Source organism: Podarcis pityusensis (assembly GCF_964106645.2).
Source record: "Podarcis pityusensis genome assembly, chromosome: 8".
NCBI lineage: Eukaryota > Metazoa > Chordata > Lepidosauria > Squamata > Lacertidae > Podarcis > Podarcis pityusensis.
The window spans coordinates 61,188,309-61,260,397 of NC_138033.1; the positions used below are offsets into that span (position 1 = coordinate 61,188,309).

The 72,089-nt window shown below is 42.6% G+C and overlaps 1 long non-coding RNA gene across 3 annotated transcripts; it reads right to left on the bottom strand.

Moving 5' to 3' along the window:
- Positions 1–5,182: 5,182 nt before the first annotated feature.
- On the bottom strand, positions 5,183–39,122 carry LOC308482460. 3 transcript variants are annotated; one of them, XR_013989280.1, is made up of 8 exons: positions 38,723–39,122; positions 34,271–34,502; positions 27,976–28,080; positions 27,317–27,379; positions 26,076–26,158; positions 6,523–6,611; positions 6,372–6,442; positions 5,183–5,397 (listed from the first exon to the last, which is right to left on the bottom strand). It is a non-coding gene; the product is annotated as an uncharacterized lncRNA (long non-coding RNA). The 3 variants fall into 3 exon arrangements; XR_013989279.1 differs by lacking the exon at positions 27,317–27,379; XR_013989281.1 differs by lacking the exon at positions 6,372–6,442 and having other exon boundaries at positions 38,723–39,121.
- Positions 39,123–72,089: the final 32,967 nt, after the last annotated feature.

Sequence of the window (72,089 nt, forward strand, 5' to 3'; positions counted from 1 at the left end):
ATCTTAAAGATGTCCTTGATGGACTAAAGTGCGGCTGCAGAGGCTCACACTGGTCATTCAAAAGTGTTCAGAGACACCAGCAAGAACTTAGCCTGGCTCCAGATGGAATTTATTGGAGCTCGTTTTCTACTTGTCACTGAAGGGTTTCTGAAGCACTGGAAACTTCTAGAACTAGAGAAAGTTTGGAGAACATGGCTATGCCCTCAGAGAAATGTCTTTCCTTGAATGTCATGAGAGCTATGTTGCCTTCGGTATTTAGAGGCTGCTCAGCTCCGAATACCAGTCGCTAGAGACCATAAGGAGAAAAGTGAAATTGTGGGTGTGTCCTGCTTCAGAGCTTCCCATTGGGGCATCTGGGCTGCCACTGTGGGAACAGGTTGCTGAACTACATGGTCCTTCAGTCTGATCCAGCAAGACTTCTTCTTATGTCTCTGCATACATCTGGAGCAGCCTTAAACTAAGTCAGATCATGGCTCCTACCAGCCAACTATTGCCTGCTATTTATTTTTATTTCATAAATTTATACTTGATTGGAAAAAAAAAAGAAAGCCATTTCCGCCTTCGGAGGAGAGGGGGTTGCGGGCGACCCCCTCCCACACGCGGGGGCTGGCCTTATGCCCCCGCGAGACTCAGGGAATCCCCGGGCGTGCCTCCGACCTGACCCGCCAATCGGCAGGCCGGGGAGGCGTGGCCTGATCTATTTAAGGCCAGGTACGCCCGGGGACCGCCCTCTTTGCCCCTCGCCACCTGAGCGGATATTTTCCCATCCCACCCACCCTTTAGGCGTAGCTAGCTTTGACCTTGCTATGGACTCCGGTTGGTCGCCGTAAGGGGCCTGGTAGGAATTTTTCCAAGTTGGCGCACTGTCAGCCTTTTGGTTTTTTCGCCTACCTCGTAGCAATCGTCACAACTTCACAGTGTTTGGTGGTTAGGCATTGGCAGGGGTTTATTGTTATGCAAATGTCTGGGGGGGAAGGAAGCGCCATCACCTTCCCCCATGGAAAGGGTAGTCCGGTAGAGGACTCCGGGGGGCGTTGCCTTGTCCGAAACCTAGGGAGGTAAGGGCCCCCGGCACGCCCCCGAACGGTGACACCCGTGGGATCCTAGTTGGCGTACTTCAACAGGACTCCCACGGTTTGTGGTTAACCCTTCCCGGGTTGCTTACCGGGTAGTCGATAGGAGCCAATGCCTAAGGCCAATACCTTTCAACTCTGTAATCAATAAAGTTGTGGCCTTTTTATGCCCATTAACCTTATGTAATGTGTCCAGTGTCTTGTTTTCACATGGGGGAGGGGTCTTGCCACGCAACCCACAAAGCAGTTTACAGAAAGAAGAAAGCAAAACATTCAAAAGCAACTATTTAAAACATAGAAAAATTGAAATCAGTGATGAACTAAAAACATATTAAACCTTCCCTATATTTGGGTGGATTTGTCTAAACAAAAGTGTTTTTAGTAGGCACCACAAAAAAGTACAGTGGTACCTCGGGTTACATATGCTTCAGCTTACATACGCTTCAGGTTACATACGCTTCAGGTTTCAGACAGTTCTTAACCCGGAAATAGTACCTCGGGTTAAGAACTTTGCTTCAGGATGAGAACAGAAATCGCGCGGCAGCGGCGTGGCAGCAGTGGGAGGCCCCATTAGCTAAAGTGGTGCTTCAGGTTAAGAACAGTTTCAGGTTAGGAACGGACCTCCGGAACGAATTAAGTACTTAACCCGAGGTACCTCTGTACAATGAAAGCACCTTTCATAGAAGCCTGCTTTCCCAGTATTCACACTGGGCCAAATATTTGTATGGAAAAATCATTCTGCGGAGAAATGCTGCTTCTTGGAGTTAGAAGGAACCCTGAGGATCAGCTAGTCCAACCCCTGCAATGCAGGAATATGCACCTGTCCCTTATGGGGGATTGAACCCTCAACCTTGGTGTTATCAGCAAAACACTCTAACCAACTGAGCTACGCCGTATGCCTGAGGTCAATAGGCAGGCAGTTCCAAAGTGTGTGTGCTATCGCATTGAAAGATCAAATATCTAACAAATGCAGAATTGGCATTCTGTGGTACCAGTTTTGCAGATCAGAGCAACTGAGTAAGATATATGGGGTAGTAGTAATTATTATTATTATTATTATTATTATTATTATTATTATTATTATTTTATTTATTTATACCCTGCCCATCTGGCTGGGTTTCCCCAGCTACTCTGGGCGGCTTCCAACAAAGTATTAAAATACAATAGCCTATGAAACATTAAAAGCTTCCTTAAACAGGGCTGCCTTCAGATGTCTTCTAAAAGTCTGGTAGTTGTTTTTCTCCTTGACATATGGTGGGAGGGCGTTCCACAGGGCAGGTGCCACTACTGAGAAGGCCCTCTGCCTGGTTCCCAGTAACTTGACTTCTTGCAGCAAGGGAACCGGCAGAAGGCTCTCAGCGCTGGACCTCAGTGTCCGGGCAGAACGATGGGGGTGGAGACGCTCCTTCAGGTATACTGGACGGAGGCCGTTTAGGGCTTTAAAGGTCAGCACCAACACTTTGAACTGTGCTCAGAAACGTACTGGGAGCCAGTATACGTCTTTCAAGACCAGTGTTATGTGGTCTCAGTGGCTGCTCCCTGTCACCAGTCTAGCTGCCGCATTCTGGATTAGTTGTAGTTTCTGGGTCACCTTCAGGTAAGGTGATCTCACAGGTTAACTGGTCCCCAGTTGACTGTGACTGACAGCAGTTTTTTGGGGTGTGAAACAAAGGTCTGCTACTTGACTATTACACTGAAGAAACTGAGGACTGAACCTGAGACTATTTGGCGTTCAGAGCTTGTGCCCTACGATGGAGCTATTTGGGAACGGCTGAAGTTGGTTTCCCGGCTTGAGAAAAGACCAAACTACTTGTTAAACACAGTTGCACATGGCTCTATATAATATGTTCTATGGTCCAAATAAGCATTGTCAGAAAAGCATTGATTTAATTGCTGCTGTGATGACCCCACCACACACACACAGCCACCAAGAAAACCTTTTGCAGGTGTCTCACACATTGACACCTTTCCCCTTTCTAAGGCAGTTTAGTCAAAGCACTTGCTCCAGAAGTGTATTATTTCTTTAAAATATTTCTGTGCCGTTGTTGTTTTTTTACCCTTTTCCAAAACAGTATCTGAAATGGGTTTACAAAATTCAGCATGAAATCACAATAAAAAGCACATCAAACCATTTGGCGCAACTGCTTCTGCACTCTCCCGCCATGCCCTATGTCCCATTTGAAAAGAAAAGAAAATTCCATCATTTCATCCTAAAAGGTGGTTTGGAAACTTCAGAGATCCTGCCTGAAACAGATGGGATTCCATTGCTCAAAGGCTGGTCTTTAAAATCTATCATCATTATTAAAAACGTGGACACGGTTAAACCTTGAATGCTGTGTGCCCAGCTGGATTAATTAATACCCACCAGTCATTGACCTTTCACTGAGAGCGTGGACAATCATTCCCCTCAAGACAGATGATCCTTTCACTCGCCTTCCATAGATGATGCATGGAGGGACCCCCACATGCAAGACCACACACTTTCTCTCTCTCTCTCTCTCTCTCTCTCTCTCTCCCTCTCCCTCTCCCTCTCCCTCTCCCTCTTTCTATCTCTCAGAGATCAGACTCCCAGGGTGTGACATGTTTTCTTTCGGATCAACCCATAATTCACTGAATATTCATAAAACTGAAAATCAATAATATTTGTGGTGCAGCCAGCAATTCAAATAAAGGAACCCTTCTGTGGATATGCATTGAAAACTTTTGCTGCCTGGATTGAGACCAAATGGCCTTTGTGCCATTATGGGGGTGGGGTGGGGGCAATATTATGTAGACATATGAGGAAAGGTCTCTTTTGCCAGCACATCCACTCACCCACCCTGACAATTTTGTTTTGCCAGGCGCCCCAAAAAGAGAAAGAGTACCTGAGTACCCGCTGGCATTCAGCTACACAGGAAAACAAGTGGGAGCTGCAACAAAATGTTGCAGTGTTGAGTGCTGCTTTTTCGTGTGTCAGCCAGCCCTGCCTTCTTTCAGGGAGCCAGTGTGGTGTAGTGGTTAAGAGCGGTAGTCTCATAATCTGCGGAACCGGATTCGCGTCTCTGCTCCTCCACATGCAGCTGCTGGGTGACCTTGGGCTAGTCACACTTCTCTGAAGTCTCTCAGCCTCATTCACCTCACAGAGTGTTTGTTGTGGGGGAGGAAGGGAAAGGAGAATGTTAGCCGCTGGATATCAAATCCAAATTCCTCCTCCTCTTCTTCTTCTTCTTCTTCAGGGCAGCCCATGACACTGCATCTTGAACTAGAGCAGTTTTTACAGCTCTTACCATCAGGACGTTCATCTTAATGTTTAGTCAGAATCTCTTTTCTAGCAATTTGAATCTATTGGTTTGGGTTCTGCCATCTGGAGCTGCAGAAAACAAGCTTTATTCATCTTCCATGTGACAGCCCTTAAGATATTTTCCTCTCAGTCTTCTCTTCTCCAGGCTAAACGCCCCCAACTCCATCAATCATTCCTCATCAGGCTTGGTTTCCAGGCCCTTGATCATCTTGGCTGCCCTCTTCTGCACACATTCCAGCTTGTCAATATCCTTCTTAAATGGTGGTGCCCAGAACTGAACACAGGACTCCAGGTAGGGGGTGACAAAGGCAGAATAGAGCAGTTCCTACTACTTCCTTTGATCTGAACACAATCTTTCTTGGAAACCAGTGCAGAGTGAAATTAATCAGGGGTGATATGATCAGCAAAGTTTCTGAATGTTTTTGGGAGGCAGCATTCTCACATGGAGCATGTTGCCATCTGGATGCGACCAGGGCATGGGGGACAGTGGCCAGATCCAGGAAAGCACATAACTGGCAGAAGGAGGCAACCTTCTGAATTCTGGTGTTAAATGTGGTGTAACTAGAAACCTGCAGTTCCTAGACACTTTTCTCAGCCAACCATATACAACTAGCACAATCTGAAAATTATATGTATTTGAGGCCGTTCTCAATATGTAAGAGTACCCCTCATAGAAGGTACCAGCCTTCTGCAAACTTGACCCCTTGCAGATGCTTTGGACCCACCTCACAGTACACTAATTACACAAATTTCTACAATTTACCACAGATTATATAGTGGGGGACTTGTGTGAGGGAAAACTTAATGATTTATAGTCTCTGGCAGGAGCTGGTCAAACAAACAAGAAAAGCTTTATTAAACAAAAAGAAGTTTATGAAACAAAGTGGGTCAGGAAATGTGTTCTTTCAGGTAGAAGTTAACTTGTTTACTTTAACTAACTATAAGATGTCTCAGGCTTATGCACAATACTATAGGCACAACTCTTCGTAAACTTCAGTTACTAAAAATCAGTTGTTACACTTCAGGTGGTAGATGTTCAGGTTTCTAGAATAGAGGGTAAAATGCTCAACTCAGTTTCTGTTACTTAGATATTACAGTTGAATACTTTCAACACCATACAGTTTCTTTCACAGCTTAATATTTTGGTTCATAAGCAAGGGGCACTTCTCCTCAGTTACCCACTCTTTTAACCATCCCACACCTGAGGTCTTCTAAATGGTACAACAGACCCAGGGTGTCACCTCACCCCTTATCACTGGGCTGGGGGTCTTCTGTACCTAGAAGAACTCTCCCCTTCTGGCTATACTGAGACCCTGGTAGCCTGAATTCCCACAGGATCTATCTCTCGTGGCTCAGACTCAGCCCTCCCAGAACACTCCTGTCTGTATACTCTTCCCAGACCCTCAACACTGTCTCCCTATCCAACCTGTCCTCTCGCTATGGGTAGTTTCCTCAGTGTGGATGTTTAACTTAACTCAGAACCAGTTCTCCCTATCTCATTCCCTATCTCCCAACCTGAAACGTAGCCATGTCTCAAAACCAAACCCTGTCTCTCATCTTAAATCCAGCCCTATCTAACTCTCTCCCTCAGAAAATGCTCCTTTTATTCTCTCCCCCACACACAAAGTGCTGTTCCTCCCCCCTCTGTGGCTAGCTGACTTTGGAGCCAATCAGCAAGAGGCTCCAATACTCTGGCAGAGTTTCAGAGGAACTGCATCACCAGACTCTAGTCTGGCTATGCTGTCCATCACAGACACCATCCAACCACCTTAGGGACTCCACTCTAGATTTGTGGAGACACCCCTAGACTTACCAGCCTCCACAGCTGGAGGCAGCAATGCTTCTGAAGACCAGTTGGTGGAAAGCATGGGGGGGGAGTGCTCTTGTACTCAAATCCTGCTTGCTGGTTTCCCCATAGGCATCTGTTTGGCCACTGTGAGAACAGGATACTAGACTAGATGGGCCATTGACCTAACCCAGCAGTCTCTTCCTATTTCCTTATGTTCATATATTCTTACCTACGGATGCTGAGGATTGAACCTGGGACCTTCTGCATGCAAAGCAGGTGCTCTGTTACTCAGCCACAGCCCTGCCAAATTAAAAGCCCTTTTATTGGCATTGACATTCAACACATTTTAATCTCTTCTGATGCTGTCGTGCAAAGCTCACCTTCCACGGAGGATCTGAAATTCTTCTGATCCTGCCAGCTGTGCCTCAGCACTCTTCCAAGGTGCTGTTTCAGAACTCAGCATCAGTCCCTGGAATGAAAAGCAAGGTTACATACAAGTAATTGAAGACAAAAATGCAGATCAATTAAAGCTGAGAAAATTCAATGTCTATTAATTTTTAATGTGCGTTGAGTGGATCTGCTGTCATCCCTTGCCTATGGAATTTCAGTTGATGCTACTTGGTGTATTCCTTGATTCTCTGTTTATATAGCATGCAAACGAAGGGGAAGAAGAAAATAAGGTGGTCCTCAGACGCTTTCGAAGGAGCGACTAATTGTACGTTTCCCATCAAACACGCTGCACTCGTCTTCCATCACTGTCCCAAGTCCATCTTTTATTTATAACATGACGAGATTTTTAAGGCTTTTTAAAATTTTGATGACTTCGATGGATAATGACGACAGGATGGAGCTACAGTTAGAAAATGCCTCCGAAGTCCAAGGAGAGCAAAAAAGAAGATAAGGAAACATGTTTTGGTTTTGTCAGAGACCAGTATATCCATGTTGCCTAATAGAACATTGAATGTATCAGGAAGTCAATTTCACATATTCCCAGAAGCCATGAAATATAGACAAACATGACAGCTAAGGATGAGTTTTTATCATCAAGAGTAGCACATCTGTTTCTTCCCCTTCAGTGCAATCCTACTCAGAAGTCCCTTTGAGTTCAATGGCTTGCTCCCACGTCATAGGATTACAGCCCTTATTTGTATTCTGTGTGGATCTTTGATTGATAGTGGTGAAATCTACAAAAGAACCTAAGCAGAGTCCTGCTGGATCTGACCAAAGGCCCATCTAGTCCAGCATGCTGTTCTCACAGTGGTCAAGCAGATCCCTTTGGAAAGCCCAGAAGTTTCCCACAATGTCACTGTTTGGAATGGTTCTCTTTTCTAGGAAGCTTCTGTTCCAATGGTGTCTTGCTCGTCACCTTGGAAATCCATGTATAAAAATTGTGTCACTATCCTGCCCTAATGCACCTGATGACTTGCACTACCTTCAAAGGAAGAGTTGTGTGAAGGATTTCTTTAACCTCTTAATCGTTAAGATTTGCTCCAGAGGAAATTCTCTAAGGACTTCCATATTCATATGGATGTCAACCAGAAGGAGGGGCTTTTCAGTGGTGGACACTCTGGTTATGAAATTACCCCCCCCCCCGAAAAAAAAGAAAGATTCTGAAGGTGGGAACACAAATGACATTTTAAAATCTGGCTAAGGTATATTTATTTTCCAGGACTCATAGTTATTGAACTGTGCTTATGCTGTTTTATTTGATTTCATTTGATTCTTGGCTGTTTTACTAAGCCTGCCATCTCATCTGAATTCTCTGCTGTTTTACACTAGCTTGGATTGTATACAATTTTAATGCTTGAGTTGGCTTTTAAAATTTATAACCTACTTCGAAGAGTTTTTAGTATCGGAAGATAGCATAGATGCTTAGCAAAAAAACCATGAATGCACACAAGTTTTTTTTTAAAAAAAGGTTTTGCATTAAAGTGGGTTATGCTTTCTTCAGACACTAGATATCACTATTGGTCATGTCCCATTGAATTCAGGAAGCAAAGACTACATTTTGTTATGCCGTGTTCTGACTTTAGGTGTCACTATTAGCTTTTCTAAAAAAGGTAAATGACTGGTCTAGCGCCACACCAATACAGGAGTATTGGAGTGGCTTCTCGTGTTACATGAAGAGAGCAACCAAAATAAACAAGGAAATGGAACAACTCCCCTATTAGGAAAGGTTATAGCATTTGGGGTTTTTTAGTTTAGAAAAAAAGGCAGGTAGGAGGAGATATTATGGAAATACATAAAATTATGTGTGGTGCAGTGAACATGGATAGGGAAATGTTTTCCTCCTCATAATTCTAAAATTTCTTGAATTCTAGAATTCCAGTTCATTCAGAGAAGGTGGATGCTGGAAGGTTCACAACAGTCAATAAAATCCTTCTGAATTCACTCTCACAAGATGGCCTCTAACTTGGATGGTTTTAAAAGAGGATTAGACAAATTTATGCAGGAAGAGAAGGCTATCAGTGGCTACTACCTATGATGGCCATGTTCTGTCAAAGGCGGTATGCCACTGAATACCAGTTGCTGGAAATCACAAGTGGGGAGATTGCTCTTGTTCTCATTTCCTGCTTGTGGGCTTTCCATTGGAGCATCTGGGTGGCCACTGAAAGAACAGGATGCTAAACTAGATAAATCATTGGCCTGATGCAGCAGGCTGTTCTTATGTTCTTATGAATTCCACATGAATTTGGAGCCCAAGCATATCTCCAGAAGAGTGCTGTACAAATGGCCGTTTAACACATTCTAAGAACCATCGAAAATGCATTCACATGTTCATGTTTTGCTGCTTAATGTGATGGGTTAAGGGGCTGTTCACTACTGATGTCATATTTGAAAGTGGGCGGGGTGGGGGGAACCAGGAGACAACTTCACTCTGCACAGCTTTAAACTCTTTTCTCAAACCCCTCCTCTCCCTACCTCCACAACACATCTCTGTATTATCATTACCTTTTTGAAATCTGCAGAAGCTAGCTATATTTTGATTAACTACCTTTCCTGTTTTATCAGCTGCTTTTAGTTCCTTGGCTTCCTTCCAAACTCATTTGGGTGGCCACATGGACCAAGCAATCTTGGCATCAAGGAGCATTTGCCTTTACAAATCCAAATCCTACTATTTCTTTAATTGTCATCTTCCAATCCAAATGCATTTCCATGATGAAGTTATCTGATAGTTTTCTGATGTGAACGTCAACATTTCTCTCCAGGCCATTTTCCCATTGTATGGATGTGTATCAGCAAGACAATATTCACCGCATCATACTCTGAAAAACAAATTTGATCCAGTACAAACCACCAAAACCATGGTCTATACCAGCACCAGACATTTTTTAAAGCACTCTTGGACCTCTTGTTTTTGACAGGGATGGCCAACTGTCAATCACCTGATGTCACTGCGATTTCTTTTTTTGTGGGACACTTTGCAAGGGGTTCCCCAAGATCTGAAAAGCAGCTTCTACTCATAAGACCATTAGATGGGCCACTGGATCAGGCCTATGGCTTATCTAGTCCAGCATCCTGTTCTCACAGTGGCCAACCACTGCCTTAATAGGAAGTCAGTATTCAAGCACAAGAGCTCCTGTGGTTCCCAACAACTGGTATTCAGCAACATTGCGGCAACATTGCTGCCTCCATCTAGGGAGGGCAGTGTAGAATCATCATGGTAGTGGCCATCCACAGACCATGAATTTATCTTTTAAAGCCATTCCAAATTGGTGTCTATCACTCCTATAGGAGTGAGTTCCACAGTTTAACTATGTGCCACATGTCGAAACCTGAATCTTCCAACATTCAGTTTCATTGAATATCCACGAGTTCTACTGTTATGAAAGAAGAACAACTTTTCTCTGTCCAGTCTCTTGATGCCAGGCTTAATTTTATAAACTTCTATCATGTCACCTCTTACTTGTCTTTTCTACGAACTGAAAAGCTCCCCAAGCTTCTGCCACTACTCCACTCTTAACCCATTTCTTAGTTCATCCACCATTATTAGCTAGCAATACTGTTTCAGTACGAACTGGGTTGAAATTTTCCAGGAAAAGAAATAAGATGCACATAAAGAAAGCCCTCCTGGATCAGGCCAGTGGCCTGCCCCAGTCCAGCCTCTTGTTTTCACAGTGGCCAGCTAGATGCCTATGATGAAAAGCTGCGAGGAGGACCTTCCTGTGACTTGCAACAACAGGTATTGAGAAGCATTTCTGCCACTTACAATGGAGGCAGGCCATAGACATCATGGCATATAGCTATTGATAGCCTTCTCCTCCATGAATTTGTCCAATCCTCATTTAAAGGCATCTGTGAAACAATCACCTTGCCAGCAAAGGTCCGTATAGTTAACCTATGGTTTTCCCAGTAGTGATGTATGGAAGTGAGAGCTGGACCATAAAGAAGACTGATCGCTGAAGAATTGATGCTTTTGAATTATGGTGCTGGAGGAGACTCTTGAGAGTTCCATGGACTGCAAGAAGATCAAACGTATCCATTCTTAGGGAAATCAGCCCTGAGTGCTCACTGGAAGGACAGATCCTGAAGCTGAGACTCCAATACTTTGGCCACCTCATGAGAAGAGAAGACTCCCTGGAAAAGACCCTGATGTTGGAAAAGATGGAGGGCACAAGGAAAAGGGGACGACAGAGGACAAGATGGTTGGATAGTGTTCTCGAAGCTACCAGCATGAGTTTGACCAAACTGTGGGAGGCAGTGGAAGACAGTGGAAGACAGGAGTGCCTGGTGTGCTCTGGTCCATGGGGTCACGAAGAGTCGGACTAAACGACTAAACGACTAAACAACAACAATGTGAAACAATCCCCCCCCCAAAAAAAAACTTACACCACCTTGTAAGAATATTGCCCTCTCTCTGCCACCTCCAAATCAAGGAGGCAAATTCAAAGAGACCGTTTTAGTTTGGGGAAATGATCTCCAAAAGCAACCCTAAATATTAGTTAGCTAATCGGGCTATTTCATAGAGCGCTTAAAAGCCGAGGATGTTTGAAGCCCAACGTAATATAATTTCTGCCAGTGATGTTCAGTTATAGTGGTGTCAACATTCATCAAGCTCGCTCACTCTGGTAACTTCATTATAGCAGCCACTCTGCTCTTTAACCTGTTTTCCCCACTCCTTTGCAAGAGGAAAACCTCTCTGAGTGCCTTAAGCGTATTTGGAGATCTCTTGCATAATGAACATCCCCTTCTGCAGCTGAGGGCACAGGTGTCAGCTCCTTGTCAGCCTCCAGGGCCAAAAACGGGAGTCCCTGAAATGTTGAACGAGACACCCTGCCACTACATTTTCCTGGTAGATGCTAAACTGTGAAACAGATTGTTCAAACCTTACAACACCCCCACCGCACCCCTCTGCATTCCTAAGGCTCATTACGGCCTCTAATTGCATTGCCTACTTATTGTTTCCTCTGCTGCGCCATCGCCTTCGCAGCATCATTCCTAATTGATGCCGTCCGGGCCGAAGTATTTTTAATAAATAAATAAATGCCCAAGTGCAATTTAGGCCAATAGGCTCCCACGATGGGGGAGCTTTACCCCCCTCCTTCTTTTTGCCACCACCAGGACAGAAACACATTACGAAGTTAAATGAACTTGTTCCAAATTTCTGCATCCTCCTTCAGTTTCTCCCATCAATCTTTTTAAAGTGGCTTTTTGGCAGTCAAAGTGGCCATCTCTGTTCTGCAACAAAAGGACTTCCAGCTGAAGCGGTGACCTGACTCTCAGAAACGATGGCGTCTTTGTTAACGGCTGCAGCCACTCTTCCATTTGTTTCGTAGACAACTGTACAGCCCTACTTGATGAATGAGGAACTCCTCCCCACTCTGAATTCTCTTATGACCAAGAAGCTTAAGGCTTATCCCATTGGTCTCATGTTCCTGAGAAGAAGTACATGGAAGTGCCTGGAAGACAATCTTCCCATCCCACCAAATGGCAGTCAATTTAGCAAATTCACTCACACAACGTTCCCTTGATGTATTGCAATTGGGTGTATTCAAATGACCAGAAAGGAAATTGGACCAGTCATGGATTCTTTAGCTGGATTCCTGCGTTGCAAGAGATTGAACCAGATTACCTTTGGGGTCCATTTCAGCCGTACAATTCTATGATTCTATATTCCTGCATGTTCTGTTATTTATTTATATTGGACAATGTGATGATGTATCCATTCCAAACTTAAACCTGTTTCTCTTTAAGTTTCTCTTAAATTTGTTCCCAATAGAGGCAGCACACTATTCATGATAAAACTGAAAACAACCACTGCTGAGCAAAAATAAATTCCATGGAGAACACTGAACAGTCACTTTAGTCTGAAGCAAATGTTCTGTATTGCTGCTCTGTTATTGACAAAAGTCATATTCTAGCCCACTAGTAACATTCAAAGAGCTATGTGGCTATTTTAATGCCACATTTTCAGTTATTACTATAAAAATTAGGTAGAAAATTACAGTGCTAATATTCATTTTGAACAAAATAGTTGTGGGAATTTGCATTATTAAGATAGCATGGTGACTTATTCACCAAGGAAAGCTTTGCCTTTCTTCATAAAACTTTCCCATTTTCCAGAGATTCTTCCCTCAAACTTTCCTCTAAAAGTAAACCATGCAACAAGCTAAAAAAAAATCACCAGTCCACTCAAATAGAGAGTCAATGGCTCTGGATGCTGTGAGATGTTTAGTCCAGCCTCTGCTCAAAAGTCTCAAATGAACGAGAGTCCACCATCTTACAAGGGAGTCCATTCCACTGTCAAACAGCTTTTACCCTCAGAAAGTTCTTCCTAATGTACATTCAGAATATTCTTTCTTGCCATTTCTTTCTGATGGTTTGGGTCCTTTCCTCCTTAGCAGAAGAAAACAAGCTTGCTACCTCTTCCAGTGACATCTATTTAGATATTTGAAGATATTGTGTTTCAAATTGTGTTTTGACTGCATATATCAGGGATGTCCAACAGGTCAATCGCAATCTACCGGTCAATCTCGGGGTGCCCCTGGTTGATCCTGGTCGATCACTCAACAACTTCCTCCCCAAGACAACTTTGGTCAATCCAATGGATAGATCACTTCCAGCTTTTTAATAGTGGGAGTAGATCGCAGCCTCTTGGGAGTTGGGCATGCCTGCCATAGATTGCTTTGAAGACCCAACTCTGTAATGAGGAAGAACCTTAGCTCAGTGGTAGAGCTTTGCATGCCAATGACCCCAAGGTCAATCAACAGGAGCATCTCCAGATAAGGCTGGAAGAGGACCCTTCCTGAAACCCTGGAGAGCTGCTGATGGTCAGTGTAGACAATACTGAGCTAGATGGATCAATAGCCTTACTCAGTGCAAGGCAGCTTCTGTGATTCTAAGCTCATCCACTACCACACAGGTTCCCCTTGGCAGTGATATCTGTGTTGTGGAGCTGCTTCCTAGGAAAAGTGTGTCGAGCCTGCTCTGTTTCAATCTCCAGAAAAATAGTAAAGACTCATTATATTTATCCCAGCAAGCATTTGGGGGATTGTGATGGATTTTTAATTGCTACATTTTTATGTTGTTTATGGTGTCTATGCTGCTTTTAAAAGTTTGCCTTTATTGTTTTGCTTTAGGATGATGGATTTTTAATGGTTTTTATTTATTGTGGGCTCCTGCTTTTATGTGATGTTGCAAGCCACCCCGAGGGTTCTCATGACAGGCAAGGTAGCAGTCTAAAGTGAAATAAAATCAAAACATCTATCCTGAAAAAACAAACAAACACTTTTTGTTTCAGAGATCTGAAATGGCGGGGCACACTCTGTGTACTCTTCCCGTGTCTGGGCTCTGAGCATTTACCAGATCGCAGAACGAAATAACATTATCACTTTAGCAAGGGGGAAAGTCTCATCGAGTTGCTCCTTTGTTTTCCTTCATAAATGAGTTGCAATAGTTAATGAGCGGGACTAATTAGGACTGCAGCAACCACAGCATGTAACAAAGACTCCTGCCTCACTAGCAGCACTACAGACTGTTGACTGTTGAACCAGTTTGGAGAAGATCCATTATTTTCATTAATGGATCTCATTCTTATTTTAGTGTGCGTGTGTGTGCGTGTGTGTGCGCGCGCACATGTGTTTTACTATCAGATTAAAATCACATTTTTTATTGTTTTTCCTAATGCAATCTGGTGTAATAAGTACAGAATGAATGGAATAGTTATTGTTTTAATTATTTTTTCATTTTGTTCTTTATCTTGCATCTTCCTGCCCTTATTTACTACTTTTATGTCTCCTGATCCTCCTGTAACTTGCTGATTTATCTGTAGGCATTTAAGTGTATGTGTAAGTTTTCCTGCATGCGCAGGCATATTTTTTGGGAGGGGGGGCACACATACTCAAGGGTGTCCATAAAAACACATCATGCATTATTGCTTCTGCCGGCATTTGAAAATAAACTTAAAAGGAAAAACATAATAATTATCCTAATTAAAATCACCTCCTCCACTGCAAAAGGCAAAGTTCTGGGTTTCCTGAGGTAGTGCTTCACTGGAATGGAAACTTAGCCTGTTTACTAATATATTTTGGGGGCCCAGGTAAGCCCCGCCCTGAATAATCGATCACATGACACAGTGCACGCACACCATTTGAATATGAAAGCCCATCGACTTTTTGGGGGCCCAGCCCCCTCAAATATTTTATTGTGGGGCCTGAAGCCCCCACAACCCCTAGGAGTTGCCTCTTATGCTAATATGGGTCACACAGTTCTGCATACAATTCTTAATTATTGATTGATCTGTTTTCACCTTGCTGCACTTCACATTGTTCCTGAAATGCATAATGAAGGGTCCCTAGGGTCCCTTATGGCCATGGGATATTTCAGACTTCCATTTCCACAGGTAGAGAGAGAGAGAGGACCATTGGACTTCCCTGTAGAAGCCTCCTTGTTGCATCTGTAGAAGCCACCTGTCTCCCACCATCAATGTTATGGTAGCAGAACAGCATATCAGAAGCTCATCAAGGTAGTCTATTCCCCTGATATTCCCTATGCAAGGGAATAGAGCCTATGAATTTGTTTTTTGTCTGACTACACCACCACCCCTTTTCCATCCTGGCACTACAGTCATCTTTCAAACACACACACACACACAGACAGCAGGATTGCTCTGGAATTCACGCAATTCATGATTATAAGATGTGATGATGGTAGTAAATAGCTTAAATGACTAAGAGTGGTTTAACAACCAATACCTTTTCCCAGGGAATTCTGGGACTGTAGCTCTGTGAGGGGCAATAGGAGTCTCATAACCACTCTCAGCACTCTGAACAAGCTATAGCTCCCAGGATTTTTTTACGGGGGGGGGGAGGGCAGGACTGTTTAAAGTGGCATCAGTAATTATTCCTGCCTCCTTTCAGAAGTTGCCTAAAAATTGTGTTACTCAGGCAGCCCTTCAAAGTGCAAATTTTCTTTTGATCAACAGTATATATGTATGATTTTTTCCTGATATTTTTTTCTGTGGTTTTTTGTTTGTTTGTTTGTTTTGTTTTGTTATTATAGCTTTTGTATGGGGTACACATTTTGCTGTTTGTGCATTGTTTGTTTTTTACCAAAGTGCTATTTAGAAATGTTTACAGAAAAAAGTCAGGGTTACCGTCTCGTTGACATGTGCAAACAAGACATGTTGCCTTTTAGCTATCTCATTCTGGGGTACTAGATCACCTGCAGAAACCACAGCACGAACCGGATTTGCAATGATACTGGTAATTTTCCAGATGTTTCCATCGCTGGTTGCTGAAGCAAAGTCTGGCTCACAGTGAGGTTTCTTTATGCAGCCCTGTGGACAGGATATGGCAACTGGCTTGAAGAGGGTTCAGTTGTAATTCCCAGTGGAAAACAGCAAGGAACAAAGAAGACCACTTGTAGCAACTGAAGATCAAGTCAGCACATTTAAAAGTTTAAGAGGAGACAATGTCACAAAGACCCAGGCCCTCTGCAAAATCTTTAAGCATTGACTTCAGCAAAGTAACAGCAAGAAATGCTCGCAGAGATACAAAATCTAAGAAAAATAATGCTGGCATCTAATTACCCCAGTGCAGTTTGCTGCTTTTATCTGTAATTGGACTGTATAGTCTTTCATTCTAATTTACTTTACATCTAAACTGTGATAATCAAGACAAGCAGAACAGAATGGCCTGTAACTGACTATACCTCTGACACCCGTTAATGCCTAATTATAACAACTAAATTAAAGATGTGACTGTAAAGAGGTTGAGTACCAGTCTGAAGCATTTAATTCGGTGGAAAGAAGTAGAGATTTTAAATCCTATGTACGAAAATCAATATTATGGCTCATTATATTGGTATTGCTAAACAGATTAATGAAATTAAGTATTTTGCTTTTTTAAAAAAAAAATGTTTTATTGCGATGTAAAGATTGTTGCTACTGTTGTTTTAACAAAAGGCCTAGATAAAGAAGAAAACCCACATCCTGAACCAATTTACAGAGCAATCTAATTAAGATAGTGTTCAGAAGACTCTCTTGTGATACCCACATGTCATTTCAGGATACGGGTTATAAGTGTCATTCATAGGATTGTTATCTTGCAGAGGCTTTCACTTAAAAGGGCTCATTTCCAGGGCTTTGAAAATCATATGTAATGTTGTATAGAGGGCAAGGATTGTATCTGTAGGATAGATTGTTGTGTCACCCAGAGCCACAGAGGCATTCAGGTTGAGGTTAATGTAAGGGAAACACCCAACCAAGTGAATCAGAAGATGAACAGGGACTAAGAGGGAACGTAAACTGGTGGTGAAGGAAGGATTTAAGCTAGAAAACTGAACAATTGTCGGGACAAGGACAGAAATGTTGGCCTATAATGAACCACAGGACTCCTATTCCTAGGGCAGATGAAAATAGAGAAAATCTTGCACAAAGTGTCATCCACTTCAATCAGGGATGGGGAACCTTTAGCCCTCGGGATGTTCTGGAGGTATTGTGGGATCGATTTCGGCTTATTCAGTCAGCTGATATGGGCAAAGTGCTGGCCAACCACACGCCCTCTTGATTCTTGTCCCTCTTGTCTTATTAAATCTAGCAGGGTGGGTAGGGTTGGCTGGTTGGCTGGCTCCAGGATGTGGTTGATGCTCCATCGCATGACTGGGTGGTCCCTATTGCATTGAAAGAGATGGTTGTGTGACCCACATTAAAATGCTGGTGAATTTTCATGAAGACTTCTAAAAACAAACAAAAACAAAAACAAGCAAAACACCCCAAACTGATGTGGAAATATGGAGAGCTAAATTTAAGACTGGAAAAATGAGAAACTGAGAGGTCAGAATTGACCCATCCCAAATTTTAAGTGCAGTCAAGGATGCTGCCTCATCACCAGAAGTTGAAATAAGAGTCAGTTGCCAGTTGAGCCTGATTTTTCACATGGAATGTAAAGCACCATTTCACCCTTTCCCTCAGGGAGCAAAATGTCTCAAGACAGTCTTGCAAAAGCACTTGAAGAGGGTGCAGAGTCAGGCCTGGAGAGAGACCTGAAGGCAAGATAGAGATGCCTGGAAAACCCCATTCAGCAACCAGGCCATCCCTGGTACAAAGGAGAGAGAAAAAGAGCAAAAGTGAAATAGCCATGAACTAGAAAAAGCACAGTTGAGACAATTCAGCTGCAAATTAAATGCATGCAAAACTCACAATGACCCTTTGCAGCAACAGTGAACGGTGATGACATAATCTTATTAAAGTTGATGTCTAGTTTTTAATGAGTAATTAACTGGAATTTAAACTTTTCTGGAAGAATGCAAGCAAACAAAAACAGTAAAAGGGGGGGGGATACCAGCAAACCATGTCAATTTGTAATATGGCGCCATATATAAATATATGCAATCAAAGCCAAGCAAGAACAAGAAGAGGAGGGGTCAGGTTGGAAGGGGGCAAGGGGGGCAAGGGGGCACAGAGGTTGGTGCAGAGATAGGCACAGCTGGAGTTTGGGACTGGCTCCACCACTGCCCCCCACTGCACTGACCTTCCTGCCATCATGTCTTCCCCCCACCCCGTCCTTCTCAGTTACTAGCAGCAACCTCCATGTTGGGAATGCAGGCATGCAATGTGCCCTGCCAATCACTACTGGGGAATCAGGCCTTGCCTGAGCCGAATAGCAGCTGAGGAACTGGGGACCTTGTTAAGGGAGGTATCGAAGGTCCTCCATTGCTATGCAGGGCACAGTCCTGATGATGTCAATCTCTTGAGGTATGGTCATGAGTGCAGCAGCATCCCGTTCTTTGGCCCCACACATTTTGGTCTTCCTCCCATCATCCTAACAAGAGGTTTCAAGACAAGTTATGACATTTGGAGGACTAGCACATTTCCCCACTTAACTGCAATTTCTTATTAGCCAATGCCTTATGACACATTTATTTCCTTTTGTCCAAAAATACAGCGAATAAGACAAAGCCAAAAGCTGGATAATAATCTTTCCCCACCCCACCCCAGGGATTGCTTGTTCCCTACAGAAAATGCAGGGAGTTTTATTTTTACAATATGAGCAGGGAACATTCTCTGAATGACAACTGTGTCAAAATGATTGGCCAAAAGAGTTTGCAAGGATGCCAAAGTCATAAAGGAAAATAAGTTCAGAAGAAGAAAAACCCAGCTTTGCTGCCCTCTAAAGCAGAAACAAGGGACCTGGAAGCCTCCAGAAGTTGTTGGACTCCAATTCCCATCAGCCTCAACAAGTATGGTCAATGGCCAGGGATGATTGGTGTTGCAATCCATCTGTTTGCAAATCATCTTCCTAACCGCTCTCCAGAGAGAAGATTTCTGGGATATAAGGAAGGGATGGGATGGGATGGGTTGGAGCTTAGCTACCAAGACTTCACATCTGGATCATTTGATATCAGATCAGACTTGAAATATATCTCATGGATTTGCCTACAAGCTGATTACTGTACTCTGGATGATTGGCACACAAATCTGAAACCCAGGTGGTGCCATAAAGTGAGCGAAAAGGCACCTTTCACATTTTCAAATGAATGCGCATAGCTGGAAACAGAATCAGAGCAACAGACTATGCCCTCAAGTTGTCTGTGTCCCTTTGAAAGTGGGAAGAAAGACTCCACAGACAACTACATGTCTGAAGGGCTCTCTCTCTCCTACTTTTTCATAGTTCCCAATCACATCAGAATATGAACTTCCCCAGTTCCAAAATACTCACCCAGCCAGTTTCAGTCAGGCCCCAAGCCATTCAGCTATGGGGCTAGCAAACGAAACGGAAGAGCAAAGAAACGCAAGCAGAAGAAGCAGAATTCCCCACAGCAGCAACTCAAGTTGGAAGAAGAAAGGTGATGGAAGGAGTAACAGGAATGACAGCCAGTTGGGCAGATCCACAGTATACATTTAAAGCACATGGCTTAGAATAATAGAATTGCAGAATTGGAAGGGATCCCCAGTGATCATCTGGTCCAAACCCCTGCAATGCAGGAATGACAGCACAAGATGGCCATCCAACCTCTGCTTAAAAACCTCCAAAGACGGAGAATCCACAACCTTCCAAGGTAGTCCATTCCATTAACAAATAGCTCTTAACATCCAACTAATGTTTAGTTGGAATCTCCTTCCTTGTAATTTGAATGCATTGGTTTGGGTCCTCCCCTCTGGAGCAGCCAAAAGCAAGCTTGCTCCATCTTTCACATGACAGCCCTTCAGGTATTTGAAAATGGCTCCCATGTCACCTCTCAGTCTCCTCTTCTCCAGGCTAAACATGCCTAGATGTAAACAGAGCCAAAATTATTCATATTTGTTATTGTATATGCCTTTTTTAAGGACCCATCATACAAAATCAGATGCCATGACAGTATAAAATGCTGGTGCAATAAAATGGAAAACTCTCCTCCCCGATAATGTCTAATGTTCCTTTTCTTTCCCCAAAAGTGCCACTTCTGGCTGCACCTGCTTGATGCACATTTCAGGAAAGCAGATGAAATCGCATCCAAATTTATTACCGAAGACGGTCCCCGGGTGAATGGCAACACTATCCATCTTTTTATAGGCAGGCACATATAACAGGTTTAAGCATCTCTTTTGGAGCAGTTTAAAGACTTCTTTGCTTTCACAGGTTTATTAAGTTTTCATTAAATTATGAAATGGCCCCAGTGGTGAGGTCCAGCCATTTTCATACACCTGAACCAGCAAAAGTCAAACCATTCAATAAACCAGGAAATTTCTTCTCCTTCGACCCCAGTGCCTGCACACCCAATATGGAGCCTTGTAATCAATAAAATGTGACAGCTGAAATACTGTCACATGGCCAGCCTTAAGGCCGATTGCCTGCCACAGGTGTGCAGTAAATAATGGCAACCTGGTTGCAGGCAGGCAGTGAACTATTCCCTGTGATCACCTGAAGCACGAGAAATGCAGTTCCTCACACGGCTGTTTTAGAAATGTGCTCTATGTAGGCAGCAGGAGGAGGCTGCCAAATCCTGAGATGATGGATAGAAGAGGTTGGGGTGATAACATTGTTTAATGTTCCCCCATACACTAAAGACTCAGTGTAAGTAGAAAACTAATTTATTCCTGATTATTATTATTGAACATAAATATTATCAAAGGTCAAAATAGGCTTCTAAGTGGTTTACAAGTATAAAAGACAATGATATGTTATTAAAATACATAAATCCCTAATTAAAATGCAGTGCAACTGCTTCTTACGCACAAATATCTGGGTAACTAACTTTATCATTTCTTCACATCGTCCTGGGAAAAAGAGGCAAATGGGTACCACAAGGTTCTGTCCTGGGCCTGTTGTTGTTGTTGTTCAAGGTCATTATAAACAACTTGGATGAAGGAATCTAGGATGTGCTCATCAAATTTGCACATGACAACAAACTGGGAAGGGAAGCTAATGCTGCAGAAGAAGGAATCAGGATTGAAGATGAGCTTAACAGATTGGAGAACTGGGCCCAAACTAACAAAATGAATTTCAATAGGGACAAATGTAAGAAGAAAGGAGTTTCTGACTAACTATCTGGAAGAACTTTCTAACAGTAAGAGCTGTTGGACAGTAGAATGGACAACCCCTCAGAAGGTGGTAGTCTCTCCTTCCTTGGAGATTTTTAAGCAGAGCTTGGATGGCCATGCGCCATGGATGCTTTAACTGAGTTTCCTGTATTGCAAAGGGTTGGACTAGGGTCCCTTCCAACATTAGAGTTTCTGATGCTTACCAGGAGAGGGGCATGCACGGGCAGGAGAACTGGATTGGCAAAAGGTATTACCCAACTAAGTTCTACACACAGTAGACCCACTGAAATTAATGTTCTTGAGCAAGTCATCCATTCCAATGGGTCTACTCTAAGTAGGTCTACTATTGGATGCAACTCAAAATATTGAGTTTGGATGGCTTTTTACGGTGGGAAGGAGCTGCTACCATGGAGGGGTTTTGTTTTTTAATAGGAGGCAACTTGCATTTTTGAGCCTCCCTTTTCAACTGCTCAGCCTCTCCCTGGTTGGTATACAAATTCAGTATTGGTCAAGCTTTTCTTTTTATGATCCACAACACACAATTCCAGCATCATATCTGTATGGGCAAAATATCTGTTACAGGAAAGTCAAAGGCAAGAACTAAAAGTAATACTAGTCCAGCTTTGGACTCACGGTGCAATCCTAACTATGTCTACTCAGAAGTAAGCACTATTGCATTCAGTGGGGCTTACTGCCAGGTAAGTGAGGATTGGCTTGCAGCCTTAGCCTCAACTCTGTTATTTAATGCTAAGTGCTGAGTCTTCTGTTGCATTCACTGAGGCCCCTCTTTCAAATTAAATAATCAAGCGTTATAGCTTCCACACCTTGTAATCCTATGATCTCCACAATGACTTTTTCAAATACCACAGAAGTGGAAGTAATGCCAAACGGCATTCACTTAAATTTATAATGTCCAAATGGTGTATTAAAAGTCATTAGCTCACAGTTTGAGTCATCTAACTTTCCTTGTGAATATGCATGTCCAACATCTTAGTACTCAGAATACTTTCTGCTTCTGAAGTGTTGTCTGCTTCCTCTTCAGTACTATTTATTGGACAATATTCATATTTTATGACTTTATTTGAATCATATGGATCAATGAGTATCTGTGCTTTTTTTTTAAGAGACTCACCTGTTCAAGCTGCAAAATTAACTCTTTGTAGATGGTTAGACTTTTTGAATCATTATACCTTTTGAGGAAGATTGACATTGTCTATAGTGACAAAGTATATTGTGGCTGCATCACCAGGAGAAGGTCAAGCCCAGAGCCCAGTGTGGCATGGCTTCAATGGCCAATGGCTCCTCACACATATTCAAGAGGAACCAACCACTGAAACTGTGCTGAGCTCCATGCACAGCCTCCTCTACCCCCTCCCCACAGATATTGAGGGGGCCAAAGACACCTCGGCCCTATAGAGTTGGTGCCAGTGGAGTCTCCTAACAACTCTCAGTCCCCTTCACAAACTAAAGCTCCTGTTATTGAGAGCCAATGTGGTGTCGTGGTTAAGAGCGGTGGACTCGTAATCTGGTGAACCGGGTTCGGGTCTCTGCTCCTCCACATGCAGCTGCTGGGTGACCTTGGGCCAGTCACACTTCTCTGAAGTCTCTCAGCCTTACTCACCTCACAGAGTGTTTGTTGTGGGGGAGGAAGGGAAAAGAGAATGTTAGCTGCTTAGGGTAGTGATAAAGCGGGATATCAAATCCAAACTCTTCTTCTTCTTCTTCTTCTTCTTCTTCTTCTTCTTCTTCTTCTTCTTCTTCTTCTAATATATAATAGTGTTTTAAATGTATAGTGTAGATTGGACCAATGACAGCTGCCTCAGCTCTGAGGGATCTGGGGCCTGGTGACTGTTACAGAGTGCTTCAAAGTTGGAGTTTATAAGGAAAAAACCACATCTATGTCTGATAAAGATTTTTTAAAAAATTAAATGCATAAAGTTTGTGTTTGTTTCGTTGTATTTGTATCCCACCTCTTTCTCCAAGGAGCTCAAGGTGGCATAGATGGTTCTTCCCTGTCTCATTTAATCCCCACAAAAACCCTGTGAGGTAGGTTAAGCTGAGAGGCAGCGACTGGCCCCCTGAGCTGACACACAGTGAGCTTCATGGCCAAGTGGGAATTCGAACCCAGGTCTCTCCCAAGTCCTAGTCCACTTTAACCACTATACCAAACTGGCTCTCAATGTGCATAAACTAAATGGGGCCAAGTCTCAGCATTTGTTTGGGAGGTGACCTATTGTACATCTAATCCACAGAGTATTAATGTAGTTTCTCCCCCCTTCATACGGGTATTTAAAAAAATGGAGGGGGCATCACCTCACCATTCATTTACTCTGCCAGTGTGCATACACACAATTTTAGGGGGGAGAATGCCAATGTAGGACAGAGCGACATAATTTGAGCTCTCCAATGTACACATAATTTACTTTAAAGGTTGTATGGTTGCAAGCTGGTTAACAAGTTAGCTCAGAATCCAATTTATTATCATTCTTGTCATATTTTGGATTCTTCCCCTTTCCGTATGACTAGAAAATATCAGTAAAAAAATTAACCTAAAGCTTAACGGCTTATGTAAGAATGCTCGACTAAAAAATGTCACTGGAGTTATTGAGCTGCACCATTAAACCCCTCCCTCCCAAATACGTTGCAGACTAATTTCCATCTAACGCTTAGTCAGCAAACAGAAATGCCAACGGTTTTCTTAAAATTCCATCTGTATGAACCAAACCAATAAAGGATCTCTTTTTAAAGTTGTGTATATCTTTGTAGCTTAAAAAAACACACACCAAACAGCAGCCTAATATTTAATTTTGTTATACAAAATAACTTTAAGGATATATATATATATATATATGTAATTATTTTGATTTCCTTCAGCTCGCTGTATTTGATTTACATCAATTAGGTCTTTCTTATAAGATATCATATAACAAGAAGGCTAATAACCCAGAAATAACCTCATTAAAAAGACAGCATATCAGTCTAAGCAGAATGAACTCTTAAGCAGAAAAACTACTGACCTGGAAAGTAGCAGGAAGAGGTAATAGCAATGGAAGGGGGGGGGGAGAGAAAAATGCATTCCTATTAACTGGTCAAAAGTAGAAATCACTGGCTATATTATTTTTGGGGGGAAATACAATACATGTCTGGGAGAAAGGTGTGTTTTGAAAAACAAATTATTTTTTATCTTTTCAGATTCTGCAACCCAGAGGCTTCCTAAGATGTCAAGGTATGAAATGGCTAATTTGGGGTGTTGTCTGGTGCTATCTAACTAGGACATTTATGGGTCACAGAATACGTTTTTGGCCAGCCAACCAACAATAAGCTTGTGCATTTCACAAGAGTGGATGACCCTTCCAATACCATTGCTAGCTCTCTGGTTACTCTCTGTTACACGAGAGAAGCACTGAAAGGGTGTAATGCGCTGACATCATCGGCATGCTGTTCCAATGATTACAAATCCACCTTATTATGCCTGGTAATGGCCATAAAGAGTTGTTTATAGAGGGCAAGTGGAAAAGGTGATTGGAAAACCCTTGGCTCCTCAGAAGAGAGGCCAGCATAACATAGTGCCCTTATAAAACCAGCATGATAAACATGCAAAGATTTTTTTTTCCTGCCCCAAAACTTTCCTTGAGGAATTGTTCACATGTTTTGGAAGTTGGCGTAGGGCCAGTGAGGGAGAAGAACATCATGGGATTCTTGGGAACATGGGATTGGCTCTGCATGGCGCTTTGAAGTCCCAACATCAAGACCACATTGCACTTGACTGCATGATGTCCTTGTGATGTCAGATGATTGACAGGTAGGAAGCTCCATTCCCCTGTCAAATTTAGGACCTGGCAGGTGAAGCCAAACAGGCTCCCCCACCTCTGATTTAAAACATTGGCCACCTGCAGTGATGGCCGCCCACTTGGATGGCTTTAAAAGAGGGTTGGACCCAATTATGAAGGGGAGGGCTACTAACAGCTCCTGCCAACCTAGCAGTTTGAAAGCACGCCGAAAAGTGCAAGTAGATAAATAGGTACCACTCCGGCAGGAAGGTAAATGGCATTTCCATGTGCTGCTCTGGTTTCAGTGTTCTGTTGCACCAGAAGCAGCTTAGTCATGCTGGCCTCATGACCCGGAAAAACTGTCTGTGGGCAAACACCAGCTCCCTCGGCCTGTAAAGCGAGATGAGCGCAGCAACCCCAGAGTCGCCTGCAACTGGACTTAACTGTCAGGGGTCCTTTACCTTTACCTTTTAACCATGATAATATGCTCTGCCTTTACAGTTGGAAGCAGCAGCGATTCTGAGCACCAGTTGCTGGAGTCCATAGAAGGAGAGAGTGCTGTTGTGCAGATTTCCTATAACAAGATGCTGGACTAGATGGTCCATTGGCCTGGTCCAGCAGCTGGTTGTTCTGAGGCTACTAGCTATGCTTCAAGATGTTTTCTTTTGGCACCTCCCATCCACTCTCTGTGCCCCCCTCCCCTCCTCTGCATTTTTTGCAAAAAAAAAAAAAAAAAAACTTAAAAAATCACTCTGAGTTGGTTTTCAGCTCCATCCGCAATGCATTACATACACACACACACACACACACACACACACACATATATATGATTTTCTTGGTTTACAAAAGTACAGTGGTACCTCGGGTTACAGACGCTTCAGTTTACAGACTCTGCTAACCCAGAAATAGTACCTTGGGTTAAGAACTTTGCTTCAGGATGAGAACAGAAATTGTGTGGCGGTGTCACAGTGGCAGCGGGAGGCCCCATTAGCTAAAGTGGTACCTCAGGTTAAGAACAGTTTCAGGTTACGAACGGACCTCCAGACCGAATTAAGTTCTTAACCAGAGGTACCACTGTACATGCCTTGTTTCTTTTTTCAGATTGTACACTGGATTCACCCAACCCAACTCCAGAAGTGGCAGAAAAAAACTGCACTCATTTATTTTCTCACACAAAAAGTCAAGAATAAGCCCCAAATACCTGCACCTCCCCTCCTCAGAAGGAGGAAGGGGAAACCCTAACACAGAATTGCCAACCAAGTACGCCACATAATCCTGTATATCCTAGAAGACAAGACGAAACAATGGGTCCATTTGGAGAGAGACACCGTTTAAAATATCCCTACAACTGCAATGCATTACTGAATTAAGTCTGGATAACTGACAATTTGTTGTGAGCCTCTGTACTGAACCCTCAAAGGGAATTTTCTCCTACAGGCTCAGTTCTGTTGATCCACCTGTATTTTACACTGCTGATTACTTTTGGCCTTTGACTTGTTCTTAGGACTTGCTCAGTGTTTTATGGTTTTCTTTACCACTTGATAAAGAGATTTACACATTTCCTAAAAACACACAACCCCTCCCCAAACAAGAAGTAATCTTTCTCTCTCTTCCCTTACCCTTCCCAGTAGAGTTTCAATGCATAAAATCTGTGTTAACACCATCATACTTCCAGTTTTGCAAAAAGAAAAAGAAAAAGCCTTCCAGCTACATGTTTATTCTAGGTTTAATCTACTCAAAATGGATGTAGCTTCCTTTTGCTCAGGGCTGCACTGCAGGCCAAACCACACTGGCTGGTCAATGAGGAAGTTGCTTTGAAATTTCATGACATCTCAATACATTTCCTTGTGCTCAAAAGGATTCATCTATAATAAATGCTACAAACTCAAGATCAGACGTCAAATATGCTGCCCTGGATATATTGGAAGTTGAGTATGGGTTGTAGCCCATTCAAGTTTCACTCTGAATAGCTCCATCGAAAGTAATAACCCAAAGTAAGTTATGTCCATTAATTTCAATAGATCTACTCTGAGTCAGACTAGCACTGGCTTAAAACCTTTAGTGTTTAATCCACTACTTGAACTATAGTTACAGGGGCTTATCTCCTCCACAGTGCTAGCTGATCAGGAATAACTTCCTTGTGGTAAGAGCTGTTTGACAGTGGAATCGACCACCTCAGTAGGTGGTGGTCCCTCTTTCCTTGCAGATTTTAAAACAGAGATTGGATGTCCATTTATCATAGATTCTTCCTGTACTGTGGGGATTGGACTAGATGACCCTTTGATCTCTTCCAACTTTACAGTGCTCTGATTCTATGATTGCCACTCTTCGTGGGTGAATTGCATGCTATATTTAAATGTAAAACAACTGTGACCCTATTCAGAGAGTCAAGTTTTGTGAATGACAGTTTGACCACAAAGACAAAGAAATAGCATTATCCACCTTTCAAAGAGAACTAGCAGATATAATGTATTTGGATTCTCATCAAGCTTCTGATGGCAACGCCTTGGAGAAGGCAATTAAGGAAATCGCTAAATAGTTTCACAGTTAAAGGCAAAGTTAAGTACTGGTAATGAAGAGCAGGAAGTGACAAAAAACTTTTAGCCTCCAACAAAGTCAATAATATCTCAGGTTTTATTAGGGGAAAAAATGGGCTCCGGTGTATTAAATTTCAATTTCCATGCTGTTTCACACGTTATTTTTCCTAACCTGATGATTAATATTTGAACAGAGATCTGTGTGTGCAATTAATGGATAGATACGCAAGTGGCTATTTTGAATAGCTGAACATTGGCTGACTGGAAATTAGACTGTTGCTTTAATAGAACGACTAGAGATGGGTGCATCAGTTGCTTCACATCCTGTGCCAATTTTGCACAGGTTCATCCCAAAATTCATTCTCCCTTCAGGAAAATTTATCTTCAGGAAAATTCTCATTGCAGTGCCCCTTTTTCTAAATTATTTTCTCTCACATTATTATTATTATTATTATTATTATTATTATTATTAGTCTTTTCCCCATATTGGGGCTCAAGGCAGCTTAAACAAATTAAAACAGCACAGATAAAATGCAAAAAGCTAAAAACATGTAAAAGATATACCAGAACATCCTATTCGTCCATCTCCTTCAGTATTCTCCACTCTGACTTGTAGCAGTTCTTCAAGGTCACAGGCAGAGGTCTGGCTCATCCCTGAAGAAACTATTTCTGGGGAGGAAGGAAAAGATAGGCTGGGTTGGAGCTCAGCTGCCAAGACTTCAGACCTCAGTCAGATGACATCACACTAGACTTGAAATGGGGCTCCTGGATTTGAGGGCTTTTACGCAACCTGTGAGAAGAGGGCACTTTTAGCCCTTTTCAAGCACATTCATTTGTTATTATTATCATAGCTGTTTTAAAAAGAAAGACCATCCTTTATTTAAAAAAAAAAAATCCTCTATAGCCCCAAGTGAGCTAAGTAGGAGGTTTTGCCGCCAAAATTTTGGCAGCCGGGCCCCATCAATAATTTACACATCACCCAGAAAGCATATTTCTCACTGTCATAGCAATTTATCATTAGATAGATGTTCTTGGCACCCAACACGCAGTGTTAAAACTTGATATAGACAGCCAAATAAGTGAAATGCGGAATGCTGACAGAGTAGCTATTGGCAAGCTTTGATGTATCAGTATTTTAGAAGATATCAACTTCTCCAATGAATGCTGAGGCAAGGCGAACAGTTGTCAAAAGGGAGAGATTGGTGGCTTGTCTTCCTGAGGCGGTTGTGGGTTTTTTTCTTCCCCTTAATGCATATGTTTAGTGCTAATGATTTGAGCAGTTCCAGTTGCTTCTAATTGCACTGTGTGGATTTCAGTTTATTTATTTATTTATTTATTTGAAAAAAAAACCCCTATTTATATACCGCTGTATCATAAAAATATATCACAGCGGTCTACAATGTAAAATAATAAACCATACAGTAAAATAATATAAAAATTAAAAACAAGTTAAAAGGAAACACACACACACCAGTAGACCATTGTGGAAGATGTACTATTAATGTCCTGCATAAGCCTGGTAGAATAGGAAAGTTTTCAGTAGGCATTTAAAAGTTGTTACAGGAGGTACCCATTGATTTTCTATTTGCAGGGTGTTCTACAGGACTGGGCTGATGACACAAAAAGCTCAGTTTTCTCACTGTCTGGGTTAAGCCCAAGGAGAATGCCCCATGGTAAGATCCTGAACCAAACTCCTAGGCACAGTAAAACAATATGGTGCATATACCCTTTCTGTGTGTGCAGTGCTTCCTCCTACAGGAGGAGAGCCAATTGAAATGTCATACAAATTAATTAATTAATTAATTAATTTTAATGTGTCTAGTTCTGGACACCATACTTTAAGAAGGATATTGACAAGCTGGAGCGTGTACAGAGGAGAGTGACCAGGGTGGTTGAAGGTCTGGAAACCAAGCCTTATGAGTAACGATGGAGGGAGTTGCATATGTTTAGCCTGGAGAAAAGGAAACCAAGAGATGTGATGGCCACCTTCAGATATCTAAAGGGCTATCACATGGAGCAACTGTTCCTCATAAGGCTTGGTTTCCAGAACCTCAATCATCTTGGAGTCAAGATTTAGTGTTGGAAATGCTTGATTTCTTTGCTGTTCTTGCTTTTAATTTTTGGTATCTTGATTGCTGGGCCTTATTATGACTTATGTGGGGATCGTTTAATTTTACTGTGTGCTTATGGAGATGTTTTCATTTATTGCTCATGACTCTTTTTTGCTGTATTTTCATAATTATGTAAATCTTTTCATGTTGTAAGCAGCCTCGGAAAGGAGGCATATGGATAAATTATGGTGATGATGATAACCGATCAAATTTCGCCCCCATATTTCGTCTCTCTCTAGACTCCATCTGCCCCAGCTGCCTAAAGAATTTGACAAGGGATGCGGGGATGACTGCTTCTTTTCCCTGCTCCACCTTCCCCTTGATGCCTGTTTGCAAGAACAGGGTGTTCCTTGAAGAGGAATGTTTGCTAACTCTCTTGCACACATGCTTCCTCCACTGCCACCCAGCTCCCATTGCACTCATGCTAGCCAGGAAAGAATTCGGAAGACAGACAGCAGACAGGGCTCTAGCAATTGGCAACTGTGTCAGGAGTGACACTCAAACAGAGTGAACACCTCAGTCGTGGAGAAATATGGCCTCCTCAGCAAAGGTTGCTTAAAACAAAAGCTCATTTATCTGAATGCGGCAGACACACAATCAATTTACATGAAGAATTTCAAAATTAGTCAGATTGTAATGAACTATGAAATACTGATTAATGCGTTTTTGCAATGTTTGGTTAGAGGTGCATGGTGCCCTGTAGCATATTCTTGCTATTTCCAACATGTACAGGCTAATCATAAGGTTCATATCAACTGCCAGAACATAAACAGTCTCTCAGTTCTGACAATCTCTCATCCTTAAGTGCGAGCACACACAGAGAGGCACACAAACACAAATATTTGCAATAGAGAGCCTGTCATTAAGGTGAGAAGGTGAGGTAGTTGGTGAGGCTGGGAGACACTGGCTGGCTTCCAGGGTCACCCACTGAGTTCCATGGCTGAGTGGGGATTTCAACCCTAGTCTCCAAGGTCCTGGTTTGACACTCTAACCACTACACCACTGACTTGATAGCAAGCTAGATGATATATACAGGGGTGCCAACTTGAATAAAATATTGGGGGCGAGGCAGGTAAACCCTGCCCACATCACATGGTGTGGCACACATACACCATTTGAATGGCAACGTCCATCAACTTTAGGAGGGGCCGACCCATCAAATATTTTATTGGGAAGGGCAAAGACCCATCGACCCCTAGAATTTGGCTCCTATGGATGGATGAATAGGTAGGTAGGAATATCTATCTATCATCTATCTATCTATCTATCTATCTATCTATCATCTATCTATCTATCTATCATCTATCTATCTATCTATCTATCTATCTATCTATCTATCATCTATCATCTATCTATCATCTATATCTACCTATCATCTATCTATCTATCTATCATCCCTCTCACTCTCTCTCTCTCTCTATATATATATATATATCTATATATATATATATAGATATATCATCTATCATCTATCTTACCTTTCCTCCAACAACCTCAAAGCAGCTTACAAGATACTCCCTTCAGATATCATCTTCATAACAATGCTATGAGGTAGTGTGATTGGCCCAGGATCGGTGAATGGCTGAGCAGGAATTAGAACTCCAGTCCCAATGCTAGCTTCTAGCTACCAAGAGGGGAAGAGGGGAGCTACCAAGAGCGGAGAGCAGGCCACTTGGTGAAGGGGTGGTGGTGGAGCCAATCTGACGCTCTTGCCACTACGCCCCCAGCACACCAAACTCCCCACTGCTTTGCTCCTCCCCCCTCCCAGTAACTAGCTGTGATACACAACATTTGGAAGCCAGTCAGCCATGCAGCCCGCTCACCCATACCACCCAGTTAGCAGCTACCACCATTGGTCACACCGGCTGTGCTTGATGGGAGTTGGGAGTCCAACATCTGGAAGGTGAAAAGTTCTCCAGTGGGGGAAGTTTGAAACTAGAGATTCCAAAGAAATATTGTTTCTGATTCCCCCACCCCAAAAGTCACATCCTTACAGGGCATGTCTTAAATGGTTTCTTTCTGATTTATCTGAATCAGTCCAATTATTCATGTTTATGCAAGAAATGCATGAGCTTTCTGGCTACAATCCTCCACATCCTTTCCTCCAAAACAAAGGAAATCCCAGCTGGACTTTGGAGTTGACACGCATAAATTTTTTGCTGAATGTGGACAGGTCTCTTTCTGTAGTTTGATATGGTTGGCGTCATTACTCAAAAAAATAAAAATAGAACCCATAGCTAGATTTTAAATGTCCATGCTGCTTATCTCATTTAATTTTATTCAGAATCAGATTTGCTAATGAAGAATAGGAAACAATATTATTGGTTATGTGGTTATCAATGAGAGTTCTGGAACTGCCCTTGCAATAAAAATTCAGAAGCAGGGCAAAATTATTGTTATTTTAAAAGAGTTTATTATCTGTATAGGTGAAGTCTTTTCTCAGAAGTATGGGATGGGGGGGGGGGAAATCCCATTGTACACAATGGAAGATCTTTCAGTTTGGGGTTGGTGGTTGCCAGTAGCAACAAAGAATGGAAAATTACCATCTGGCTTCAAGTTTTAAATGGGATTTGAATAATCAATTTAATAATGGATCTTGTACACGCCTCACAAAAATAATCACTTGTGTTGGCTTCCGAACAAAACTTTGGAATAAGACAAAGATATGCCTTACAAACGTAATACAAAGCGAACAATCATCTACCACAATTTTGATTTGCATTCCTAACTTTACTTAAAGTCGTGAGGAGCTGCTCTCCTCATCTCCTGGGTTGTTCAGATACAACTCATTTGTAAATAGACAAGAGGCAACAGAGCGAGAGGACTCCAGTTCACCAATCCTCCCACAGAGTATAAAATGGCTGCCCTGAGGGAAGCCATTTTAAATGGCTTAACACAGCAGCCATTGCCTCATGGTAGGCTTGCCAATTCTCCCAAGGTTCATGGGGAAGAGATGTGTCCCATTGGCAGAGCACGTGCCAATGACACCGAAGGTCCCAGGTTCAATCCCTGCCAACTCCATGTCAAGTTTTTCTGTGTCCTTACTATATGATTATAAATTATTTCAAAGGTTCCATTTGGAAGGTCCTTGCACTTCAACTTACCATAGGTAAGGGAACTTTTTATTATTATTTTAGAACAGGGTTTTCATAAAGTGAGTGAAGGCTATAAAAAGGCTGGCGAAATTAAACATCTGCATTGTTAATATTTTCACTCTTGCTAGATGGAAATATTGTTTAGGAACAGAGATGCTGCATAAAGGTTTCACACTATTCCTTCATTTACAAGATAAATATCGTACCAAAAATATCCTCACACAGTGCTGAGACCAGCAAAAAAGATGGAACTGATTATCCTGAGCTAGAAGGGTTACAGTTGTACAGAGAAGCTTGAGAAAGATTTCTATTTCTGCAAAGTGTCCTTAATGTGACACATATCAAATTAGGGAATTACATGGCACTCCTGTGGAAGCAAAATCTGAAGCCGAGCCCTTGTGTTTTCAGGCTAACATCTTCTTGACTAGGGTTGATTTTTACTTCTACCATTAGTCATCAGACCAGTTCCTACTCCTTAGCCTTGGGATGTCCACTGTTGCTGAGGTGGGGTTTACTCCTGGCAACCTGCTCAGCCCCTCCACAGTGTCCCAAGCCAGTGGGCCTCTCTCCTGGTTTCCATGCTCTCATGGCATTCCTCCTCTGGCCTCCTCTGGCCAAACCTGCCTCCTCTGGCCTCCTCTGGCCAAACCTGCCAAGAAGTCTCCATGGGGATCATGACAACCAGTGGGGTCTTCTTATATACTTACTACAACTTCATCTGAAGGAACAGTTGAGGATATTTGGCCTGTGGAAGAGAAGACCTGAGAGGTGATATGATGGCCATCTTCAAATATCTTGAAGGGCTGTCACATGGATGATGGAGCAAGCTTGTGCCAAAAGGTAGAAACCAAATAAATGGATTTAAGTTACAAGAAAGAAGATTCCAACTAAACATCAGGAATAACTTCCTTGTGGTAAGAGCTGTTTGAAGTGAAATGGACCACTCCTCAGTAGGTAGTGGACTCTCCTTCCTTGGGCTGATCCAGTGGGCTTTTCTTATGTCATTACTACAACTTTATCTGAAGGAACAGTGGAGGGAGTTGGGGATATTTAGCCTGGAGAAGGGAAGACTGAGAGGTGGTAGGATAGTAATCTTCAAATATCTGTCCTATCCCCTCTCAGGCTAAACTCCAGGCTAAACTCACCCACCTTTCTCAACTGTTCCTCACAAATGAAGCTTTGTTTCCAGGCCTTTGATCATCCTAGTGGCCCTCTCCTGCACAAGGTCCAACTTGCCAATGTGCTTCTTAAACTGTAGTGCCCAGATTAGGACACAGGAATCCAGGTTGGGTCTGCCCAAGGCAGAAATGAGTGATAATTTTGGGAAACTGTTTTGATTTTTTTTTCTACAATCAAGTGATATAAATAAATAAATAAAATAAAATACCACTACTTCCCTTGATCTGAATGCTAGACTTTTGTTGATGCAGTCAAAAATTGCATTAACCTTTTTTTTTTGCTGCTGCATCAGTGTTGACATGAGAATTTTGTGGCCTGCTAAGGGGCTATGAATCTAGGGGCCTGCTAAGACCCCTAGATCCTTTCAACATGTAAATATGAATATATCTGACCCTAGACTCCACCTTGTGCAACAGACATGGCACTGAAAAAATTCTCCCCCGCCCTCCATGTCCACCCAAACTCAAAGCTTACAGAGAGATGATTTGCATGAGAGATATCTGCTGAACCAGCTTGGCTCCTCGTTAGGTGTGAGGCAATATGTTTCAGTTCATTTTGAGAATGTGATGTGACTTGGAGATGAAATGGATGTCCGTCTGCTAGACAGGTGCCAGAAACATCATTATTCCATCTCTGCATGATTAATTCCTCTTGAGCCCCTGCCAGATGGCATGGAGAGAACACTCTGCACTGCCAATCAAGTGACCTGAAATGACAGAACAACGTTGTGAGTAGCCAGCCTAATCAGGCAAAGGTCCAACAACCGCCAGGTGTCATTTATAATTTCTATAACATATTTCTCTTCCTTCCACACCCCAAAAAGAGTCGGTTTATTTGGAGAATTATCAAAGTCATTATTGTTAAGAATTGCCCTTGCAATGTATACCGTGGAATAATAATTACTCAACTGACGGCAAATTGGCCAGATTTTAAGGTTAAGTGTAGTTGAGTGTACCGATGTCAGCTACTGAATGGTTTGTAGATTTCACATAATATATCTGTTGCTGGATGGCATGACTCTGGGTTTCAAGTGAGGGGTGCTCCCTCTGTGCAAAATGTTGCGAAGAATGCTAGCTCTAGATCAGGCTTCCTTAACCTTGGCCCTCCAGATGTTTTTGGCCTACAACTCCTGTTATGTATTGAAGTTCTCACCCTGGGCCAGCAGGGGGATACTGTAGATAGTTATGCAGATGAAGGATCGAAAGTGACGTTCAGTGATTGGATAGTTTGTATGCAAATGAAGGATCAAAAGTGATGTTCAGTGATTGGATAGTTTTAGAAAGTTGCTACAGTAACTGTTGTACTGGAGCTCTATATAAGCAGGCTGACTGAGCCCTTCAGTTCAGTTCAGTTCTGCCTCTGAATAAACAAGAGCTGTTTGAAGAATCGCTGTGTTCGCCCACAACTTAACAACTCCCATGATCCCTAGCTAGCAGGACCAGTGGTCAGGGATGATGGGAATTATAGTCTCAAAACATCTGGAGGACTAAGGTTGAGGAAGCCTGCTCTAGATCCTCCACTTTATTATATTTTATTTCTATGTAAACAATTTTGTTTCTGCTTTTTTATGCAAGGGAGCCATTCAAACCATTTGAGCTCCCACCTGCAATCTGAAGTGGTATCTCCCACCAACAAACAACCACATGAGTGTGCTAATGGTGTGGCCCAGCTTATAGCATCAGATCACCCCTAGACAAAAACTGCAGATGAAAAAAAATGATTCTTACCTAATGATTTAGACAGGACTCTCCAGAAATATTTTGATATCTGTGGGCCATAGCCTTAGACGGACCAGCAGATATATCATGGCTTCCTCGCCTGCTATTGGTGTGGCTGTCCTGATGCCACAGAGGAGCTAAGAAACCTAGCTATAAGCAGCAGGCTGCTAAGCAGAACAAGGAGGACCTTAGGATCTGAATGCTGATGCTGATGTTGATGTGCAAGGTTTGTTCCAGCCATGGCAAAGTCTTACACAAACCTTGATCCATCCAGGGAAGCAAGAGACTTGTCATAGTTCAAGGGCACATTTCAGATAGGCAAAAGCCCTCGAGAAGGACAAAAAGTAGGGTGAGGAGAGATGAGGTGTGACCTTGGAGAGATGGGGTGTGACCTGTGGGGAAGGAAGGAGTTGTGGCCTGGGGAGAGTCCTAGGGGCCAGATGGAGAGTCCTGAAGGGCCACATTTGATTCCAAGGCCTGTGGTCCCCTACCTTTTAGAAAGGCAAAACTTGATTTTACAGACCACACAAGGCCCACTCTTTGAAACAAGGGTGTTTCAAAGCATCCATTTGAAAGCAAAGGTTCTTCCCTAACCAAAAAAAAGAAAACTACGTCAAAAGGGTCATGCCAATAGATCTGATCCAATGAATGTCCGTGAGTATGTTGAATTAGCCCCTGTTTGTAGCCTAAATGCAGTTTGTGGCACAGTTCTATAAGGGAAACGTCATGACACAGTAATTTGGGCAATGGGGGAGTAATTGAGTTAAGATATGCTGATAAAGATCGATGGCCAAGGTTTGGAGTTATGACACCAACAAAGTTACAATGACATTAGCCCAAAGAGAAAGACACAAATCCATTACAAAGATACAATCAAATATTCAAAAAAGCCCGGCTTGCTCATTACTTATTCATGCTAATACAAGTATATTAAGAAATCTAAACAGTGTTAGCACTCAATCTCTCACAGACCAAATGAGCTTTTGCATTTATCAGCCGCGAGTCATCAGGACCCAATGTTAGCCGTACAAAGGTGGTAATATGACATAACGGAGATATTTATATCAGCACACGCTGACTGAAAGATACAGTGGAATTTATTAAATTGAGTAATGCCTTTGCATTCTGGGCTCCAATAAAAGACATAACTGTGCAGAAGTCATTTCCCCAGACAATAAGATTTACCTTTGTAATCACTTAATGATCCTGTATGTGTGCTCTCCCCCCCCCCTCTCTCGCTCTCTCGCTCTTGCTCTCTCTTCTCTCCCCCCCCCCCAGAGTTGTCCAGCAGAGAATGCCCTGAGGCAGAGGTTTTCAACCTTTTTGAGTCCACAGCTCCCTTAACCGACTACATTCTTTCTGTGGCACCCCTGTAGGCCTCAGGAGTCACCCTTTGCCTGCAGAGCTGGCAGCCTCTCACCCTTTTTCAAACACCCTCCCTTGTGGAGTGTTCCCTCTGCCTCCTCTCCTATCCCCTCTCCTTGGGAGTCCTCTGGGCAACCACTGCTGCTTCCCCTGAGCTGCCCCTCCCATGCCCCAAAGAGAGTTGCCTCCCAGAGACATAATTTGCTTGGGGAACTTGTAGCCAGAGCTGCTGCAACAAACAGCTGTGCAAACCTTGGGGAGGCAAAGACGTGAGGGGGCATCAGAGGAGGGTGGGAAGGAAAGACGGGCAGAGGCCAGTGGTGCCTGCAGCACCCCTGACTATCATTCAAGGCACCCCAGAGTGCCACAGCACACTGGTTGAAAACCACCGCCCTGAGGAAATCAAGGCAAAACCTTTAATCCACTCCCACAACAATCTTTCTACTTGAAGATTGGCATGCATGTCTAGTACAATGCATGCCATTGGAAGAACAGGATGTGGAACTAGATGGCCCATTGGCCTGATCCAAAATTCTTATTGACCAGGTAGGGTCATAAAGAAGAAAGTGGACATTCTGGTCTCGGTCCCAAAGGGTAAAGAGCTTTAAAGATCAGTTCATTTCACACTTCTCTAGTCAAAGCAAAGTGTGGCCATCATATTGTTCCAAACGGCAACCCATTTGCCTTTATGGATTTTTCTTCATTAGTAAATAGGAAACATTACAACTTATTTTATTGGGTTCCCACCTCCCCAAAGAATGTAGGGTGAAGTACACTGTGTTCTCGCAAACAGATGGGGCTTTTCTGAGCTATAGGATTTCTATTCTGCTGCAGTGAAAGCCATTGATTCCCCTTCATGTTAATCAGATTTCAATTTATGAAAATATGTTAGCAAATCAAGGTTGTGCACCTTAAACAGGATGGATTTTGTCATCAGTTTCGTTTGTACAATGAGAATTTTTAAAAAGCCTTTTCTTTCCTAAAAGCGGTAAAGTTCCGCTTTTGAAAGACACAGCTTTCATCCAATCCAATTTCTTCTTTTCCCTCCCCCAATCGAAATGTGAGTTAAAGTGGGGGGGGGGGACAAATGCAGACACTGCTTTAGTAATTCTTGCACATAGTAATACGTAGCACAAGGACATATGTAGATCTGCAAATACTGTTTACAGTTCCTTCTTCACCATAAAAACACTCAAGAAAGGTATAGTTTCAGTTTTATCCCAATGACATTTCGTTTATTAACTGTGACTGATAAATCCAGTGCCTCTGAAATCAGATAAAACTTTGATAAATGGCTTCTTTGGGAGCAGATCGCAACGGCTAAGCCCTGTTCATCTGTGGCCACCCAGCACCAATCAGCACCATTTTATTTAATCAACAGCTCAGAAAACACGGCATTTGAAAGCTATCATTCCATTAAAAGATGGGAGAAGATAGTCCTTTCCTGTAAGGGAGCCTTGGAAGACACAAAACTACAAAAACTGAACCGTGTGTGTCTGACAGCAGGTTTTATACTCTTAAGTACAAAATGAGGAAAGGACAGCAACCACTGCAAAACTGGGGAGGATTCCAAAACCCTCATTAGAATTTATTCACAGTGTAGTGGTTAGAGCATTGGACTGAGACCTGGGGGAGACCAGGGTTCAAATTCCCACTCAGCCATAAAGCTCACTAGGTGATTTTGGGGGCCCAGTCATTCTTTCTCAGTGTAACCTACTTCACACAGTTGTTGTGAGGTTTCAATGAGTCGGCAGGAGAATTATATATGCCGCCTTGAGCTCCTTGGAGAAAAATGATAGGATATAAATGCAGTAAGGAAAGAAATTAAAGGAATTAAACTTACCCTTCCCAGAATTCTAGTGCAAGTCAGACTTCCTCTCAGCTACTGTTTACAAAACAAAAATGTGTCCATTAATTGCAGCCACACAGTTAATATCACACCTAGATTGGTCTTAATTTTTTTGCTGCCTGTACCCATATCAACAGGAATCGAAGGGTAAGTTTGCAACAAATCTAAACACATTTACTAAGAAGTAAGCCTCATTGAACACAAAGAAGCTCAGACCCTCCAAGTGTCTGTATTTTCCAAGGTCAGTCCCAGATTTACAGAAGCTGTCCCAGTTTCTCATTTGATCCCAGAATGTCCCGCTTTTCCTTAGGACGTTCCTATGTTCATCAGAGAAATGTTGGAAGGTATGGAGTTACGTGACCCCCCGAGCCAAGGAGCTATAACCTTTAGAAGACATCTGAAGACAGCCCTGTATAGGAAAGTTTTTCAATGTTTAATGTTTTATTATGTTTTTATTACGTTTCTGGGAAGCAACCCAGAATGGATGGGGCAACCTAGTCAGATGGGTGTGGGAAGAAGAAGAAGAAGAAGAAGAAGAAGAAGAAGAATGTCCCTATTTTCATCGGAGAAATACTGGAGGGTATGGAATCTTGCTTCTGAGTAAACAGCATATGAGACGAATCACTGCATTTTTTTCTTGTACAACTGGCATTTTTTTTAAAAAAAAAATGTTGCTTTGTCTAATGCAGGGTCTCTGTTCTTTACAGCAGCTTCAGATCTTTCCCAGTCATTTTCTTCCAGCTGTAGCTAGAGTGAAAGAGAATGTGTGATGGGGTGTTGTTCCTGGGAACCTGACATTTATCATTCAAGTGAGAGAAGATCTGATGATTCTCAAATGACATAGCCGAGAGCAAGTTATATGATCTTTGTTTCCAACACATAGAATAAAAAGTTACATTTCTCTCTGGCCCATAATTCATTCTGTTTCCAGACATTTTTCTTTTTCTTTTTGCACCACACCAACCTTACTCCTGTTTCTCATAATCCTTAGATCCCTGCCAGCTCCTCCTGCCCTGCCTGACCCTCATTATGCCACTGGAGGGGTCTGCAAGTAGTTGCCGCCTGCATCATCAAGCCCTAACCATTCCACTCAAGTTCCCGGAACATTATTGAAAGAGGTCTCATGGAAAAAATGAACAACTCCCTCAGTTGCGGTTTCTCATTTTCCCCCTCTTCAGTTCTTCACATTTCCACATGTGTTGACATGTTGTTGTTGTTGTCTTCATAAAAATTCATCAGCCTTTTATGGTGCCATTTTCTCCAAATATACACATTTTTCGCATGCAATTCTGCCCAATGCACAGATTTTTGGTGAATTAGTTCCCCGAACATTAATTGTTCCTGTCACTGATAAATGCCTGCTTATGCACGTGTTACCCTAGCAGGTGCATCTTTCTACACATTATTTGTCTGGAGCCTTGCATTGCAAAATTCAGAGAAATGCAGATTTTGAAGGATGGCTATATTTCAGGTTACATCTGGTGTGAATTTGGCAAGTTCATCTTCCAATGAGAACCAACCTGAGTGTCTCCTCCATCCCTAGTCAGTGGTGGAATGTGTGCTTAGAAAGCAGAATTATCCAGGTTCAATCCCTGCTGTCTCCACTTAAAAGGTCCAGGGTGATTTTGATTATTTAACCTCTATACCACTTAATATAAATAAAATATCTGTAAGTCATGTACAAAAAAACTGAAGCAACAACAGACAACCTAAACAAAACATTACAAAAATACACAGTTCTATATAAAACTTTTACGTTAATACAAATTTACTAATATCAATTCATTTTCCTCTGTCTCTCTGTCACCTCTGTTTCCAATTCAAACCCTCTGTCTCAGCCTCTGGGTTTTCACCCGGGGTCCAAACAAACTTTCAGCTCACCCACAAAAGTCTCATGAGAAGAGTTGCTGGAAACAGCAGATATCAGCCCCATGATATTCTTGTAAAGAAGCTGGTAAAATGCGGGCTTGACTATGCTACCACTCAGTGGATTTGTAACTGGCTGACTGACCGAACCCAAAGGGTGCTCATCAATGGTTCCTCTTCATCCTGGAGAAGAGTGACTAGTGGGGTGCCACAGGGTTCTGTCTTGGGCCCGGTCTTATTCAACATCTTTATCAACGACTTGGATGATGGACTCAAGGGCATCCTGATCAAATTTGCAGATGACACCAAACTGGGAGGGGTGGCTAACACCCCAGAGGACAGGATCACACTTCAAAACGACCTTGACAGATTAGAGAACTGGGCCAAAACAAACAAGATGAATTTTAACAGGGAGAAATGTAAAGTATTGCACTTGGGCAAAAAAAATGAGAGGCACAAATACAAGATGGGGGACACCTGGCTTGAGAGCAGTACATGTGAAAAGGATCTAGGAGTCTTGGTTGACCACAAACTTGACATGAGCCAACAGTGTGACGCAGCAGCTAAAAAAGCCAATGCAATTCTGGGCTGCATCAATAGGAGTATAGCATCTAGATCAAGGGAAATAATAGTGCCACTGTATTCTGCTCTGGTCAGACCTCACCCGGAGTACTGTGTCCAGTTCTGGGCACCACAGTTCAAGAAGGACACTGACAAACTGGAACGTGTCCAGAGGAGGGCAACCAAAATGGTCAAAGGCCTGGAAACGATGCCTTATGAGGAACGGCTAAGGGAGCTGGGCATGTTTAGCCTGGAGAAGAGGAGGTTAAGGGGTGATATGATAGCCATGTTCAAATATATAAAAGGATGTCACATAGAGGAGGGAGAAAGGTTGTTTTCTGCTTTCATTTTCAAGAATGTTTTCATTTTCAAGAATGTTTAGATTCCACCTAAACATTAGGAAGAACTTCCTGACAGTAAGAGCTGTTCGACAGTGGAATTTGCTGCCAAGGAGTGTGGTGGAGTCTCCTTCTTTGGAGGTCTTTAAGCAGAGGCTTGACAACCATATGTCAGGAGTGCTCTGATGGTGTTTGCTGCTTGGCAGGGGGTTGGACTCGATGGCCCTTGTGGTCTCTTCCAACTCTATGATTCTATGATTCTCTCACTCTAGACTTGTTTTTTCTGAGTATGCCAAAGGTGGGTGGTACTTCTCCAGGCTGCCCACAGCTGTGTTCCATTCAGCTGTACTCTCCACACCCAGTTCCAGGTACAGCAGGTTGTTGAGTTTTCCAGTGGGTCCAGAGCATGGGAAAAGGGTTTCCCTTCACTTACAGCTTTTTCCTCTCCTCATGTTTCTGCTGCTTTACTGTCCCGTGATAGGAATGATGTCTACCTGATGCCTAAATGCCAGGTGTAGGTGTGAATCTAATGTTCATTAGAAGCACATTCCAAAGGACAGGCTGCTGTCACACTAAAAGCCTTGGTTTTAGAAGGCAAAGGACAAACCTCGGAAACATATGGCCCTTAGTAGTGCCTGTCTTGAGGAACAAAGTAAACATGCATAGGATCCAGCTGTAACCTCCTTTTTTGCAGTCCTCTGTTCCAATTCAAAATGGAAAACAGCAATATTGTTTTATTTAAAAAGCGCAGACTTCAACACCTGAAAATGCTGCACTTGTTTGCTGCATTTTGGAGGTGATATGATAATGAACTTTGCAACCTCTGAATTAATTTTTTTAAAGCTGCTAAATATAAAAAGCAACATATTTAACTGGGGAGGGGGGATAGTTCCAAAGCAAAAGCCAAGTGTTTGCTTATAGAAAATATAAGGAGTAAACTTTTAATGGGCTTGCCTCCAAACAATTTAATAGCTAAGTGATATATGGTTTACTTTAATACACATTCTCATTAAAACTCAAGTAAATATCTCTGGATACAGACACATTCCATGCCAATTCTCTTTATTACTTAATTTTCCAGGTATCCCAGCATGATCTGAATAAATTATGCTGACAATACAAGACTATAAATGATAAATCAACAACACAATTTTAGTGATATATAGGATGAAATGTAAATAATAACCAGAGCTGCTAATTGCCCTGCTACCTGGCAACAAATCAGTAAGTGAGCTATTTCCACTGGTAATGCTTCAGTAGTGTAACACCCCAATCATTAAGCATTTCTGGCTGGTAAGCTCTTTCTGGGGTTTTCCCTCCTCTGTATAAGATGAAACTGTAGTATGAAAATTAACATTGGAGAAATAATAAAACAAAAAAGGTGGCAAATGCATCATTCCTTGATGGTGGTGGGATGTGACCGATAATGCTATTTTTGGTTTGGAGATGTGTTAAACCCCTGGTATTCTAAAGCTTCTTTTGTCTACAAATGCAGATAAGAGAACCATTAAAACCTTTTCCTATAAGTCCATCATCTCTGACTGTAAAGTCAACATTCTCATTATTGTGGATGCCCATGCATTAATCTGCAGCATCAGCACCATCAAAGAACTTCTCTCCAAATATCTTTTACTAGCAGACTTGCACCCGACATTGCTCACAAATTAAAAATAAAAAATAAAAAAATCAATGCAAGTTTGGAAGATTCAGTTTCCAAACCTTGCTCAGAATAGTGGCCAACTGTGTCCAAACATTGGCAAAAACTTGCTCCTTGATTTTAGGAACCATTGTGCCAAAATTGTTTAAAGTCAGTGCGGTTTTAAATGTTTGTTCCCCCATCTTGATTCAAAATGGTGGCCAATTGTTTCCAAGCACAGATGAAAGCCTTCTCCTTAATCTCTGGAAACTTCGTGCAAAATTGGTTACAATATTTTAAGAAGTGTTCAATTGCCTTGCAAAAAAACAACTTTCCAAAACATGTGTTTTCATTTGATAAATTTAAATTTGCATTTGGATACAATTAAACCGAGAGATGCATTGCAACATTCACAAGTGTGAAATCTTATGGACGTCTAAGTTCTGACCAACACACATTATTTCAGGAGGTACAGATCAGATATTTTTACATAGAAATATTGAATACCATAAGTAGAATTTGCATGAGCATCCTATGCATTGACCAATGATTTTAAGACCACAAGGGCAGTAAGGCCCCCAGTTCTGATCGCCACCTTCCAACCCTTCTCTGTCCCCGTTTAAAAATAATTCCCAGCCCAAAGCTATGAGCAGTAATGTGTGGCTGGACCCAGTTGCCATGTTAATATCCCATAATCCTAAAGCAGCAGCATCCGAAGGCATTTTGGAAATGCAGCTCAACTCAGCAAGAACTGCTTCCTTGTTCAGAGTTCTGCTGCTTCTTCCACTACCACCACCCAGTGAATCCATCGGATCTACCAGAGGTCACTTTGCTCAAGTCTGCCTCAAACCTGGAGCCTCTCTGGTTTCCATCTGCCTTCAGGCTATTTCAAGGTGCCTGTCACAGAAAAATAGGTAGCTGGAAGTCCATCTAGCTCAGATTTATCAAGTCAGAGAGGGGACAGGGGTCTTTTTGGCACCACAGAGCAGATCCTCATCAGGATCTGTCTGGTCTTCGGCCACAATAAAGATTGATTGATTGATCCTCATCAAGATCAGCCTTGCGTTCAAGAGTATGTGGAGTCTACACTGATGGGCAGCAGCTCATCAGGGTTTCAGACACAAGTTCTTCCTGTTGATGCTGGCAATGGAACCAATGCTTAAAACTGTTTTGGGGAAGTGAGATAGGAGGAGGGGGAGGAGGAACTCTGAAAGGCAAGCTACTGTATTTCTGCAATATCAATACATAGCATTAAATCAGATAAGCAGCTCCCCTACAGTGTTTAATTGAGAGAGGTGGCTACTTAAGACAGCCGTTAATTAGCCTTTGCTTTGGAGTTGTTAGGGACCTGTTTACCAAAACCTAGTAAAGCAGGTTATCAGTTACTTTAGCGCACGAGATAACCTGTTATCTTGCAAGCTGAATTTGCAAAAAAGAGAGAAAAAAGACAAAACAAAAACCTTGTGCATCTAATCGTTCAGCACCAAAGGGCAATTTACTCATTGACGTTTGATTATGCAAGAGTTGCTCACGATCTCTTTCAAAAGATAAGCTCTCTTTGCTGGCTGGCTGCAGAGTTGAGAAGAGGCTTCCTGGTGAAGAAGGGAATATGTTTATAACACCCACTAGATAGTAAGATAAAGGTAAAAGACCCCTGGATGGTTAAGTCTAGTCAAAGGTTGCTATGGGGTGTGGTGCTCATCTCACTTTTCAGGCCAAGGTAGCTGGCGATTGTCCACAGACAGCTTTCTGGGTCATGTGGCCAACACATGAAGGAAACCAAAGTGCACAGAAATGCCGTTTACCATCCCGCCACAGCGGTACCTATTTATCTACTTGCACTGGCATGCTTTCAAACTGCTAGGTTGGCAGAAGTTAGGACAGAGCAATGGGAGCTCACCCCGTCATGGGGATTCGAACTGACGGCGTTCTGATCACAAGCCAAATAAAATAAATAAGGTTTGGGGCATGACATTTTTTCCCATGTCAATGCACTCGTTATTATGCATTTCACCAAGGATGCTGTTGTGCTCCCCTCATTTCACAGCTAAGCACAGAGGTTGGCAGCCTAAGGCCCATGGGCCAGAAGCAGCCAATGAGGGTCGTGTAACCGGCCCATAAGCCACCACCGAACTGAGCCGTCCACTCAGTGAGTCCCAGTGTCCTGCGCTAAACTGGCACAGTGCGGCACGGGGACTCTCTTCCGCAGTGCCGGAAATTGCTGCTGCACATGCCCAGATGCTGAAAATTGCTTATGCGCAGGCATTATTTTCAGCATCTGGGCATGCGCAGAAGCCATTTCTGGCACCGCAGACATGTGCAGATGCAATTTCTGTCACCGCACTGCACCGGTCCAGCCCACAGAGGATCTCCACAGGAGTGATCTGGCCCATGCCCGGTAAGCCTTGCCGACCCCTGGCTAAGCGGCTTGGGTTCAGCATCACCTATGTTATTGAGCAGACTCAAATGTTGATTTCAGGCAGTGCTAAGTTGAAATGCTCTCTCAGTCTTACAAAAAACCCACCATCCCACCCCCACCCAATGAGAGAAAGAGTGGTTTCCCCCTCCCTGCTTTCATAGAGGTGCAAATTTCTTAGGCATTTCCAGCTGTGCTAGGGGTTGATTCATAAGCTGAGGTGACCCAGGTTTCATTTTCCCTCTTTTTTTGTCCATTTGTGTGGGGGAGGGAAGCTTCCTCATGTCCACTCTCTGCACACACCACCCTCCTTTACTTCTCGGGGACTGGGTGAGAAGAATGCTGGGGAAACACGTTATTTTTTAATTTCTATACCGCTTACATGCCCAAATAACTCCTTAGTGTGTTACCAGTATAAAAATCCATTTAAAGAAACTCATACATGATTAAAGTACACAATGAAACAATTCAATCAAAATATTAAACAAACATTCATGATTAAAACTGACAGTAAAACAAACTCATGAAAAAGTGTAACAATTTTTTAAAAAGCAATTTAAACTATTAGGTCAAGAAGTCCAGGGGAATGCTGAGCTAAGCAGGTGTATCTTCAATAGCCAACAGAATGCCAGTACTGACAGGGCCTCTCATATTTCAGCAGGGAGGACATTCCACAGCACTGGTGCCACCAAAGAAAAAGCCCACCTCCATGATACCATTAGACAATAATCATCTGATCATTGCATTAGATTTCAGTCCAGTCAAGAAAACAAGACATCTGCCTGTGCAGAACCTTGCAGCCTTCTACAAGTGGAGCAGATGCAATGGGGCTTTAAAAAATGGAGGATACATAGGGGAAAGAACTTTCAGTCATTTTGCATTAACTAAGGTGAGCCACCCCACCACTATCCTAAGAAGTTCCCCCCCACACACACACACCTTCATGACTGCAAATTTCAAAAGTCACAGCCGTAATAAGAACATATGAAACATCCATACATCTATGTACAGTCATACCTCGGGTTACAGACGCTTCGAGTTGCGAGATTTCGGGTTGCGCACCACGCCGAACCCAGAAGTACCGGAATGGGTTACTTCCGGGTTTCTATGCTTGCGCATGTGCAGAAGCGCTAAATCACACTTTGCGCATGCACAGAAGCGCCAAATTGCAACCCACACGTGCGCATACGTGGTGCTGTGTGTTGCAGACCCTGCAGGTTGCGAATGTGCTTCCTGCATGGATCATGTTCGCAACCCGAGCATCCACTGTATCTGTACCAAGCTAGACCTTCATCCAAGTAAGATTGTCTTTCCTGAGCATGTGGTCTTAACAGTGAGTACGTAAGTGACTGTGGAGGCCAAGTCTGGATCCACACATCCTTCCACAGTGGGGTTTCTGGGTGGGAGTTGATCATGGTGAGGGTTTGCCAAGCATGCCTTCCTCTTAGCACATTTCTCCCTTTCATCTAAGCATTGTGTATTTTGACTGGCAGTAGCTCTCCAGGCTACCAGAAACAAGTACTTTTCAGAATCATATACCCAAGATCCCTTTAATGCAAAACCCAAGAGATGCTAGCATTTGAACTTGAGACATATCAAAATTTAGGATGGGATGGCTAACCATTGCCTTACTGGATGTTACCAGATTACAACTCCCATAAGCACCTCCTAGCCATTGGCCATGATGGCTGAAGCTGAATGGGAGTTAGAATCCAGCAACATCCAAAGCACAACAGGTTCTGCACCCCTAAACTGGGATTTACAAAAGTTGGCACCAAACTGTATCTGAAGCAGAATTTGAGAGCTATTTTCCCTCCAGAGATTACATATCTGTAGATACTGTAGATACAGAGATTACATATCTGTAGAAGAAATGAAAAGAACCTGAACGGGATCAGCCAAATTCTAGGGGTAGATATCACATCATCATCATCATCACTGGCCCCAGCTTTGCTGAAAGCAGTATACCAGAGTAATTATTCTTCCCAAAGATCTGAATTAAAACCTGCAACTTCAGAACCACCTCAAGAGCTTCCAAGACGGGTTTTGAGAGTTACATTTCTTTTAACTCTGCTGAAGATTCAATTTTTGCAACACCTCCAAAACCACATGAAATATTCAAAACTCGATATGTTGCATTCTTTTTAACTAAGATCTGCTTTAACTCAGTGCTAGTGTGCAACTGAAGTCAAAACATTTTTGCTTTTGGCAGATGATAGCAATAAATAAAATAGCCCTGACAAACAGCAGAAAACTGTTAATTATGTGTTGTTTGCTCTATTCTTTGTGAATCACTTGCATGGTTAAAAATTAATTTTATGATGTTATTTAAAACAATACATGTGACATTTCAAATGTTCTGGAGAAGGATGCTTAGTAATAATAAATAGGTGGACTTGTCAAAGGAAATTTGCTAACTCAAGCATCTTAAACGGATAAAAGGAACTAACTATAAATTACAACAAGGTAAAAAAGAGAAAGCTTTATTTTCTTTAGAAAAGCCCCCAAACATCTATCTTTTGTTTTTATTCATTGATGAATTCTGGATAGGCAGAGAAAAACAATAAAAGTTTGATGATTACATAGCCATCCTTGACAACCTTAAATATTTCAGAGACTAGGAAAAATATCAGTCTAGTCTGAGACTTGCATTAGGAGAAAAATTAATTCTGCTAGTGACATCCTAAAGAAGGCTGGGGAAGAAAAGGAGGGGTGGAATAATGGGGGAATAACTGTATGCCCACTTGAAATATTATTCTCACTTTAACAGTTATGATCATGCAGATGTGGGCACAGCAGTCCTTTCAATCCTGGATATGTAAATGGCAGGTTCTGTATTGCAGTTCCTGTATCAATGTTCTAGTTCTAGTTTTAATATTGCAGCAGGCCAGGCCCTCTTGCTTTTGTTGGAACACACACATTTAACCTATATTTAGATACAGGTTTTAAGATGAGGTCCATTCCAGGCGCCACATTGACACTCATCAATGAGTGGCCATCCAGATGATGTCAAACAAGACTTGTAAGGTATCTGGAAACTGGGCTATGAGGAATGGTTGGAAAACCTGAGTAAGAACATAAGAACCTTCTGGAGCAGGCCCAAAGGAGCCCATCTAATCCAGTATCCTGTTCTACCAGTAGCCAGACAGATGCCTATGGGAAGCCTCTGGCATCCTCATCCCTTGAAGCAAGACAGGACCAAACCAAACCGGGAGAAGAATCAAGAAGAAAAGAAGTAAAGACTGGAAACTAGCCAAGGATGCACAAACACACCAGAGCCCAGGAAGACCTTGTTGCTCAAGAAAGACTCAACACTAACAGGAAGTCCTTTTATATTCCTTCCTGTTCAGGAGCACCCAATGGCTGGCATGGGTGGGTGGGTGTCCTGAAGATCCTTCACTGAGAAGCTACCACCTGTCATTCAGTGGTTCATCACAGGGGGCAGCCAAACACGGATTGAGCAGTTGCTAACCCTTCATGGATATTATCTGGAGGCTATGAGGATTTTCTTTGGATACAAGGGGTCCATTTTCTCATGGGCATAGCTCCCCTTAAATCACGATTTTATGCTAGCACAGTGCTGCTGAGAACCAAAGAAACGTTTCCGACCAGAAGGAGAGAACCTACATGTCTAGAACTTGTACACTATGTACAGAAGACCCAAGGAACATAAGAAGAGCCTGCTGGATCAGGCCAGCAACCCATCTAGACCAGCATCTTGTTCTCACAGGTACAAACCAAATGCCCCAGTGGGAAGCCCTTACAAGTCAAGCACAAGAGCACATTTCCCATCCTGTGGTTTCCAGCAACTGGAATTCAGAAGCATTTCTGCCTCAACCATGGAGAAAGAGCATAGCCTCCTCCATTAATTTGTCTGAACCCCTTTTAAAGCCGTCTGGGTTGGTGGCCACCACTGCCTCCTGTAGGAATGAGTTTCAGAGTTTACTTATGTGTTGCTTGAAGAAGGACCTTCTTTTCTCTGCCCTGAATCTTCCAACATTCAGCTTCATTGGGAGTCCATGAGTTCGAGTGTAATGAAAGGGAGGGAGGGTAACTTATCTCTATCCATTTTCTCCATGCCGTGTGTAATTCAGGGATTAGGAGACACAACCGTCACCACAATTCAACTTTCCCCTATTCCATAATTTCCACAGTTCAATATCCCCTGTTTGTTTGCATGAGTAGGGCTACAAACATCCATAGGCTACAAAAGAAGCCCTGGCAGTGCAATCCAAGACACATCTGCTCAGAAGTAAGTCCCGCTGAGTTCAATGGGGCTTACTCCCAGGGAAGTGGCTAGGAAACAGCAGCATAAAAAGTCTTGCAAGGCACTATGTAACAACATGTCCAAAATCTCCTCTCTCTCTCTCTTTGTAAGTCCTTTGTAGCATATCAACAGATTTTTAATTCATGAAAAGGATTTTGCAAGAAAAGGTATTATTGATCTTTCTTAAAACTGTCTGAAGAATTCCCTTTACTAATTCTAAAAAAAATGAGCAGTTTGCTGTAAATAATTTACTTCCCTCCCCCTCTGTCCTTGTACACAGAAATGTCAGGATCCTTCCGACTTCTGGACTGTCATATTTCATGAACCTTTTTGGTCCTTATATGGACATAAAAGTATAAGTTACTTGTTCAACAAAATTAAGTCAGTTGTGGCAAATTAAGTCACTGCGGGAGCCAGTGGAAGACAGGAGTGCCTGGCGTGCTCTGGTCCATGGGGTCAGGAAGAGTCGGATATGACTAAAGAACAACTATATATATATATATATATATATATATATATATATATATATATCTCCTTTATATACCAAAAAAGGAGATAATTATTAAAGAACACACAACGTTCATAATCTCTATGCATATTTTAGGTCTATGTCATACCCCAAGGAAGCATTCATAAATCAAATATTTTGGATTCTCTGGCAAGGAAAACCAGACAAACAATGCTATTGAAGAATTCTCTATCTGTGCCATGATAAATTGAGGTCCAAATGTGGTATCTTACAAATCCTGCTCTGTGTATCCTTTCACTATCAGAAGCATGGTGTTTGAGGTTGGGACAGGACCTTATTGGTGCTGGCACCCAAGTTGAGGAATTTGCTGCACTAGAAAATGTGATTAATTTCTTGCTTCCTGCCTTCCAGCACCAGGTTAAAAGCTTCTTTTAACAAAAAAAAAAAGATTTGTTTTTACACAGAATGGTGATGGGGAACCTGTGGCCCTCCAGATGTTTTTGGACTCCAACTGCGACAACTTAAAATTGTGAGGTTTTTAAAATTAGATTCTTATATCACAAAATCAAACATGAAATATCCCATCCTAGCGCAAAAGATGAAGTTTAAACACTGCATCCAAAATAACATCCGGAAAACATAATAAGTTCCCATCCCATACAGCCATTTGTATAGAAGGCAATGCACAATTTTTGCTAACCAATAATTTGAATAATGTGAAAGGACTCCTCTGTTTGAATAGCAGAGGCAAAGTCTCATACCAAATACAACCTGAAATATGCAGGACTGCCCTAAAATTCATTAAAACTGTTTTCATTGATTAAAAAATCATCTGTTCTATTTAACTGGGGGAAACGTTCAAAAAAGGGATTAGTTTAAACACAAGTACTTATCAAATGGACAGATGGTAGGTGTTATTTTTCTTGCAATGCAATGCCTCTTTGTGTATGATCCACTGGGTAGCCACCTTATTCCACCTGCGGTCCAGGGTATCGGGGCCATTAGAACCATCTGCCCTGTGAGCAGGACAGGAGGAGGAAGTGATCCCATCACACCTCTTTAAAGAAACTGCCTGTTTGTAATGCTATGCTACGGATATGGGTTGAAGGATGTAGTTCAGTCATCTGCAATCGATCTTTTGTAAGGTGCTCTGAAAGCGTCAAATTAATTAACCGGCCAGAATCCAAAGATATATTTGGTTATGGACGTAAATGCATAAGGCAACACACATAAGGCTGGTGTCCATTGAGAATGGGAGGGCAAAAGGCAATAAGATCAACAGCAGGTGAAGATGGAGCCAATAAGAAGCAGAGCCATCCCTTGACTGGTTGTAAGAAGACCAGCTGGCAGGTAGGGGCCATCTGAGAGAAGTGGTGGGCCAATGGACCAGCCGCCACTGCCTTAAAAGCATCTCCTGGTGTAATAGAGGCCCATGCTAATATGTGGCAGGAGGAAGGGGAGGAGACATGGTACCACTAGGATTAAAAGCAAGGCTAGACAACAGATCTATGTAATTACAGGCATTTCAGGAGGCTCAAGCTCTCAGTTCTGGCTCCCGGTTTCCTGAGGGGGAGAAGCTGGCTCAAACTCTCCAGTTAAGACAAGGAAACCAGGCAGCGTCCCTGCCAGCGCACACTAATCCTCTCCAGTATGGTTTTCTGCTAATTTGTCATGGCACATATTTGCCTTATGTCTAATTAGCATCAAATTGCAAACTGCTATTTGCTAACAATTTGTTGCATCAATCTGCTTGGAAATCTATAGTTTAGCATTGGATTGCAGCTTATCCTGTCGATCAAAATTCCAATTCACACCATACGCAAAAAAATAATAATATCCTCCTCCCGCCAAAAGGAGGAAATGCGGCAATGTTTTATTACACAACCAGAGAGAGAATTAAATAGGAAAACATTCCCGTAGCAGCAAATGCAACGTTGGGTTATGTAAGTTTGCACCGTGTTGTATCTTGTTGCTTTCTTACGAAGCACGGGAAGAACTGCATGTAGAAACATATCAGTCCTGGTGGGATATCACAGTAGGAGCATAAAAATAGAGGAAGGGGCTGCTGGATTGGGCCAATAGCCCATCTAGTCCAGCATCCTGTTCCCACAGTAGCCAGCCAGTTGCCCATGGGAAACCTGCAAGCAGGACTCAAGCTCAAAAGCACACTCTCCTCCTATGGCCTCCAGCAACTGGTTTGCAGAAACATTGCTACCAGCCCTGGAGGCAGAGCACTAACTCCATCATGGCTAGTCACCAGTGATAGCCTTGTCTTAAAAAAAAACCCAAATCTCTATTAAAGTCATCCATAAGAACATAAGAAGAGCCTAGTGGGTCAAGCCAATGACCCATCTAGTCCAGCATCCTGTTCTCACAGTAGCCAACCAGATGCCTGTGGGAAACCCACAAGATGACCCGAGCACAATAACACTTATTGCCTTTATTTTTTCCCCAGGAGATGAAAGTTCTAACTCAGGGAACCTGCGGCCCTCCACATGTTGCTGGGCTGAAGTTCCCTGGCAACTGGACACACTGGGTGGGGCGGATAGGCTTTGCATGACCAACTCCTGTTGCGTCATGGGCTCTCCATCCATTTCTAGTAGTTCCCAAACATTTTCAGAGCACTACCCACTTGGTTCTATAAATTCATCCCCAGTGCCCACTACCTTAGGGGAGAAAGGCATTATGCGGAATAGCGGTTTGCACGACCCAGTACAATAATAACATTATAATAATTTATTATTTGTACCCCACCCATCTGGCTGGGTTTCCCCAGCCACTCTGGGCTGCTTCCAACAAAGATTAAAAATACATTAAAATGTTACACATTAAAAACTTCCCTGAACAGGGCTGCCTTCAGATGTCTTCTAAATGTCAGGTAGTTGTTTTTCTCTTTGACATCTGATGGGAGGGCATTCCACAGGGTGGGTGCCACTACCGAGAAGGCCCTCTGCCTGGTTCCCTGTAGCTTTGCTTCTCGCAGTGAGGGAACCGCCAGAAGGCCCTCAGCACTGGACCCCAGCTTCTGGGCAGAATGATGGGGGTGGAGACACTCCTTCAGGTATACTGGGCCGAGGCGATTTAGGGCTTTAAAGGTCAACACCAACACTTTGATCTGTGCTTGGAAACGTAACACAAAAAAATTCAAAGCAGTAACAATTATTTGCACATTTATTCAATCCAACAAACCTGATGAACTTGATCCAGCGATTCCATTTTTTCAAAGCCTGGTAGTCATTTAGACCTCCAGAACCCCTAGCCACCCCCTTGGCTCTTAGCACCCCTTAGGTAATTCCACTCCCCACCCCCAGGGGGTGCTACCATCCACTTTGGGAACCAATTACCTAATCACTTGCAGCAGAAACCTCTGCTTGTTTAGAAGTCCATTGTCTTCAGTGTGTTCAAGGTTTCAGCTATAACATATATAAAAAGAGATTTGAATGGTGGGCAGGCTGCTGTCATATCATATATTCCATCCCAAGACACACACACACACACTGGAAGAAGAGTGGGAGGAGAAAGATCTCTGTATACTAACAATGAAGAAAAGATTAACTTGCCAAGCATAAAATCTGAACGTGCGGGCGAGGGGGGAGCCCAAGGTGCTTAAGAGTACTCAGCACTGACATAATTAAATCTACCACATCTAGGTCAGCTGAGGATGCGTGGTTTAAGCACCTATGATTTATTCAAAACTTTTGAACAATCCTGCTCCCTTTGACAGCTCCCTAACTCTTCTGCTTCCCATAAAATGGTTGATCTGCTAAGGCGGCAGACATAGATTGTGCATGGATCGGGGATGTGGGGTGTGTGGAGGGGAAGTAAACACAAATGTTCAAACCGGAAAACCAGAACCAGGGCAGGCATCTTTCAGTGACAGGGATGCCATGTCACACAAGTCGCGTATGGGTGACGGAAACGCCTGTGTTTGGGCAGTGTGTATGACTTTAGCCAAGCAAATTAGAGAGCTATGGCATAGTGCTTAACAGTATTTCCTAAACTTGTGTCTCCAGCTGTTTTTAGACTATAACTCCATAGCTAGCAAAAGCAGAGGTCAGGGAGGATGGGAACTGTAGCCCCAAAGCAGCTGAAGACCCAAGTTTGGGAAGCACTGGGCCTTGGAGAGACCAGGGTTCAAATCCTCACACAGCCATGAAGCCAACTTGGTGTGAGCTTGGCAGCCAGTCACTGCTTCTCAGGCTCACCTACCTCACAGGGTTGTTGTGGGGATTAAATGAGGAGGGGGGAGAAGAACCATGTACACCACCATAAGCTCCTTGGAGGGAAAGGTGGGATAGAAAGGCAATTAAAATAGAAATTAAAAAATGAAACTAATTTAATAAGTAAAGGCAAAGAGGGTCCAAGTATCATATGAGTCACATGTGAGAACAGCATGCTGGATTCGATGGGGCATTGGCCTGATCCATTGGGGCCCTTCTAGTGCTCTCATTGCAAAATGCAGCAAAGTGCAGATTTTGAAAGATGCCTATGTTTCCATTCTCATGTTGGTTGGGGAAGTGTGAATTAGGTAGATCTCCGGGTATAGGGCAGTATATGAATTCAATATATAATAATAATAATAATAATAATAATAATAATAATAATAATAGGTTTGCTGTTAGCTGAATCAGACTTCTCCCACATCCTTAAAAGTCTGAGGGCAGTGGCGGCCATGGTAAAAAGATATGGGTAGAGGGTCCTATGAAGATATCTTGCCCAAGCCCTCCCCACAAAAAAATAACCTCCCGGTTTTGGCACTGGATATGCACGCAGCCTGCAAATACATGGAGGTCCTGCTGATACTGCAATGAAATGCAGTTGGGGAGCAGGCAGGGCTCGTAGCCTTGAGCCTACATTAGCCACTGTTTCATTTGTACAAGAAGGTCTATCACTGTCATTCCAAAGTGCAGGTGTTCTCAATGATCTCTCTCTCTCTCTCTCAAGAAGGAAACGGTCTCGCATATTTGTGGGTTCAGTGTTTGCAACCAAAGCCCCAGGGTGGAGATATGGAAGGAAATGCATGTCCTGTACATCGCTTGAAAACAACTGCCATTCCAGACAAGGATCTGTTGTCTTTCCCGGAGAGGTATTTGACAATGAAAGATCAAAATGAGTCTAAAACATGCTCCCTTCTCCCGGGAGAATAGCAGGACTATAAAATACTAAATAGGCTTATATCCTGGTGTAATACAGTTGCTAATGCATGTTTCCTTACTTGCTTAATACAATATGAAACCATCCAAGCTCTCCCGTGGGCATAATAGAACTCACTAGACATGGCACAGTAAAGATGCTTCTGTGCTGGTCTGTAATCTGCATCTACCCAATAAACAACGTGGGGTGGGAGGACAGTGTACCCTTGCGATTGCATTTGAGCTATGTGTGGGAATCTTCCCTTGCAGACAAATAAATGTGTCAGACCAAAACAAAAAGCAAACCACATTCCCGAAACCTAAATTCATTGGCATGTGTGGGATTTCACATGCAATAAACAAAGGGACTGGATAGGAGAGTTATTTCTGCTATCTAAACAATGAAGAGATAGCCTTGAAGCAGTGATAGAGGGGCATCTCCCTTGAGCAGATCTGACTTCTCTTTAGAACAGATGTCCACTAGGAGTAGCTGCACATTCTTACGTGCTTTCATTTCCCCATGGGATTATTTTTTCTCGCTGTTCTTCTGTTCTCTCCTGCCCAACACAACCAGTTCAGCCATCCAGAGACATTTCTTGAGACAACCTTCTCCAGATGTTTTTGGACTCTAATTCCCATCAGCCCCAGTGGGATGGGGAAGGTAGAGTCCATACCATACTGGTGGGCACCCAGTTGGGAAAGGCTGCCCTAAGACCTTACAATATTCTTGTCAACATGCCTGTTCTGCCTTTACACTGGTGTCTTCTTTTTCAGAAATAGCAGTTGCACAATAACTTGAAAATGTTAGCCTGCTTACCCTTTCCAAAGGGGGAGAGAGAGATGACAATGAAATCAATGGTGCGCCATTTCCAAAGCCTTTTGCAACATTGGCGTGGTAGCACCTCAGGGGAAGTTTCATTTTGTCTTGGTGTCTCACATCACCAAATGATCACCTGCCCTTCTTTGTGATCCTTCTATTAACCTTTCATAGTTGAGCCCATCCTAACGGATGAGGGAATTGGGGGTGTTTAGTTTGGAGAAGAGAAGACTGAGAGGTAATCTGATAGCCATCTTCAAATACCTGAAGAGTTGTCAAATGGAAGATGGAGCAAGCTTGTTTTCTGCTGCTCCCAAGTGTAGGACCCAAGCCCATAGATTCAAATGAAAAGAAAGGAGATTCTGACTAAATGCTAGGAATAGGAAGAACTTCCCAAAGTTAAGAGCTGTTTGACTGTGGAATGGACTCCCTTTGAAGGTGGTGGACTCTCATTTTTTCCAACAGAGGTTGGATGGCCACCTGCCAGGTATTATTTAGTTGTGATTCCTGCATTGCAGGGGAACTGGACTACATGAGATTTGGGGATTCCTTCCAACGCTACAATTCTATGACTGTTTGATCATCTTTCCTTCTTTGTGCTCCTCCTATTAGGCCCTCTTGGCTGAGCCCATCCCTCTGGCAAGTTGACTTAACTCTTCTTGGGGAGACAAGGTTCCTCCCCTTCTAATTGTCCTTTATTTTGAAGGGCGGTTGAGCCACACTGGGCCCACAATGAAAACGACTTGGTCCTGCTCCCCGTGCCCAGCGTCGACGTTTTCCCAGTGATTCCACAGGAGTCAAAAACTCAACAAAGCGCATCGCGGATGCTGTAAAGAGAACAGGCTGCTCATGTCTGTGACCACTGTATGCAAACCTTGGCATTAGTCACCGCCGGGCTGCCTCTGACAGCCCTGAAGTGAGGGAGATTAATGCGAGGCAGGGGTACTTTATTATTGTCATTCTGTTCTTTCACACTCTGCCTCTGACTTTCAATTTTGCTCCAGAATTAATTGTCTGCTCCTTACAGTATGACTGATGTAGAAGGGTACAAGCAACAGAGGCACCTGGTTCTGGCCTTGACAATCTGAACTCGTGCACAGAAGGATGTATTGTTGCACGACCACATTTGTGGACAGACAGGCATCTTTCAAGGGGATCAGCCAACATTTCTTTGGGCTTCAGTCAGGTTTGACTGAAGATTATCCATTTTTTTTAAAAAATAGATCCATCCCTCTCCAACACACACACAGAGAGAGCCCATTTTACTAGTTGCAACAGTAACAAAACACCCGCATCATTATGAAGTGATAGGCCATGATGCTCTCCTCTGTGTTTTTCCTACAGCCCTCATGCAATGGCTTTGCATTCCTACGCTTTGCGTTTTTACATTGGAAGGGTTGTAAATTAGTAACGTAGGCGAGCTCAAATCCCCACCCTCCCTGATTTAAGCATTGTTGGAAGAGCATTATATACAGTATCTCCGACAATAAAAAAAAAAATACATGACTATGTACATCTGTATCATTTACTATTTACAGCCCTTAACAGCGCCGAAGCAAATTACTTTTTAAAAAGTAAGACAAATATTTAAAGATCCCCTATCTAAACGGGAAAGCCTGGCTGTATATCAGGTTTAAGATGATCTGCTGTAAGGAAAGATGAAAGAACATATTTGCCGGGAAATTGAGGCCTGCAATTTTAGGGTAAATATATAAATAAATGAAGAACCCAAGCCTCCTTGCTGTAGGAAGTGTGACATTTTGTTTTTCTTTTTTTAAAAAGCATTAACCTCTGATCATGCAATCATATAGAACAGGGGTTGCCAATGTGGTGCTTTACAGATGTTTATGGGCTCCAACTCCCACCAGCCTCAGGCATCATGGCCAGTGGTCAGGGATGATGGGAGTTGTAGTCGAACTGCTGGTTGGAGGGCACCACATCTGCTTCCTCATGTAGAACACTGAGCTTTAATTGATGAGTTGGAAGCATCCCTAGCACTATTAAATTATTGTCACCACCAATTTCTTTCTTCTAGACTGGGGGTGAGATCTGGAATAGTGTAGAACTCAGTTTCTCAAACTTTTGACACAAAGGGTTGTCGTCAACTATGTTCCAATCACAGTAGACCCATTGAAATTGATGGACCCAAGTTAGTCATATCTGTTCATTTCAGTGGGGGGGGGGGGGTATTCAACTAAGTTTTACACAGAGTGGACTTATTGAAATTAATAATCATAACTTAGTCATGTTCATGAATTTCAATGAATCTCAAAGTTGAGAAAAATAACTTGAAGCTGGAAAGTGAGCACCACTGGTCATACTTCTCTGAGCCCCTGATAAAGATTGCAGACTTCCAGACAAACCATTAACCATCAATGGTGGCTTTTGCCTCTTCAGAGGTAAGATTGGTGGTAACCCAGAATAAGACTTCATGGCGGTGCCCCATTTATGGAAGCTGCCCCCCTTTGGCTATCCAATCGTCACCTACTTCATTAGGACTCACCTTCCTTGGAGGATTTTAAGCAGATGTTGGATGGTGATCTGTCATGGATGCTTTACCTGTGATTCCTGTATTGCAGGAGATTGGACTAGGTGAACCTTGGGGAACTATTCCAGTTCTACAACTCTTCAATTCTATGAATTAAACTGATGTGAACTGGACTCAAGAGGGAAAGGAGTTTTGAATCTATACATTCCAAACAGCTAGGAAGAAAGCAGCAGCTCTGCAAAAGCATCTCAGAAAGGGGCACCAGAAAGGACCACAATAGGATGACATGACATCAGTGTGATGATGCCCTCCCCTTCAAATGCATTACCAGGGCAGCTTACCATAAAATATTTTAAAGTATAACGAAGGCGTTAAGCTAAAAATAGCAACTCAATGAAAGCAAATTCAAAATAAACGATGTTAAAGAGCTTAAAAACCTGGGACAATGGAAAAGTATGCATCTGGTGCTGGAAGAACAGCAGAGTGAGCACCATGTGAGGCTCTTTGGGAATAAAGTTTCAAAGCCAGGGTGCCAGCATCAAAAAGGCCCTCTCTGCTGTAGGCACCCCTCACAGTTAAGGCAGCAGGGGAATCAAATAGAAGGATGGCTGATGAGAGTTTCACAGTACAGACAGGCATAGGTGGAGATAGGCCATGAGAGGCTTTTAAGATCCAGGGCAGATTTTTTAATTGAACCCCAAAAGGGACTAGGAGCACCCAGCACAACATGCTAATGATGCCAGGTCCCAGTGAGCAGTCTAGAAAAGGGACAAATCAGGCAGCCCCATGGTTTGGAGCAAAATACTAGTCCCTGTGGGATGTCATGTTTTGTTTGTCGGGGTCTCCAAATCCCTTCATCAGCGGCTGTTTAGGGTTGCCATATTTCACATTTCAACCACAAAGTTGTTGAAATTTTTTCAGGAAACCATTTAAGCTTTTTGAGTTGTTTTCTGCTGCTTTTCCCATTGCGTTGCCATACATCCGGGTTTTCCCTGACATTTTGCCAACTCGGCAAAATTCCCCCCTGAAGCCATTTTTTCACCTGAAACAAGGGCATGTCAGGAATTTTCCTGACGTGTGGCAAGCCTATTGCTGTTGAATCAAATGCAACAGCATCAAAACGCAAATTTCACTCATGGATGAAACTGGGACAACTCTAGTTCAGTGTTAGCTTCCAGATAACAATTTAGTTGTGACTAAGAGGACTCTGCCATCTCATGTGGAATATAAGGTTATATGTGGCTTCTTGTCAAGATGGTTGCATACTCTCTTCCCAAACATTGGCCTCTGAGTACCAGTCACAGCAGTTTGTGCCTGGCTTGTTGACTTCCCAGAGACAGGTGGTAAGCCACTATGGGGAAAAAGATCTGGACTATAGAAATATAATAATAGAGTTGGAAGGAACTCCAAGGGTCATCTAGTCCAACCCCCTGCAATGCAGGAAGCACCATGAAAAATCTAAAAAATCTAAAAACCTCCAATGGGGAGTCCACCACCTTCTAATGGAGTCCATTCCACTGTCTTAGCATCAGAAAGTTCTTCCAAATGTTTATTTGGAATCTCCTTTCTTATCATTTGGGACGCGGGTGGCACTGTGGGTAAAACTTCAGCGCCTAGGACTTGCCGATCGCATGGTAGGCGGTTCAAATCCCTGCGGCGGGGTGAGCTCCCGTCGTTCGGTCCCAGCTCCTGCCCACCTAGCAGTTCGAAAGCACCCTTAAGTGCAAGCAGATAAATAGGTACCGCTTTATAGCGGGAAGGTAAACGGCGTTTCCGTGTGCTGCTCTGGTGCCAGTTCGCCGGAGCAGCGTCGTCACGCTGGCCACGTGACCCGGAAGTGTCTGCGGACAGCGCTGGCTCCCAGCCTCTAGAGTGAGATGAGCGCACAACCCTAGAGTCTGTTAAGACCGGCCCGTACGGGCAGGGGTACCTTTACCTTACCTTTTACTTCTTATCATTTAAATCCACTGGTTTGGATCCTTCCCTCTGAAGAAGTAGAAAACAAACTTGCTCCTTCTTCCACATGGTAGCCCTTCTGGCTAGGTGGGCCTTTGGTCTAATCCAGGGGTGCTTGTGACTGAAGACACCATTATTGCCACTGAAGAATTCAAAAGCATCACCGAGCTGCCTTGTCACCTCGGATGTCATGATTAACTTACATCTTTCATGTAGTTTGGATAGCAATAACAATAGAATGGACAGGAAACATATTAATAGGTGATGTTACTTGATATTAATGTCTCTCTCTCTTTCTCTTTCTTTCTCTCTCTCTCTTTCTCTCTCCCCTCCCCGCTCTCTTTCTGCAAGGACTTCAAGAACACCTTTCTCAGACACACGGCTTGAATATGCAATAAATCTCTGCAGCTTTATCTCATCCCCAGCTTCAGTATGATCATGGAATTACGTTAAAGGGTACAGAAGGCCAAACTCTCTTCCTAGTGTATACCAGAGAGAAAATTACCACCACTTGAGTCAAGGGAAGATCTAACTTCATCAGATTAATGATTTATCACAGGCGCAATGAGCAAAATCTGAGCAGTTACGGTTGCTTTTTATGGACAGAGACATCTTCCCTCATCTTCCTTTGTACAGACTCCCATTGAGGAGTTGATTGTAGCAATATTTCTCCACTTCCCGGAGTTATCATGAAGAGCCAGATTAGACAATAAGCAGGATGAAGTGGTAAAGCTTTTCTGTAGAGTGAACCACTTGAGGCTGTTGGAGGAGATTGTATATTAAATATGGTGGGTACTAAGATTTTCAGAGTCTACTTGGGGTTTGTTTGTTTTTACTAGAAACTGGAGATCCACCAACTGGACCTTTGTTTGCAAGTTGTATACTTAGAATTTAAGAATTCTAAGTTTTGGTTATCAGAATTGTTTGGATTATCAGAATTGAGAGGAGCTCACAGTCTTACCACTAGCTACCCTCAAGCTTCCTTCCCTATAGCAATATACCGTATTTTTTGCACCATAACACTCACTTTTTTCCTCCTAGAAAGTAAGGGGAAATGTCTGTGCGTGTTATGGAGCGAATGCCTGCGGGTGGCAGGGGGATCTGCTGCAGTCGTGAGCAGAGGATCCATGGTTCCCCTTCCCTCCCTCCTCCGTGGTTACAAAGCATGGATCCACATGGATCCTCAGAATTTTTGCATTGGGCTACTCCAAACTCACTGTCAGATCACATGTCTGTGGCCACAGCATGAACCACAAAAATCATATATCCACTATTTCATTTAGAATATTTTTTTTTCTTGTTTTCCTCCTCTAAAAACTACGTGCGTGTTATGGTCTGGTGCGTGTTATAGAGCGAAAAATACGGTAATTTAGGGAGCTGTCATTCTGTTGCTGGTGATATTTACTTGTTGGAAAGAAAAAATCCTTTGCTGATCACCCTACAGATCACTCTGAGATATGCCAAATTAGGCTCTACTTACTGTAGATGCTGCCCCACTCCCTCACATACAAATCTAGCCTAATCATCTCCTTGTTCTATAAGTTTCTACACACTGAGAGTTTTCATACTGTGGCAACATTTAGTTGTGCAATCTTCTCATACACAGGCAGAAATTTGGGGAGGGATGTGACTCAAGGGCAGAGCATCTGCCTTGCATATAGAAGGCCCCAATTTCAATCCTCAGCATCAGTAGGAAGAGCTGGGAGAGATCCCTGTCTGAAATGCTGGGAAGCTGCTGCCAGTCAGTGTAGGTGGGCCCATGGTTCAATTCAGTATAAGGCAGCTTCGTATTTTCCTGTGGACCTGCAGCCCACAGTGATCCCCATCAGGAAAGCCTTTACCACTTGGATTCTGCTAATTGTCGAGACCAGCCTTAACTCTACCCCTTCTTAAAAGGAAAAGGTGTGCAAGGATAACCCGTTGTAATATCCTTCAAAGCTGACGTTAAGTATTCAACTGTTACTTAAGCAAAGTGTGAGCGATTAAATTAATCAATCTTCCCAGCCATGCACTGAACAGATGTTCAATAAATCCTCCTGCTCACAATGGGCAAGGGGGAGCAGGAAGTCCACTTTTTAGCTGTCCTTCATCAGTGACATCCCTCAGCCCGTCCTTTCAGTGGGCCTCCTGGGCCACTGTCAAGGCAGTTCTGCTGTGTTGTTTCTTTATTATAAATAACAACAGGCCACCTGGTCTACCTGCAGTACCTGGAAGCTGAGGTTTAATGATCCTTCAGGCTACATCCTCTGCTCTCTCCTGATCCCCGATAATGGGACTGATGGGAACGGCAGAGGAGTGACGGATGGCATTGACAGATGACTCCAGACAAACATGTGCTGACAAGTAGTGAATATGGGGCAGCCTTGCAGAAAGGTCATGATCAAAAGTACTTGCTTGACTTTCAAAGTCCTCCCCCTCCTCCCTATGAAAAACAACGATTCAGGAGCTTTAGTAGGTCTTGGTGGGTGTCGTTGCCCCCTCCTTCCTTCGTTTGATGGTAGGGTTTTGTTTTCTTCGACTCCTCGGGAGAGCCCGAGGTGTTTAAAGCATTGCCTGTCCATGTCAAAAGAGGGAGGAATCAACACAACTGTGTTTATACAGCAAGCATTCTCACGGCACATCAACCTGGACGGCTTTAAAAGAGGATTTGAAAAAGCTGTGGCGAAGAGGGCTACTAGTCATGATGGTGATGTTCTGCCTCCACAGTCAGAGGCAACAATGCTACTGAATATCAGTTGTTGGAAACCACAGGAGGGAGAGGACAGCAACAACTGGCAGGCCTCAGGTTCGTCATGGCTGTCATTACATCAATTCTAGTGGAAGGGACTCTCTCAGAAGGCAGTGGATGGAGGTTTTTCAACAGAGGTTTGGTGGCCATCTCTCAGGGATTCTTTAACTGCAATTCCTGCATTGCTGTGGTTTGGACTAGATGATCCTTGCACCCTTTCCAACCCTACCATTCTATGATTCTGTCATTCTAAACAGGGCATTATAAAAACCTCCCTTCTTCCCAGCTGAGTCCTTCAAGGAGGGAAACAAATGTGGCTTCCAACCGCAACCCAGTCCTTTTTAGTCACTCATCATTAAGCCAAAGGTCCAGCCACATGGATATGTGATCCATTTATATATCAGTCCCACCCTGAAAGCCCCTCTCATGATAGCAGCAGCAGCACATGACAAAAATTACTCAAGAAGAAGATGGAGCAACATCAGGTCGGATCTCTTCTCGGAAACCTTTTTCATGTTAATATCAACTGTGACCAAAATGAGTCGACTGACATTCAAACGTAATTGTTAAAATCCCTCCACCTCAGATATACAACTTCAACCTTTTGAGTGCTGCCATTCCATATATGGACTTTACCCACATTTTAATGAGGCTTTAAAATCTCCGAGATTAAGCTGGTATTTTATGTAGATCTGCCTGCTTTTTATGATATCGTGACATGTTGTACAACATTTGTGACTACATCGATCCTTATAAATTCAGCATCCCCCTCTCCATATATATATATATATATATATATATATTCATGACAAATGCCTCCTTCTATTCCAACCCCCATCCTCTGCATTAAGCACATGGCATTATAACCAGGAGAAGGGTCATATATCTCCCTCGCTTCTTCCTCTATTGCATGTCAATAAACAGGTGGAACTGTAATGTTTGCACATTGGTAGGCAACTTATGGCTATGTTCTACCTCCACTGGCAGAGGCACTCCAGCTCTGAATGCTGGTTGCTTGAAATCACAAGAGGAGAAATTGCAGCTATGTTCAGGTTCTGCTTCCAGGCTTCCCATTGTGGCATCTGACTGGCCACTATGAGAAGAGGATGCTGGACTAGACGGGCCATTGGCCTGATCAAGCAGAGCTCTGCTCTTGCTCCCAGTACATTGTCAGCAATATGCTGACAAGTTTTGGGGTGACCAAAGGTGCTGTTTCTCTCATAAAAAAATTAAAATCTTGCACAATGGCCAGGTATCTCTAGCGGTTACCTTGCAGGCCTCTCTACAGTTGATATGGGGAACCTTTGGCCCTCCTGATGTTGCTGAACTACCACTCCCATCATCCCCAGCAAGTGTGCCCAATGGCCAGGGATGATGGGAGATGTAGTCCAGCAACATAGCAAGGGCCCAAGTTTTCCCACACCTGCTCTATAGCCTGCCGGCTACATTCCCTTCCAGGACCAGAAACTCAGCTGGAAGGCCGCAAAGACAGTGCTGTGTGGAAGCCCTACAAAGTCTCTCCCCTCCATCCTCCCTAATCACAGAATGAAATTGAGGAAATCAAATCCTCATTCAGCTCACATGTAGCCTCCCTGTGCTTCTTTTTACTTTTTAAGTTCAGAGAAAAGGTGAGTAAGATAGAAGTTCATAAAATTATGCATGGTATAGAAAAAGTGAAAAGAATAAAGTTTTCCTTCTTCTCTCCTAACACTGGAAATTGTGGGCATCCAACGAAGCTGATTTGGGGTAGATGAAAGAAAGTAGTTCTCCATGTAACGCACAGTTAAACTATGGAACTCACTCCCGCAGGAGGCAATGGTGACCACCAATCTAGATTACTGTAAAAGAGGATTAGACAAATTCATTGAGGAGAAGGTTATTGATGGCTACTAGCCATGGAGGCTATACTCTGCCCCCAGTGTTGAAGGCATTAATGCTTCTAAATACTAGTTTCTGGAAACCACAGGAGAAGGCTCTTGTGGTTGGGTCCCTCTTGTGTGTTTCCTACAGCAGCTGTTCAGCCACCGTGAGAAGAGGATGATGGACATGATGGGCCCTTGGCCTGAACCAGCAGGTTCTCATGTTTTAATGCTCTCCAACTAGGGATGGAAGGATCTGTCTATTTCAGTTCTCTCAACTTCTCATTTTCCATTCTTTTGTTCAGTTCTCTACATTTCTGCATCATGTGTGATTTTTTTAAAAAAATCCTCTGAAAATTCACCTGCAGTTTATATTGGATTTCTCCTGATACTCATTTGTTTTGACTAATATACTTTTTTTTTGCAAGCATTTTGCTCTGATATAATGTATTTTTATATGTCATGTCTGCAGATTTATTTATTTTTATGCACCCTTTCCCCTAATATAAGCGCATTTGTAAACATTGATTGGGGAACTGCAAAATTCACAGGTAAGTGAATAGCTCTGTTTTAGTTTTGGTAAGTGTGGATTGTTAGAATCGGCTTTAAATGTGAACTGAACTGAATTTCTATCCAATCCCTACATACAGTACTAGAATCTGGGACACCCAACAAAACTGTAATATAATACATTTTTTATGCTACTTTTGCAAATATGTTTTCATTCTTATGCTCAATTTCCCAGAATATATGTATTTCTCTAAAGTGCAAATTTGATAGGATAGCTGTATTTCAGTTCACATATTGTTATGGTAAGTATGCATCTGGTAGATTCTGGTAGAGTGTCAAACTAAGATCTGAGAGGTAAAGGTAAAGGGACCCCTGACCGTTAAGTCCAGTCGCGGACGACTCTGGGGTTGCGGCGCTCATCTCGCTTTATTGGCCGAGGGAGCCAGCATTTGTCTGCAGACAGCTTCTGGGTCATGTGGCCAGCATGACTAAGCCACTTCTGGCAAAACCAGAACAGCACACAGAAATACCATTTACCTTCCCGCTATTTATCTACCTGCACTTTGACATGCTTTCAAACTGCCAGGTTGGCAGGAGCAGGGACTCAGCAACGGGAGCTCACCGCATCATGGGGATGAGAATAATAATAATAAAATTTTATTTTTATCTCACCCTCCCCAGCCGAAGCCGGGCTCAGAGCGGCTAACAACAGTAAAGTAATGCAGCAGTCTAAAATCAATTCATTATAAAATCAGTTCAAATCAAATTAATGGCAAATTCGAACCACTGACCTTCTGACCGGCAAGCCCAAGGCTCAGTGGTTTAGACCACAGCGCCACCCATGTCCCCATAGATCTGAGAGACCAGGGTTCGAATCCCCAGTTGACCATGAAACTCGTTGAGTAACCTTGGGTCATTGTTGTAGGTGAGAACAAATTAAATAAGGAGGGAAGAACAAAATATGCCAGCTTGAGTGAAAAGGTGGGATACAAACACAATGCAACGAAATAAAATGAAGAATGCAATAAATGCATTTAAATGCGAACTGAATGGATTTCTCTCCTACCTGCCCCACGCCTCACAAGGGCAAGCATTGGGCTAATGTTGTATCAATCTAAAATATGCCTCCAATACCAACTCTAGACAAGGCTGCATGGATTCATCCTGCAGTGTTTCCTCTAATGTACACTTTCAGCTTAGCGGGGAGGTGGGGGGGTGGAAAGGAAGAGGAAAGAAAAATGACAAATCCTATGTGGAGAAAACCATGTGGTTCTCTCACACCTGGGACAGTTATACATCTTCATGCCCTCTTCTCCGCTCAAACGCAGAGACATGCCTTCCCCGTGATTTTTTCCTGCTGTTTCGTGCTTTTAATCTGAAACAAATGATTGCAAATGGGGAGTGGGGTGCATTGAAAGTGGGAGTGGGGAGGGAGAGAAAAGCATTATCACCTTGGCGGAACATCAGGAGTATTAAAAGAGAAAGAGAGAGAGGAAGGAAGAAGAAGAAGAAAAGGGTCTATGGGCAAATTCATCTTCCACTGCTACAATCAATCTCTCACCTAAAGAAATACACAATAACTAGGCAGGAAAGGTTTAAGATTTATAGCCCAGAAACATCTACACTGACCAGCATATACCTTAGCCTCCTTGGCTTGCCTCCTTGCTGGAATGGCTCTTTCGAACAGTTACAATGATATACTGTCTCTCCCTACTGTTTTACAAGTACATTAGCTTTATTTAATGAGATCTCTGAGTAATTTAACAGATGTATATAGGACATAAGACTAGGAAAACTCTTGCTACTCGAAGACTTTTGCCAAAGCAGCTCATCTGCGTCACAACGCCTCGGTATAATGTTATTGGGATTTGGGGGGAGGTTTTTAAAAAATAAAAAATAAAAAAATGAGGCTTTAAATGGATGGATCATATCTATAATTGGCAACAACACTCGTATGCCCACAGTTACTTGTTACTATACTGGACTGATTCATCTCCTCCCTTAAAAAGGATAAACGCAAGGAGTGGAGTGGGTTATGTTATATATAGAGAGAGAGATTCCAGGAGGAAGACTGTATTTCCTCTTCACCTTTATGCCAACCATTTTCATTTTAAGAATTTATACCTCGCTTGTCTGGTGATTGGAAATGAATAAATAAATACAATATAGCCAATAGACCGGCAAGAATCAGTAATATACACACACACACACACACACACACACACACACACATATACATATATATACATATATATCAGTACAATAATAAAACATTGGTTTAAAGCAAAAAATCAATAACAAAGGCACAAAACTAGTAACAGTAGCAGAGAAACTAAATCAGCCTTTGTCAAAAGTCCAACATACACATCTGAGACCTGTGAAGTTATGTCCTGTTTTACTTCTGCAAACTTTTGGGTGTCCCCCAATTGTAGGGTTTCAAACTGGAACTTAGAAATCTTTGGGGTTGTTTATTTTCTTTCTTTAGTAACAAGAAACAGTCAATAATTGCTGCAAATGTTGATAGCGATGCTTCTTACCTTTCTGAGGGTTCTTCTGTTTCTAGGTATGAAGGTAATCTGATTGGCAGGCAGGTATTTAAAAAGGTATTAGAAGGAAATGACAATGGTAATAAATTCAGATTACTAATTAATGACACAGGGAAATGGAATCCAGACAACCTTCTCTATTTTTTCACTGAACACAGACACGCACATACAAAATGAAAGGGGATTCACTTTTGTACAAGAAGTAGGCTGGACAATCTTTATTCCCACATATGTGGATATGATTGTAGAACAAAGACCCCACAGAACATAAGTTGCAATTCCCTTGTATACACTTCTTGGAATTAATTCCTCTAAGTGCATCTACTGCTGTAGATTCAACAAATGACTGCAGTGGCGAGGGGGGGGGGGAATTAGCAATTCCAAATTTCTCCCATTGTGCTAATTGAAATCAGCTCCCTCCCTCCCTCCCTCCCTCCCTCCCCCCCTCTCTCTCCCAGTAAGTAATGTATAGTCTCATTAAACACAGGATTTGTTTCAGTTTATAAATGTATTTGTTATATAAAACCCTTTTTCTAGGAAGCCTAAAAGGGGGGGGGGGGAGAGACAGAGGGAGCCATATTTACTATTCCAGCAAAGTGCTCAGTGTCCTCTTAGCTTCCAGGATATTGTGTTAACCTTGAATTAGACCATAAACTACAGTCACAGCACATTTATGTATTTTTCCTCCCCCCTCTACAAAAAAATAAATAAATCAGGGTGTTCTCAACATGATTGATTGCATGTTTAGAAGAGGATTCGATGCACTTCCTGATCTAGAGTTTTAGTGTGAGTTTAAAGAATATCTATTATATCCTGCACCCTACCTATGGTTGGTGACTAACTAATGGGACCAGGGCTATTGGGGAAAGCAGGGATGGAGAACCTGTGGTCCTGTTGATGCTGTTGGACTTCAATTCCCATCAGCCCCAAGCCTGCACGGCCAATCTCAGAGGATGGTGGGAACTGCAGTCCAACAACATCTGAAAGGCCATCCCTGGTGCAGAAGCAAATGATGCAGTAAACTTTCTGCAGCTAAGCAGGTTTGGAGTTAACCTAGATGGGAGACCACTGGAATAGGGGACCATTCCTGGAAGAATACATACAGTCCACCCTCTTAACTCATGGGATTTCCTGCCATCAGATGTAGTGACGGCCACCAACATGGATGGCTTTAAAAGGGAATTAGATAAACTCATGAAAGATAAGGCCATTAGCGGATACTAGACTGAATACTATTTGCTTTATGCTGAATGGTATGTCTGAATACTAGGAGACTGCTAGGATGCTTAGGTCCTGCTTGTGGTCTCTCTGGTTCCCTACTGTGGGTAATAGGATGCTAAACTAAACAGGCCTTTGGTCTCAACCAACAGGAACCTTACATGGCCATGAGAACTATTTAATGAAAGTGTAATATGGATATAGATGTAATAAACATATTAGATCAGATAATGTTTTTTAGAGTTCCAACTAAGAATGTCCCTCCTCCAAAAAAACCACACCACCCACTTTCATTTTAATTGATGGCAATGCCGATTTTATCCATGGATAGGAATAGGGTAGAAATTCACTGAGGTTAGCATTTAAAGAAGAGTTTGCCATATCCACACTTTCTGAAACAATATCCAAACTGAAACATTTTGCACTTCTCTGAATTTTGCAATGCACTTGTGCAGACATGTAACAGGTACAAAATACAAAATACATATACTGTGCTTGTCCTTTAAAATACCTTTATTAGTGAAAATAGCATAAAAAATTGTATTGTATGGAAAATTATAATAGTAAGTTAAAATTACATATAAAATGTGTTTATTAGGATAAATACATTTTAAAATGCTGAGAAATTATCTTGGGGATTTCTTTCGCCTTTTTTTATCAAATTGCTGGAGTGATGTGTAGAACTAAATTTAGGGTTGGAAAAATAAGAAACTCAGAGAACCAAAATGCATCTCTAGCCATGAAACATGTCAAATTATAAACCCAAATCCGAAACCCCAAATCCAAATGAATAACATCTGAGAAGGATGGGGATAAAAGCAAAAGGAGAGATTTTGGGGGTGTGATGGCAGAGTCCATATTCATTGCCCGAAATTTCTTTCCTTGAGAGCTATGCATTAAGTTGTATTTGTTTAATGAGAATGACACCGGAAAGATGTATAGAACATGTCAGATACCCAGTTCCAAGGCGTTCTGGGAAAAAGATAACATCAGGAAAATCTGGCCACTCACTTTGTCTTGTAGCCAGACTTCTCTATCTACTGGTTCTTCAGGGGATTATAAATGAGAGGGCAGAAGGAACAAGGAGCAGAATAATGAAAATACACACACACAAAGAAAAATTATAACATTGCAGAGCAAAGTAAAGCCAGATTTATTGACCTCACAACTACATAATCAAGCAAAAGTTATCACTGCAGAAAACTTTTAAGCAAGGCGAATGATCTTAAATAACAAGGGAGTGCGATTAAATTTACGGCACTTTTAAGATATGCAAATTGAATGCAAGGTATAGACATAAGGGTAATTAATTGTAAATCTAAGAATAATGTTTCTTTGTCAGGGCTGTCTCAATGTTGCGGAATACATTCTAATGTGCCTTAACTCTGAACATTTCTTAACTACGGGTCTAATTATAAGATGTTCAGAATTTCAAAATAGCAGTTATTCTTATCATTTAATATAGCCATGGTAAAGTTCCTTAACGGAATTTACTGATTACATGAAAATATTTTAATTTTCAGGGATAAAAGGACCTGTGTAAAAGTCCAGCCACTTGGAGGGAGAGGGTGTTCTTTAGAAATAATAGGATTCAAAAGAGCTATCTTTTCCCTCCCCACAAAAAAAAACTAAAGGAAAAAGAGAGAAGTAGTAAAGACTCCCACCATATTCCATATGTTCCATATTTAAAAGTCATAATATTAGCTCGCTGTTTGCATGCGCCATAATGGTACAAAATATAATTATATGGTTCCATTATTTACTCCACATTCCATATATTTTTTGGCAAGCCATTCACGTTACAATAATTAAGGTCAACATTTCCATTATAAGCGAGCCATAAAAATTCACTCACTTGTTTTTAAACCTGGACATAAAACCATGTAGTCTGAAAGAAAATTGATACAAACTTATGTGGTGTGCAAAACAATTGCACACAGGGACGAGGCATTCCAGTGCAGTTCATCTCCAGACATTCAGGGTCGGTCCCAGAGCTCATGGCACCCCCATTGAGATGCATCTAAGACACTGGTTTTTTATTTCTTCAACTCTTCAATATGATTTTTATTGCATTTGGAGTCTGTTTGATGCATGACTTACATATGTGTCCTATAGAACTCCATGTAAATCTATTTTATACATGGTCCAGGACAGGGTTGGTGGACCTCCAGTCTGTGAGTCAGTCCTAGCCCACCAGGAGGTCCAAGTTAGCCCACAAGGCCATTTCCCCCAAATCACGCCCACCTGCTGATATCACTTATGATGTAATCCGATGGACAGGAGGGCAGAGTTAACTCCGGTGATGACCTCACATGCCTCTTGTATACCTAGTTCTTGTGTGGAACTTGTGTGGCATAATGGTTAGAGTGCTGGACTAGAACCTAGGAGACGAGGGTTCCAATCCTCACTCCTCCATGAAGCTCACTTGGGCCAGTCACCGCCTAAAAGCTCAACCCACCTCAGAGGGTTGTGGTGAAGATGAAATGGGGAGGAGGAGAACCACGTACACTACCCCAAGCTCCTAGGGAGCTAAAGGCGATATATAAATGAAATA